At 36.3% G+C, this 72,089-nt stretch overlaps 5 protein-coding genes and 1 pseudogene across 5 annotated transcripts in view; 3 read left to right on the forward strand and 3 right to left on the reverse strand.

Moving 5' to 3' along the window:
* Window positions 1–6,648: 6,648 nt before the first annotated feature.
* LOC109124183 (probable protein phosphatase 2C 12) lies at window positions 6,649–7,149 on the reverse strand. Its single transcript, XM_019225968.1, has one exon. The coding sequence runs from the start codon at window positions 7,147–7,149 to the stop codon at window positions 6,649–6,651; it is 501 nt and encodes a 166-aa protein (XP_019081513.1).
* Window positions 7,150–25,487: 18,338 nt separating this feature from the next.
* On the reverse strand, window positions 25,488–25,958 carry LOC109124184 (probable protein phosphatase 2C 12). The gene has a single exon (XM_019225969.1). It carries the CDS (start codon window positions 25,956–25,958, stop codon window positions 25,488–25,490), a length of 471 nt encoding a protein of 156 aa, XP_019081514.1.
* A 5,996-nt stretch (window positions 25,959–31,954) lies between these two features.
* LOC100252397 (zinc finger CCCH domain-containing protein 48-like) lies at window positions 31,955–38,701 on the forward strand (annotated as a pseudogene).
* Window positions 38,288–44,737, reverse strand: LOC100257525 (hydroxymethylglutaryl-CoA synthase; the record flags this gene model as incomplete). Its single annotated transcript, XM_059743394.1, has 9 exons — window positions 44,383–44,737; window positions 42,999–43,105; window positions 42,335–42,467; window positions 41,605–41,748; window positions 40,858–41,016; window positions 39,982–40,188; window positions 39,745–39,885; window positions 39,186–39,335; window positions 38,288–38,467 (listed from the first exon to the last, which is right to left on the reverse strand). Coding segments are annotated over exons 1-9 (1,293 nt in total), but the record flags the coding sequence as incomplete, so codon positions are not given.
* Window positions 44,738–52,731: 7,994 nt separating this feature from the next.
* On the forward strand, window positions 52,732–53,808 carry LOC100267817 (probable xyloglucan endotransglucosylase/hydrolase protein 27). The gene is made up of 3 exons (XM_002262605.4): window positions 52,732–52,805; window positions 52,901–53,430; window positions 53,552–53,808. The coding sequence occupies exons 1-3, from the start codon at window positions 52,732–52,734 to the stop codon at window positions 53,806–53,808; spliced, it is 861 nt and encodes a 286-aa protein (XP_002262641.4).
* A 6,274-nt stretch (window positions 53,809–60,082) lies between these two features.
* The window catches only part of LOC109124185 (uncharacterized), a 17,130-nt gene continuing 5,123 nt past the window's right edge, over window positions 60,083–72,089 (forward strand). Inside the window, exons 1-6 of the mRNA XM_059743395.1 lie at window positions 60,083–60,179; window positions 65,238–65,383; window positions 66,334–66,447; window positions 67,398–67,511; window positions 70,179–70,292; window positions 71,244–71,342. Coding sequence (XP_059599378.1) covers window positions 60,083–60,179; window positions 65,238–65,383; window positions 66,334–66,447; window positions 67,398–67,511; window positions 70,179–70,292; window positions 71,244–71,342 — 684 coding nt within the window. The remainder of the gene's footprint in view (window positions 60,180–65,237; window positions 65,384–66,333; window positions 66,448–67,397; window positions 67,512–70,178; window positions 70,293–71,243; window positions 71,343–72,089) is intronic.

A 72,089-nucleotide genomic window follows, 5' to 3' on the forward strand; every position in this document is an offset into this window, starting at 1 on the left:
ATTAATTATCTTTCCTAATTAAAAACATTAATTTGAATATCTAAAATTTTAGTATTGTCAAACCTAAAATTTTAGATAAATAGTAATGGTTATTTTTCTTATACTTTGTTAAGTAAAGAGTAAATTTTTCAGGATTATTTTTCTCCAAAGTTTTGGAGGACTTATTTTGAGGTAAGGAAAATTAATGCAAATTTTGCAAAGGGAAATATATATATATATATATATAATAGGGAAAAATGTGTTTCCATATACTCATATGAAAAAAAAAAATTATAAAATAGGAACTCAAGTTTATAAAATATAAATTTTAAGCAAATATTTAAAAATAATTAGCATTTTATGTATTTTTTTGGTCAAAGGTACTACATTTGAGATTTGAGCTACTTATAGAATTTTTAAATATTTTAATTAGTATTGATATTAATAGAGAAATACAAATTATTTACTAAAAATTAAATATTCTAGAGAGATCTCAAAATAATGCTAAATATGAGAGATTTTATGGTTTTGTAATACCAAATATTGAGAAATAAAATATTTATTTAAAGAATGCTAGATCATTATATTAAATGTTTTACACTCTTTTTATTTTCGTTTTAAAAATTAAATATAAATATGGTATGATATATCTCATCCTAGATTTCATCAACAAACTAAATTAAGAAGTAATTTCTTTTGTTTAATATCTTGATTTTTTATTATTTAAACTTATTTATTCATTTTAGGACTTTTTTTTTACTCAATTTAATTAATAGAAATTTGAAAATAATTAAAATTAATTAAGTTTTTTTATATAAAAATATTTAAAAGTTTTAGTTACCACTATTAAGAGATAATTATGCTTTAGGGGTAAATAAATATGATAATGGGCTAAAGTCCATAAAATGTGTAAAATTCAGCTCAAAAGTTAACAAACATTTATAATTAAATTAAACAATTTGATTTTCTCATATTGTAAAAAATACCTTGAGGACGTAGAAATTATATAAAATGAATTTATATTATATGGTTGCGTTGTATCATATAAAATGCATCATACTTGTTTTTTTTTTTCTTTAGGCTTTTAATTCTCTAGTGATTTATTTTTAAAAATGATAAAATAAATAAATTAAACCTACTTGCAAAGTAAAATTTTGATTGAAAAGATTATTTGAATCTATAACTTTAAATTATATTTCAAAATACAATTTAAAATGAAATTGTTAAAATTATTTTTTAAGTGATTATATGATTTTTTATTTCATATAATAACATTATATATCGTATGAAAATTCTAAAATATATGAAAAAAAATCTTTAAAAAACAGTTATTTCTATTTTTCAAATATATGAAAATTATATTTGTAGACCCATCTTGTGGACAAGGGATTTTTCTTACCACCTCGGGAGAGTTGGGCATCTCTATAGAAGGGAATGGGGGACGGTTTCCATAGGAGCTGCATGCATGGGACGTGTGGCAAAGACATGACCACCTTGCCATGGTGGTGGTTGAAATAGAGACATCTATGAACAAGGAGTAGTAGAACGGGTGGAGAACGTTGAGGGAAGAAGCAGAGTGGGTGTAGGCTTGGAAGGAAAGCAAAAAAGAAAAAAAAATAAATAAATAAAGGAGTACTGGCGAGGAATAGAGGAGATTTAGAGCAAAAAAAAAAGTGAGAGATGAGGGGGGTCAAGACTTTTTGGAGAGAGCTTGAGAAATGGAGTTGGAAGCTGGACTCGAAGGGAGACCTATCAGGGACTACTATAACGTCTTTTCTTCTCCAGCTTTAATGGCGTGAGGCCACCGTACCTATATGTATCTACGCTACATGTAACCATATACAATCCTCCATATTTGCATGCCTCACCAACTCCTTCACAGAAAAATACCCAAAATCCAAATGAGATGATTTCAAAATGAAATGCAATTGAAATTCATCGCCAAAACCACCTTTATTTCAGTGTTGATTGCGACCTAGATGATAAAAACTGGTAATCGCTTCTGGGTATATGTTGTTTTCCCCTCCCGTGATCGTTATCTGATGTGGGTTGTATGTTTTTTTTCTTGAATTTGTGCGTTTTGTTTTGGTTGGTGTGGCTTTTCTTTGCTTTTTTGTTGTTTTGTTTTATTTGTTTGTTGTTGTTTGATGTTTGAGAGAGTTGGGATTGAGAGGAAAGTTGGGGAGAAGATGAAGGACGATGAAGAGCTTGAAAGGTTGTTGGGTGAGATCCCTCATGCAACATCAAACAATCATCATCATCAGCATCAACAAGATGACACTAGTGGTAATCATCATCATTGTGTTCATGGCCTCAATGGTGGGCATGGTCATGGGTCATTTGTTTCTCCACAGCTAAGGAAACTCATGTGGCTGACCTTCACTAGATTGCCACAATGAGGTGTATGGTGAACTAGGGAAGAGTGAAAATGGTGGCTAAACAAATAAGGAGAGAGTTTTTCGAAATGCTTCTCACCGACAAGTTCTTTGTAGTTCATTGTTCTTTCGGGGACGGCTATCAATGCTCATCACTGTGCTCGGAACTCAGGGGTGCTTCAAGTGCAGTTCCAATCCCACCTTCGTACCCTTCGGACCCCACCTTTGCACCCCGGACCCACACTCATGCATGGCCACATTTGGCATCCAATCCCAACGACCACATCTCATCCTTTTTTAATTTTTCGATATCAAAGTTTAATTTTCCAAAATTCCAATTTTCAAATCTAATTTTCAAAACTTCTGTTTTCAAATAATTTTCTAAAATTCAAAATTTCAAATTTAATTGTCAAAACTTTCATATTTAAATAATTTTCCAAAATTCAAATTTTCAAATTTAATTTTTTTAAAACTCCAATTTTCAAATATTTTTTCAAAATTCCAATTTTCAAATCTAATTTTCAAAACTTCAAATTTCAAATAATTTTCAAAACTCCCCAAATAATTTTTAAAACTCCAATTTTCAAATCATTCTTCAAAATTCCAATTTTCAAAACTTCCATTTTCAAATAATTTTCCAAAATTCCAATTTTCAAATTTAATTTTCAAAACTTCAATTTTCAAAACTCCAATTTTCAAATAATTTTTTAAAATTCCAATTCTCAAATTTAATTTTCAAGATTTCAATTTTTAAAACTCTAGTTTTTTTTTTCAAATAATTTTAATTCCATACCGGTTTTCAAATAATTTTAAGTTCTTTCTTTTCTTCTTCCTTCCTTAGGGTTTAGAGTCACCAAAAATCCTGTTTTTAATAAACTTACCACATTTCCCTTCAAGTAAGCACTTTCACAAATTTTCTTTGATCTCCAAATAATTTTCCGATTTTCTCGATTTTTAATAAGCATGAATGAATTTTTCATAATTTCAAATAATGGAACTCATTGAACCAATTCATACAAAAGTAATTTGGGCTTTGGTGGGAGCCCAACATCCATTATATTTTCTTTAAAAATAATTCAAGTGAAGTGCATGATTGATATTGTTTGATTTTGACCAATTTTGTGTGAGATATTTTACATTTATCATTATGAGCTAACCTTATTTCCATGATAGTGCATTATTACTTGCTGCTAAGATTCAATCTAACTCCCACTTTGCTTATTCTCATGCGTAATTCGTTTTATTATTTGATCATTTTATTAGTATCCATTGATTTTCTTATCAATTGTCACACTTGTCTCACCTTGTTTAGTAGAGACTTCATTATAGGGCTTAGAGGGGTGATACAGTCTTTCGTCGTACCCTCCTGATAAGTAACCTGAACCTAGACCCGTCTCTATTTTCACAAACCGTCTTTTCCAAATAAAGAGTCACGTTTATGGTTTTCTTTCCTATTTTGTTTTCCCTTTAAAAAATAAAACAAAAATAAGTGGTGACTCCAAGTCTTTTCTAAAAATCATATTCTTCACTGAATAAATAAAAAAACAAGTATCACCGCCAAGTGGGAACGCACATGAAAAATGCAAGTCCACAATATTTTTAAAATATTATTAATATTAAATTTTAATGAAAGTTTTATTAATTACTTTTAACAATGTTACTAAAATGTTATATTATTAATAATAAAATAAAATAGGAAAATAAAACTAAAAATAAATTTAAATTGTAAAAAATATTTACTTTTACTTAAAATTTAACTTATTCAATTATAAAATATAAAAATTAAATTAAATTTAAAAAAATTAAAATTTTAAAAAATATAATTAAAAGTCTCTTAATATGTGTGGTTTCTGTTTTTAATTCTTTTTAATAAAAATAGAAATGGAAAAATGTTAAAATATTTTTAGAAAAATAAATTAAAAATGTGAAATAAATGTGGAAATCAAAATAGGAGAGTAAAAAAGAAAAATAATATATAAAAATCAAAGAATCGGAAGGATAGGTCCCACAAACGCATTAACTTTTCGTGATTTCCTTCAAGCTATTTTTGTTTTTCACATTTCACGTCCTAGCACTAATTATGCTAAATATGTGGAACTACGCAATATAAGTTAAGAGGGCTAAGATAAAGAAAACAAATTTGGAGGATATTTTATTTGTTTTCTACAAGTTTTTTAAGTCATGAATAGTCAACGTTAGTCAAGGGGTGTCAATATAATTTCATAAACCTGAGAAGCTAAAGTGAAATTCTGGATACTTTAGGGATGCCCGTAATTTTCTCTTCAAAGATATAAGGAATTAAAAATTTGTCCTCATTGTAATATCGAAATTTAAAATCGCAAACACCATTTGAAAAATGTAATACTGAAACTTTGAAAATGATTTTAAAAATAAATCGATGATAATATAAAAGTATTACTTTTTAAAAATAAGGAAAATCATTTAAAAAAGGGAATGTTTGAAATATTTAAAAATATGAGTTTTTTTTTTTTGAAAAGTTTTCTACTAAATTTAAAGATTTATAATAATATTAAATATTTAAATAAATTTTTAGTACAATGTTGATCCATGGATTTTATCCATAGATCCTTGATATGTCACAAATTTTGATATAAATATAAATTTTTATAAGTAAAACACATGAAATAAAATGGAAAGATATAAAAAAAAAAAATCAAAATCCTTTTTTTCTATAAAATATTCCTATTATCATGAAAAAATAAAAAAATAATTAAAAATGAAACATATTATTTGAAAATTTTGAAAAAACAACAAATATATATATTGTGGACCCCGTATTTTCGGCTCATGCGTTTTCCACTCGATGGCGAGCTCGATTTTATTTCAAAAATGATTTTATTTATTAGAAAATGACTTGGAGTCGCCACTTATTTTTATTTTATTTTAAAAGGGTAAACAAAATAAGAAAGAAAACCCTAAGTGCAACTCCTTATTTGGGAAAAGGTGATCTACGAAAAACTGGATCGGGTTCGGGGGTCAGATTACTTATCGGGAAGGTACGGTAAAAACCGTAGCACCCCTCTAAGTCCCTAAAATCGGGTCTCTACTAATAAAATAAAGCTAACATGACAATCAATAAGAAAATCAATTAATACTCAGAGCGAATCATGCACATACGAGAGTCAGAAAATACATATAGACTAACCAGATTGAGAATGAGTGCGTACCTAGGCAACAAACCATCATGCGCTATCAAGAGAGGGGGGGTTAGTGCACAATTAAAGGATAATCTCATGCATGTCATATAGAAGAATAAATCAATCATGTATGATAATCAAATCAATCATCAAAAACATATATGTGAGGGCCTCACCAAAGCCCGTTTATTTTTGCATGAATTAATTCCATAAATTCCATTATTCGAAATTACAGAATTTAATTCACAATTATTTTCGAAATGTTTTAGAAAACGTTTTTCTTAAAAAAACAAAGAAAATGCAAAAATGGTTTGCCGGAAGGAAAATGGCAACCAAATTTCATTGAAAAAGGGGTTTTGATATCTAAAGACCCTAAAGATGGAAAATTTGATGATTTGAGGATTAAAATAGCACCCTTACTCTTCAGTTCATTCTCTAGTAGCTAGTAGCCACCTGTGGGTATTTCCACGTTAACTTCTTTAAGTAATCATCACCAATAATCTCCTGCAGTTCCTGACTTGCTCCTCAAATAAATTAGCTCTGAGCTCTCTGCCAAAGTTCGAACTTCCATTTGTACTGCAATCTACTTGAGCTAATTCTTTATGATTCCACAAGTCAATGCTAGAGTTGTTTCCGTCTGAGAGAACTTTCAGCATATCAACTGACAATACATAGGATCTCTTAAGCTGGTTAAGGGCTTTCAATATATCTTTCATGTGGGAAATCAGATCATTGAATTCCTCAGGATCATGGATGAAGCAGCTCGAAGCAAGCATGGAGAAGGTCTTGTCTTCCATGTCCTTTGCAAATTTGAATGTGGATATGCAGTGCTTAAGCAAGCATACTCGGGCTACTCCTCTTATTCCTGTGTCTAAGAGAACGGTGAGCATATGTATAAGCCAGGTAGCTGACAAAAAAAACATGATGGAAATAACTCTAGGTTTCTGCTCTTGAGGCCCTTTGCCAAAGCTTCAAACAACAAACCAGACTCATGGCTGACTAGAATAAATGCCATTTTTCTCTCTCATTCGTTAGTCGCCTGCTCTTTTTCCAAATTTTCTTCAGACTCCCCAAAACTGTTGCTGAGTTGGTCCACTTGCATTAGAGTTATATAACTTTTGTCAAGTCTAGCATGTTTAAGGAGAGAAACCCGGGTGATGGTTTTTCCAGACAATGAGAACCTCCCTTGCAGCGACACAATCTCTTTCCTCTTCATCGCATTCAAATCTATGGTTTGCTGACAAATGGTATATATCACCTTCAGTGGATTCAAATATCCATCGTGAATCACCAATGGAAGCAATAATTACCACCCATCCTTCTATTGTTACAAAGGTAATAGTTATTCCTGAAGTTTGTGCTTCCTCTTGGAAGTCCATGTCTGTCTCAACAAACCCTGCAACTAAAGTCCTAGGCAAGACAGCTACCCACTCATCTTTGCTAAGTTCTGGAGGAATAGCAGCTAAAACATTGTTTAGAAGGTTCTCTTTTGAGTACAAAGCAGCTGCAAATCCATTATGTCTATCGAACAACCCAAAAACCAAATATGTAGAAACCCCATCTCCAATCACCCTTTGGCACTTGGTCTTGAGTAAAATGAAGTCCTCCATTTTCTTGCTTTGGCTGACCCTGTCCATGTATAATATCAGGTTTCTCAATCTTCTCACTGATCAACTCCCGCTTCTACAGCACCGGGAGCGGGACAGTTTGATGCTCACTCCTGGTGATGAGTCCGCCCAAGGACCATTTCACTCAACTTCATTTGCCCATGGATTTTGAACCTGCACCAGCTTGTGGCCATCTACTTCTCTTACTTGCAATAATGAGCATGCATGCCCTTGCACAATGCTCCTGGGAGAAACATGCACATCTGAGCCTGAAGAACTCCCAGCGCCGAGTATAACTCCCTTTTGCTTGAAACCTCGATAGCGACGGAGAGGGAACCCAACTCTAACATTCTCATCAACGTAACCTTGTATACAATGCCAAACCTGGAGCCGTCATGATTGTGGGAAGCAGAATGATGATCGCTCTGATCTAAGATGGAGTTGTTATGCTTTGTTCCACAATGGGGAGCAACATCTTTGATAGGCGAGGAAGAGGGCATGTGATGCTGTTGAACTTGGGCATGAGAAACGACAGCGTCCTCCTCAGTGTTGGCACGGTACCCAGACAGGAAGAACCACTTTGAAATGGGTATAAAAAAAAGGTAGTTTTGCCAATTGTAATCATATTATGAGTGGTCATTAAGGGGATTACCCATTCCACACGAGAATTCGCATGATTTCTTTCTCTCTGTGCTGTTCCGAACACTCATCTTTACCCTTGAAATCAGTGCACTTAGGTCATCAATTGATTGACGCCCTGCTAACAAGACTTACATCAATCCCAAGAGTATAACCGTTACTCACCACATGAAAACATCCATCTCCGCACCTACACTTTGAATTTCTGTACCCAGCAACTCCTTTGGAAAACTAACCTGAAGATGTTGAACCAATCCCCCATCCTCCAACATTGTGTTTGATGGGATACCAAAGGGGTGCCCTAACGAATTCCGCTCTAAAGGCCCAGGAAACAATGATCACCGGTTCACCATCTCAACAAATATACAACCCATGGACCTCATATCAACAGGTGCAGAATAGTGGCATGATCCATGCAACGCAATAATTTGGCTCTGTTAAAGAAACTATATACTTGGACCAGCGTTCCCAACTCTGGCTGTTTATGATCACCATCATAGTCAAACACGTGTTATTCAATACCAAATGCCTTCTCAATATCGCCACCTCCTATCGACCCACTCTCATAATAAAGAGGTGGGAATGCGGACCCATTTGAGAAGACCTTTAAACCTTGTCTTATCTCCTCATCAGTCAGAACATAGAAAAAGCCAAAACTTGCTTTGTCTGCCCTTAGGGCTGAAACCACACCTAGAATCACCGAGGGTACCCTTCATAAAAAGGAAAAATAGACTTGAATTAATCAAACCCATCAAGCATGGAGGTTTGGGTCGCACTCAAGACAATGGACTCAGAGATGTCGTCCTCAAAAACTTCAATCTCATGACCTCTGAAAATCTCTTTCAGTTCATCACTCTCACGCACTTGCAAACTTGGGAAATGAGGGGGTCCAAAGAGGTCATACATGCGTCAAAGAGGTCATGCCTGCAAGTCATATGTATAAAGGAGAGAAGATGAGGAAATTTGTGGTGAGCAAAGGCAGAATAAGTGGAAGGGGTAATGAGAGGAAATGGGTTTAGTGGAATTAGAAAAAATAAGACAAATGGCAATATAGGTATGATGATAACAGGTGATGTATAGAGAATGGTAGGGTTATGAGTGTGCACGCATGGGAACCGAAGTGCATGGAGAATAGCATAACCATGCATGGACATGCATGGCCATGCAAAGGTGGAAGGAATGAACGTGAAGGGTACTTGAAAGAGAATAGGTGGGTGGTGTGGTGTAGAGAGAGAAATGGGTTTGATAAGTGTGAAGGAAGAGATGGCGTTGAGTAGGTAGGGAACGGATGATAGATGATGGGTATGAGCATGGAAACGCATGAGGGGTGGGTATGGTACCCCCCAACTACATTTTCCAGCCGTTCTGCCTACTTGTTGGCTTGGGAAATAATCAACCATATACTCATAAGCATCGGCCTAAGCATTAACCCTAGTTTCAGTGTCTTTCATTACTCCCACAGTTGCGACCGGAGGATGCTTCAGCGTGGTAAAGCCACGAAGTACTCTTGCCTTGAATAAATGTGTAGTGTCTTTCGATACTCAACCACTCCTTTAACCTCACCACCCTTGAATAGAAGCCCTGCACTTTCAGACCCATCAACAAGCCTCTCTTCTCTGCTTATCGGAGAAAACAACCTCAGCTGTTGCATATCACTAACTGGTGCCAGTGATAGCTTTGCAAACTGGTAGGATATCTGACACGGAGAACAGGTGGTAAGTCGCGCTGATTGGAGAAGAGGGTCCTAGTTATCTTTGAAAATCTTCCCAAATGAGATCAACTGATAACGTAACCCATATAGTGCCCATTGATCCTGCTTGAGAACCTTGACCAAAGATACTTGGGAATAGACTCTAGCATAGGGCATAATTCCAGATCGAGTGCGTCAAATAAGAGTAACAAGAATGAACAACATTTAGGCCGAGAGAGAATAAAAAAAAAAGTAAACAGGCAATATAAAAACCAAGGAAAAGCTAGATCTAATGCTCCCTCAATGAGCCTGGATTGGTGGGGAAAAAGGCTTAGCAAATTCAAACAAGAAGATGGCAACAAATATCTTCATATAAATCACCATGAAACAGAGCTTCACTAGATTCAAACAAATATTCAAAAGAACAGTGAATGAAGCAATCAATGAGCATATAAACAAGCCAGAAATCGACACAACTCAAGTATAACTCCTATTTATTCATAACCAAGCATACAAACGAAACCCCAAACAACCAGAGGAGAAAGAGAAAACCAGTGGTAGTCAAAATAAAGCAGAAGATACGCGATGACCTTACCTGAATGCTCCCTCAAGCAAAAACAGTTGGATCTCCCAAAACCTCCACCTCTCTCTAGTTTCCTGGTCCTCTCAGCAACTCTACGCTCATCTGTTCTTAGCTTCTTTCAGGAAGAATACCTCCCTGTGACTTGTTTTTCTTCAGCTCAAGAACCCTCACACCTCTTCCCTCCCTCCAGCAAAAAGCCCCCCAGAAAAAGAAAAGTCCCCCCTCAAATGGAATACCCTCTCTCCCTCTTTAGCTTCCCCTCAAGTAAAAGCAATACCTTCTTCCCAGCAAGAGCAGTTTCCTCTTCTGATAACCAATACTCTCTTCTCTCCCAGATTTGCCCCCCAAAAATATCTCCTAACCAACCTCAAAAACAACTCTACTCTGCCAGAATATTCTCTCTCTCATCCGCTCCTCCTCTGCAGTAGCGAAAACACCGCCTCCCAAATAACGGCCTACAGCCTTTTTCCAAAAACTTCATTACACATGTCAACCTCTTGTTTGCTCCTTGATTCCACTACCTGATGCCATAGCAACCAGACAGGAATCGACACATGGCTACTCACAGCTGCGAAAAAAATGCATGAAAGTGAGGCCCTAAAATGGGGGTCTATAAATATGCCCCTCTTCGGTAGAGCTCACGAGTGTAAGGAATATGAACACTAGAATGAAAAGAAAAGTGTGAATAATGAGTGGAACAAAGTGAACTCTACCGAAAAACAAATGAGACCCCAAAAGGATGCCAGTGAAACACAAACTCTCTCAAGCCAACAGGTGAACAAAAGGCTCTAACCCTAAAAGAAAATGATGTCTTAAAATGACTCTGAAAGCCACACCGAAGACTCAGGCTTCCTCTAAGACGTCTCCAAAAGTGACTCGAAATACCAGATCAAAGATAAATAACGGTCGAAACACTCTAAAGAATGAAACAGACTATGCCCCAAAGGAGACTACCTGATTTGAACTATATGAAAATGACAAATGCGGGGTGCCTAACAACACGATCAAAGTATGTGTCGTGAACTCAAGAGACTGTGTCATGTGCAGTGGAATAGGAATCTGGACGAGCAATGATGAATAAGCGATAAGCACAAGGTGACTGGGTGAGGTAAGTAAGGGTGAATGCCAAAATCATGAGAATCAGATGCGCAATGCCAATGAATACAAATGTCGGGGACCGTGACCCTAGATGATACGACCAAGGAGAAATGAATCTGAACGTCAACAGGGGAAAAGAGTGTGGTGACTCAAAATGCATGAATGGGTATGTACAATGGCTTTGAACGCCAAAACTAAAAAAAGAAGATGATAGTAGCATTGAATGCTGAACAGAATAGTGGCTCTGAACGTCGAACGAAACCAAGTAGTAGCTCTGAACGCCGAACGGAAGGCAAGTAATGGCTCTGAACACCGAATGTAGGCAAGTAGTGGCTCCGAACGCCGAACGAGGCAAAACATGGCTCTGAAAGCCTGAATGAAGATAATAAATGGCTCTGAACGCCGAAACGAAGATAAGTAGTGGCTCTGAATGACGAACAAAGATAAGTGGGGTCTCTGAACGCCAAAACGAAGATGTAATGGCTCTGAACGCCAAAATGAAAATGTGACTCTGAAAGTCAAACTGAAGACCGATGATGGCTCTGAATGCCGAAACTAGGACTGTGACTCTGAACGTTAAACTAGGAAGTGATGATGATGATGATGACTCTGAACGTCAAACTGAAAACACGATGATGGCTCTGAATGCCAAAACTGAAAAGTGATGATGGCTTTAAACACCAAAAACTGAAAATGCGACTCTGAACGTCAATTTGGAAAGTGATGATGATGACTTTGAACGTCAAACCGAAAACACGGTGATGGCTCTGAATGCCAAAACTAAAAAGTGATGGTGGCTCTGAACGCCGAAACCAAGAATGCGACTTTGAACATCAACCTGGGAAGTGATGACGACTCTGAACGCCAAAACCGAGAATGCGACTCTGAACATCAATCTAGGAAATGGTGATGGCTCTGAACGCCAAACTGAAAACACAGTGATGGCTCTGAACGCCGAAACTAAAAAGTGATGATGGCTCTGAACGCCAAAATCGAGAATTGTGACTCTGAACGTCAAACTGAAAAATGCGACTCTGAACGTCAAACTGAAAACCGATGATAACCCTGAACGCCGAAATTGAAAAGCAACAATGATGACTCTAAACGCCAAAACTGAGAAGCGACAATGATGGCTCTGAACGCCGAAACTAAGAAGCAACAATGATAGCTCTGAACGCCGAAATTGAGAAGCGGTGATGGCTCTGAACACCGAAGCTGAGAAGCGGTAATGATGACTCTAAACGTCAAACTGAAAACACGATGATGGCTCTGAACGTCGAAACTAACAAGTGATGGTGGCTCTGAACGCCGAGAACTGAGAATGCGACTCTGAACGTCAAACTGAGAAATGTGACTCTGAACGTCAAACTGAAAACCCATGATGGCTCTGAATGCTGAAGTTGAGAAGCGATGATGATGACTCTGAACATCAAACTGAAAACACGATGATGGCTCTAAACGCTGAAACTGAAAAGTAATGGTGACTCTGAACGTCAAACTAAAGAAACGGCTCTGAACGCTAAACGGAAAGCAACAATGATGGCTCTGAACGCCGAAATTGAAAATGGACAACGATGGCTCTGAACGTCAAAATTGGGAAGTAATGATGGCTCTGAACGCCGAAACTGAGAAGCGGTGATGGCTCTGAACGCTAAAACTGGAAAAGTGGCTCTGAACACCGAACTAAACGTGTGACATGATGACTTTGAATGTCATAAACCGTGAATGAATGGTGGCTCTGAATGCCAAACTGCAAGGAAATGATAAGAGGGAAATATGCCCTAGTGTGGCGTGCTGCTGCAAATCTTAATCCACTAGAAGGGTCTGAAAGAGACTCCATGGGTCTTGAAAGATGCTCTACTAGCGAGTCAGGATAAACTAACCGACTGTGAACACAGTCTCACAACACTCCCAACTAAATCATGACGTCTCAATCTCAAAGTAACAATCCACTGAAGAGTCATGGCTATTAGGGCGATCAAAACCCGAACGTCGTGCTCCACTGAAAGCTCATCTCGACGAACATCACAGGAATAGTGGTGAATAAGGCGAATATAATATCTCTCGACCGAGTGATGAAAACTGTAACGGATCTGTGAGAGAACGATCGCCTCCACGGCTAAAGGAGGGAAATATGCCCTAGTGTAACATCAAATATATCCGATTCGTCCTGATAACCCAAGAGGAACTCCATGGGGATGCGTAAAAGATCTGATATGTACCCCACCAAAATGATGACATGGGAATCCAGGCACCCGAGATAACTCAGTCCAAGAATCACAACTATACTAGAAACCGTGAATCTGGTTGAAGGACTCAAGAGAGGCTCCTCGAGGCACCAGGACACAATGACATCAAATCATCAACCTGACGTGTATCTTATGATCGGGAATGATCATGCAAACCAGTGGGGGATCTACAAATCTCGACTAAGATGGGGAATATGCCCTAGTGTGGTATCAATAATGTGACAGGTCGGAAAATCAGATGAGCCGAAATCATCCATGTCTGCAACCGAATCAGGCCCACAAAGCAACGAGGCGTCTCTCGGAAAGAAGTATGACGACATCTAAGTGTCGAAAAGTGCGGGTCTAATTGGATGGCTCCCGAAAGGCTCCACTAAGGAATCACCGTGGAGATAGTGAATAGATCGTTGTCTCGGTGCACATCTTGCAAATGGGGATAAGCGTCCAACTCCATCATGATCTGTAAATCTCATCCATAACGGAAATATGCCCCAAGTATAGCATCAAATGTATGATAGGTCGGAGATCGGGTAACCTGGAATCATCTATCATCGAACATGTGATCTCTGTGATCCAAATCAAATCCACACATCCAAGAGATGTATCTCAGAATATGAAACATGACAGCAACCCGATGCCAAGGCGTGAGGATTTGGCTAAATGGATCCAAAGAGGCCCTACTGAGGTATGATGAAAAAGCAATGAACATGTCAACGTCTCAGTGTGTATCCAGTAAGTGATGATGAACGTACAACTCCATGAGGATCCGTGAATCTCGCCTGAAACGAAATATGCCCCAGTTTGGCATCGGATGTACGGTAGATCGAAAATCGGGTGACATGGAATCATCTCTCATCAAACGCGTGATCTCGGTAATTCAAACACAATTGAATCAGACCTACACATCAAAGAGGCGACCCCCAAAAGAAGAAGCATGATGATATCTAAACATCAACCAAATCTCAAACACTTGTCTAAGTAGAGGTTGTCGAAGACGACATCTAATCCCATGGCCTCAGGGTGGTCTCAAGACACGGGACGTAACGTAGGCTAGGGTGATAGGATGATAGAAACGAAGGGAAACTAAGCTCAAATACCCGATGATCAAAACCCATGCCCTCATGTATGAAATGTAACAAGTATAGTAAATCCCATGAGCCATGGACTTGAGGGTGCCTAATGTGAACATGGTAGCGATGATGATGCAATGGAGAAAAAAACAAACTGATGACGAGATGAATAATGATGATGCGAAGAGAGTACCAAACCCGAAAATGGGTCACTGTAAGAAAAAGATAAAATGTGGAATGAAAATGATGAATCCGAAGTGAAAACAAGGATGATGATGAAGCACAGAACACGAGAATAAGTGATGATCCGCTCAAATCAAATATGCAGGGAAGTCATGTCAATAACGAATGCAATGATGGAATGAACGATGACCCAAAGCTCCTAAGAGAATGTCACTCATCTCACTCTCAAAACATATGACAAATGAATACAAAGAATGAAACGTCCCTGGGAGCTCACATACGAACTCCTATCAATAGACATACCCAACAAAGTGACCCTCGAACACCGATATACACACTCAATGATAAAGAATATCATACATCCCTGCACTTACTTTTTTTTTTTTTTACATATATATACATGCTCTGAATGCAAACCAAGAAACCCCAAAGATGAGGTCAAAATGGATAAACATACTCTCAAATGTCAATGTAACATGAACTCTCTCTGATGATGTGACCTTCTCAAACTAAGGATCCTTGGACCAACGTCTGTAGGATAGATAGTGGAAATGACATGACTACCCTCCATGTAGTGAATTGAGGAGGATCACCACTTGGGGTGGAAGAAAATGATGCAAATGAGTAGTAGATAGGATAAACAAGATGAGACGAATAACACAACCAACGAGGTGAGATGGAAATGCAGTGATGCAATCATGTAGAGAAGATAATGAGGAGAATGCGTCCCTAGGTCCAAGGCTCATGAAACTCCTAAACAATGCATGCATACACTAAAGCGCCCCTATCTCGGTGTGAAAGTGTGAGCAAGGCAACAAGAAAAAGAGGCTATAATGCACGTGCAAGGCTTAATGGGCTAGCAATGGTCTATATATCATAAAGGAAATAAGAGGATATAGCTAACCAAAATGATGGCCACCCATCATGCGACCCTAGGCTCAAACATAGTACCTCTTTAGCTGATCCACATTGGTCGGCTCTGAGAACTGGTTTCCATCTAAATCCATCAACCATGCAGCGCCCTCTAGAGTCAACTCCCTGATGAAATAAGGTCCGCTCCAACTGGGTCTGAACTTCCCTCTAGGATCTTTGATCAATCCTCTGATGACTCTCAAGACTAAGTCACCTACACGTAATGATCTAGGCTTGACCCGCTTTTTGAAAGCACTGGCCATCTTTCTCTGATATGCACGAACATGGTCTGTTGCCCTCAATCTCCTCTCATCTAGGAGATTGAGCTTATCAAATCGAGTCTGAGCCCAATCCGCTTCTGGAATCTATTACTTTAGTGCTACTCTCAATGAACTCATTTCAATCTCAACAGGTAACACTGCCTCTATGCCATATACCAATGAATAGGGTGTGGCTCCTGTAGAGGTGCGAAAAGAAGTCTGATATGCCCATAATGCGAAAGGGAGCTTCTTTGACCAATCACGAGAAGTCTCAACCATCCTCCGCAATATCCTTTTAATATTCTTATTCGCGGCCTCTACTGCCCCATTCATCTACGGCCTGTATGCAGACGACCTATGATGCCGGATGTCGTATCTCTGTACTAAGGTGTCAACCTCTGCTCTGAAATGTACCCCTCTATCCGAAATCAACTCATGGAGGACTCCATAGCGATAGATAATGTGTGATCTGATGAAACTAGCAACTCCAGTTGATGTCAATCTCGCATATGAGGCGGCCTCCACGCACTTGGTGAAGTAATCGATGGTGACCAGGATGAACTCATGACCACTGGAAGATTTCGGTGAAATCTTCCCGATGATGTCAATACCCCATACAGAAAATGGCCATGGTGAAGTCAATGCATGCAACTCGGATGGCGGCACGTGAATGAGATCTCCATGTATCTGACACTCAGAACATCTCTGAACGAACTGGCAGCAATCTGTCTCCATAGTCAACCAGAAATAGCCAATCCTCATGATCTTACGGGCCAACATATGCCCTCCCATATGTGGTTTGCAGACTCCCGCATGAATCTCTCACATCACTCTATCGGCAGAAGCGCGGTCCAAACATAATAGCAGCATCCCATCAGGTGATCGTCTGTATAGTGTCTCACCACAAATCACGAATCGGTCGGCCAATTGTCTCAATGCTCCCCTATCCTTAGCCATGGCGACCTCAGGATATATGCCAAGTCTCAAAAAGTGATATATGTCATGGTACCAGGGCAGACCATCGTCTATCTCCGTATCATCAATCAAGCAACAGTACGCAGGAGCAAATCTCGACTCGATCAACAATGGGCGAACAGTGGCATCAGCAAGTATGGCAATCATGGAAGCTAGAGTAGCTAAGGCATCAGCAAACTGGTTTTGCGCTCTAGGCAAATGGGTATATCTCAAATCATTGAATCTCCCAACCAATAGCTCCAAATACGCGTGGTAAGGCCTAAGCTTTACATCTCTAGTCTTCCACTCGCCCTGAATCTGTCTCAATACCAGATTAGAGTCACCAAACACCTCCATATGTCTAATCCCGAGCTCGAGAGCAGTCTCTAATCCCAAGATACAGCCCTCATACTCGACAATGTTGTTCGTGGCCGGATATTGATCAGAGAATGCCAAACGAACAGATCTGGGAATGTGATCACCATGAGAGGATATCAACAAGACGCCTATCCCGTATCCAGAATGGTTGGCCGCACCATCAAAGTACATGCGCTAACCTGATAAACTGGTCATAGCTGCGACATCCTCGTCTGGGAAGTCATCATCAATGGCTCTGCCATCGAAAACTGGTAAAGAAGCTAGGTGATCCGCAACAATGCTTCCTCTGATGGACTTCTGAGTGACATAATGGATGTCAAACTCAGTTAGAAGTACCAACCATCTCATGAGGCGACCGACCAGGGCGGGCCTGTCAAAAAAATATCTCAGAGGATCTAGACGGGATATCAAATGCACTGAATACTTGGTCATGTAATGTCTCAGTCGGCGGGTGGCCCAAACTAATGTCAAACAGTAACGCTCAATCACAACATACCTCGTCTTGTAGTCTAGCATCCTTTTACTCAGATAATAAATGGCTCAATCCTTGCCCAAATCATCGAGCTGAGCCAGCATGCATCCTAAAGCCACATCTGAGACGGATAGGTATAGGAGTAGAGGACGGCCTGGTGTAGGAGGCGCCAAGACTGGAGGTGACAACAAGTACTCTCGGATCCTCTCAAATGCGCTCTGACACTGATAGTCCCAAACAGTAGGTTGACTCTTCCTTAAGAGTCGAAAAATGGGCTCACAAATGTCTATCAATCTGGCGATGAATCTGCTGATGTATTGAAGTCTACCTAAGAAGCCTCTGACCTCTCTCTCTGTCCTCGGTGCAGGCATGTCAAGGATGGCTCTGATCTTATCCGGATCTACCTCTATGCCTCTCTCACTGACCATATACCCTAAGAGTTTCCCAGAAGTCACCCCAAAAGTGCACTTCTTGGGATTCAATCTCAATTTGAATTGTCGGATCCTCTCAAAGAACTTCTCCAGAGCTGATAGGTGATCTAATCTACCTCGGGATTTCACTATCATGTCGTCTACATAAACCTCGACATCCCGATGCATCATGTCATGGAAGAGGGTGGTCACTGCTCTCTGATAGGTGGCCCCTACGTTTTTCAATCCGAATGGCATGACTCTATAGCAATAAGTACCCCACTCGGTAATGAAGGACGTCTTCTCCATGTCATTTGGAGCCATTAAGATCTGACTGTACCCGAAAAATTAGTCCATAAAGGACTACATCGCATGACCTGTCGTACTGTCAACTAGCATGTCGATGTGTGGAAGAGGAAAATCATCCTTAGGACTGGCCTTGTTGAGATCTTGAAAATCAACACAAACTCTCACCTTGCCGTCCTTTTTTGGGAACAGTGACGACATTGGCCAACCACTCCGGGTACTTGACCACTGACAAAAATCCTACACTGAGCTACTTCTGAATCTCCTCCTTGACCTGCAAGCTCCAACGAGGATGCAATCGTCTCAACTTCTAATTAACCGGTCTGGCAGGGGGCAAAAGTGGCAAATGATGTTGGACGATAGATGGATCAAGACCTGGCATGTCCTCATAGGACCATGTGAAAACATCCAAGTATGCTCTGAGCAACTGGATGAGGTTGTCTCTCTCATCAATAGATAGATCTAATCTGATCCTCAACTCCCTAGGTTGATCTGCTGTGCTGAAATCAACAATCTCCGTGTCCCCTACAAAGGGTGAAACTCTTTGATCCATGGGGTCCGAGTCAGAAATAAAAGATGAGTCATCATTTGAGTCATGCTATGCAATCTCATCATCAATATCAAATATATGTGATGTGGGTGAAGATGGTGCAGACAAATCAATATCATAAGAAACAAGCAAATACTCAAAAATGCTCAAATCAATAGATGAAAAGTCAGAAACATAGTCATGACGGGAGACCAATCCCGATAAAACATCAAATGAAAGAGGTGAGTCCACAAAGCCGAACACTCCCTCAACAAGGCCAACAGGGTCATCAATCGAATCAACAACAGCTATAGCATCCTCAGCAATCTCCAAAGTAGGGGTAGTCTGGATCTCCTCAACAATCTCGATGAAAGACACCCCGAAAAGATCGAATGGGGAAGTGAGCTCGAGCTGAACTCTCTCCTCGATCTAGCTCATGCTCATCGCGAGCATCTCATCAATATACTCGTCATGTGGCACAGCTCTGTCCACTATGTCGCCGATCTCGACAAATGTCCCGTGCTCGTTGATCTCATCGAGGAAGCAAAGCGCCATAAGGATCGTGCGATCTGGAGAGGAATGAGCGATAAACGTAGAATTCGAAGGGCCATGGTCTCCGTCTCTAAATTGTAACTGTTGGACAAGGCGCTGAAGCTCGGCCTCCTGAGTGGTGCTTAGTCCCCCGATGATCCCATCAGATGGTGCATGCGGCTCTGATGCCCTCACAAAGTAATCTGCTAGGCTTCTGGTGTATGGGTGCACAGGATAATAGAAAGACGTATGAGTCAGTCAAGCCCTTACCCTCTCCTTGCGCAATCGAGCCATATAGAGATAATCGGCCTCAGTGGGGATAAACCCGAGTCCGAATGGTACGTCGTGATCAGGGATGGCTATGAACTCACTAGGCCTGTGCTGATGATGCCCTAACCCCATGTGGGGAAGATAAAACATGCTCTGCATAATATCGAGCACCACCGTGCTGTTGTGTTGGTCGAAGGACATGGCTACGAAATCCCTGTAGAAATCCTCTATCTCGACGGTCTGCACCTCATCAAAGGTGAACCCGGTCAGAAAAAGATCGTCATCAATGTGACTAATCTCAAGTACAGGCTCGACAGAAATGAACATATTCCCCACAAACTGCACTACGACGACCTAGCCATCGTGAATAAACTTCACCTTCTGATGAAAAGAAGAAGGAATGGCCCCGTCTCTATGGATCCATGGTCGGCCCAGAAGCAAGTTAAAGGATGTAGGAATCCTCAAAACCTAAAACACGGTGACAAAAGTGGTCGAACCAATCAATAGCTCGATCTCCAGTGTCCCCATGACCTTTCTTCGAGTACTGTCATATGCGCGAACAATCTGAGTAGAGAGACCGAAGTCAAAAGGAGCGTATCCGAGGGCGATGGCAGTGGCAAGAGGACATACATTCAGGGCCGAGCCATTGTCCAGAATGACAGATGGGACTCGGCGACCTGAATAGCCAACAAATATGTATAGAGGGCGTGTGTGGTCTGAGCCCTCCGATGGCAAATCATTGTCCGAAAATACGATGCATGTGGCTTGGCCAACCGTCATCATGTGAATCAAACCCTCAGGAGTGGTGGTGGTCTCAACTCTGATCTGGCTCAGGGCTCGAATCAATGCATATCGGTGAGTGCTCGAAGATGCCAACAAACTCCATATGGAAATACGAGCCTGAGTGCTCTGTAGCTGCCTCAAAATCTCGTCATTCTCCGCTCTAACCTCCTCGGGAGTAGATGTACCCTCGACTGGCCTAGCTGCCACGGGAGGTGGCTATCGCATCACTTTACCTCATCGGAGAATATATTGGACATCTGGAGTCTGAGAAATATCAGTGTGTAGAGCCCGAATCTCCTCAACATCTGGGATCAGAATGAACGGCTTCTGAACGCTATAACATGTGAAAGTCAGAGGTTCGGAAGTGGTCGCTTGTACAGATGCTGCCTCAGGAAATAATCAGAATGGAGCGGGCATCTGTGGCCCTAGAGTCACCCCACTCATCTCATAAATCTCATCTTGCATGATAGGCTCTAGGTCTGAATCGTCCCAACTCAACATATGGACATGGTTGTCTGTCTCATCAAAGTCCAAGAAATGAATACCATCGGCTGGTGGAGGGACTGCATGTGTGGTGTGGGTCGGTAGTGGGTTTATGGTCACACTCGGCTAACCTAAGTGTACCAAACCCTGGTCTATCAGATCTTAAATGGCATGCCTCAGAGCGGTGCATCGATCGGTCTCCTGTCCAGGTCCCTAATGATAAGCACAGTGCAAATCCATCCTGAATTGAGGTGGAATCGGTTGAGGTGGTGGCCGAGGGGTGAGAGCAGTCAATAACCCAGCCTTTGTAAGCTTCCGAAAAGCCTGACTCAACGACATGCCTATCTGCGAGAACTGCCACTACATTCTCAAAGCAAATAGAGTGGAAGTCTGTTGGGCTCTAGGTTGGGGATAAGGCTTCACAAGTCTCACGGTGAACTGAGCAGCGTAGCATGGCTACCCCGTGGCTGTGTAGGAGACCGGTCTCTCAATGCCCTGAGTGGCATAAGAAGGTAAAACCAAGGTTTGTGGCATGTATGTCTGATTATAAGCCGAACGAAGTGTCTGTGGCCTATACTGATGAGGTGTATAGGAAGAATGAGGCTCGGAAAGCTGTGGGATCAGCTGATGGCGCCTAGGAGGCCTCTGACTGGAAGAACAGATGGCGTTCACATCCACTGACCTCTGTCCTCCAAAAAGCTTATTCCCCTTAACATCACTAGGGGAAGAATCTGTCTACAATCCTCTCGAGATGCCATCCTCGACATCGTATAAAGTCAAAACCAATGAACCAAAATCTGCGAATGGTACCCCGACCACGTGCCTGGCGATCCTGGGCTGTAAACTCCTCAAGACCATCTGTATCTGATCTCTCTCTAAAGGTCTATCAATGATCTCGGCAATCTTCCTGCGCCAGTGGGAAATGAAAGAAGAAATTGACTCATCTGTCATCTGCCTCAAAGCCTCGAGTTCTTTCCTCGATACATCCACGACAGTGTTAAAGGAAAATTGTCGTAAAAACTCCTGGGCTAAGTCGTCCCACGTCCGGCGTCATAAGACTCCAAAGAAGCGAACCATCGCTGGGCTGCCCTACTCAGAGATAGCAGGAATAGAGTGATCATCTGAGACTCGTCCAAACCATGAGCTCTCATCACTGTGCTATAGAGTCTGAGGTGGATGCGCGGACAACCAATGCCCATATATCTCTCGATGTCTGGCATCCTAAACTTAGCCGGCAAACTGGCTACCGAAATACCCTCAAAATCATCCCAAACAACTGATCCATCTGATACTCTCATCTGCCTCATACACTGCTCAAGGTGGTCCATACGCGCATGAGCATCATCAACGACAGTGGTCTGGACAACAGCGGATGAAGCGATCTTAGAATATCCGTGTAATATATAGGGTGAGGCCTGGGGCACTGAATGAATGGGTAGTGGTGGTGGAGGTGGATGCGAGTCATACGACGTCTCATCCTAAACTGCTGGTGGTCTACACCGATCTCCTACCGAGGCTAGCCAAAGCCTCTTGAATAGAAGCCATGGCGGCCGTGAACTGATCCACTATAACAACCTACTGATCCATACTCAGTCTCTCTAAATACCGGACTAATCTTCCCTCAACTCTGACCTAAGAAGGTATATCCAGACCGTGAACGAAGATCCGATCCTGAGAAGATGAGAAACAGGATGAGGATACGATACAAGGAAAGTATGAAATGAATGATAATCTGAACTGAAACGAGCAAGGTATCCAAGACGAAGACAGGCTGTCCAACAATACTAAACTCCCACTGATCTCTGTGCACTCTCAACTGGAGACTAAAAAGAGGGAGTGTCGAATCTGAAATGTGACCACAGAGGCTCCGAAGGGCCTTAGATGCACCCACGTGTAATGAGGGAGTCCTAATCGAATGATCTACGGCTTAACCTACGAGGTGAAGGTGGCTCTAAATGGATATGGGTGGACTTTAAAAGATCCCTAGCAGAAGCGATCATACTCTCTAGCAGTATGCAACTTTCTGCACACCTCCGAAGAGACGGGGCGCTTCCATGCAAGATGGTCATCACCTCCACACATGCACTACCTCGACATCCCAGGGGGGTTTCCTATAGTGAAACCTCTCAAACTCTCAACGCTCAATGGTCAACTAGAGTGCATAGTGAATGGTGTGGGTGCATCCGATAACCCTAAGAGGCTAAAAAGGAAAAGGAAACACACTGGCCACACAAATATCCATGAAACCTAGCTCCAGGCTATACAGGTCTTCAATGATCGGACTCCAATCAACATCAAAGTGTCGCTCTCCTCTAGAATGCTCTCGTGCATCGATATAGCCCGTCACTAAACCCTACTCCTAATCTCTGGCTCGGTCAGAGAGCAAGCACACAGAAGGTTTCACACTTGCTATAGTGAGAACCGAGATGAAAGGAATGACCGAAACCAAGAGAGTTGGAGGTAGAGGGATAGATGTGCGACCCACATAGGCAAGCAACATGCAATCATGCAGAAAGAGGGCAATCATGCAACATACAGTCAAGCAGAGTACAGGATATATCACTCATGTCCACACAAAAGCTATGACGATCAAGACAAATAGCGATACAAAGATCATGCTCAAAAGACGATCAAGATAATATGCAAGCCAGAGAAAACAACACAACAAGTCAAACGATGTACAATAGTGAGTCTATGCATGTGAAGTGAGTAGAATAATCAGGAAGAAACAGAATCGCTATACCAAGCAAAACAAGATGAGCAATTTATGATAATCGACATGTCAATGTACCAAACTAATCTAGCAATGTAGTACATAAAAAAAAGCGACATCCGAAGCCCCAATCAAGATAATCAATCATATCAATGTCACAACACAATATCCAAGCATGCATAAAAAAGTCCCAACATGCAATCAAGAGACAAGTACTCACTGATCGACTCATCAAATGCCATGTTTGCTTCATCTTAAGTTCAAGTTTGACCCTCTAGATCATCCCCAGCGGAGTCGCCATTTTGTGGACCCCGTATTTTCGTCTCATGCGTTTCCCCCTCAATGGCGAGCTCGATTTTATTTCAAAATGATTTTATTTATTAGAAAATGACTTAAAGTCGCCACTTATTTTTGTTTTATTTTAAAAATGTAAACAAAATAAGAAAGAAAACCCTAAGTGCGACTCCTTATTTTGGAAAAGGTGATCTACGAAAAACCAGATCGGGTTCGGGGGTCAGGTTACTTATCGGGAAAGTACGGTAAAAACCGTAGCACCCCTCTAAGTCCTTAAATTCGGGTCTCTACTAATAAAATGAAGTTGACATGGCAATCAATAAGAAAATCAATGAATACTTAGAGCGAATCATGCACACACGAGAGTCAGAAAATGCATATAGACTAACCAAAGTGAGAATGAGTGCATACCTAGGCAACGAACCATCATGCGCTATCAAGAGAGGGGGGGTTAGTGCACAATTAAAGGATAATCTCATGCATGTCATAGAGCAGAATAAATTAATCATGTATGATAATCAAATCAATCAATCAATCATAAAAAACATATATATGGGGCCCCCACCAAAGCCCGTTTATTTTTGCATGAATTAATTCCATAAATTCCATTATTCGGAATTACAGAATTTAATTCACAATTATTTTCGAAACGTTTTAGAAAACGTTTTTCTTAAAAAAAAAAAAAAACAAAGAAAATGCAAAAGTGGCTTGTCGGAAGGAAAATGGCAACCAAATTTAATTGAAAAAGGGGTTTTGATATCTAAAGACCCTAAAGATGAAATTTTGATGATTTAAGGATTAAAATAGCATTCTTACTCTTCAATTCATTCTCTAGTAACTAGTAGCCACCTGTGGGTATTTCCATGTTAACTTCTTTTAAGTAATCATCACCAATAATCTCTTACAGTTCCTGACTTGCTCCTCAAATAAATTAGCTCTAAGCTCTCTACCAAAGTCCGAACTTCCATTTGTTCTGCAATCTACTTGAGCTAATTCTTTATGATTCCACAAGTCAATGCTAGAGTTGCTTCCGTCTGAGAAAACTTTCAGCATATCAACTGACAATACACAGGATCTCTTAAGCTGGTTCAGGGCTTTCAATATATCTTTCATGTGGGGAATCAGATCATTGAGTTCCTCAGGATCATGGATGAAGCAGCTCGGAGCAAGCATGGAAAAAGTCTTGTCTTCCATGTCCTTTGCAAATTTGAACGTGGATATGCAATGCTTAAGCAAGCATACTCGGGCTACTTCTCTTATTCCTGTGTCTGAGAGGACGGTAAGCATATGTATAAGCCAGGTAGCTGACAAAAAAAAACATGATGGAAATAACTTTGGGTTTCTGCTCTTGAGGCCCTCTGCCAAAGCTTCAAACGACAAACCAGAGTCATGGCTGACTAGAATAAATGCCATTTTTCTCTCATATTCATTAGTCGCCTGCTCTTTTTCCAAATTTTCTTCAGACTCCCAAGAACTGTTGCTGAGTTGGTCCACTTGCATTAGAGTTATATAACTTTTGTCAAGTCTAGCATGTTTAAGGAGAGAAACCCGGGTGATGGTTTTTCTAGAAAATGAGAACCTCCCTTGCAGCAACACAATCTCTTTTCTTTTCATCGTATTCAAATCTATGGTTTGCTGACAAATGGTATATATCACCTTCAGCAGATTCAAATATGCACCGTGAATCACCAATGGAAGCAACAATTACCACCCATCCTTCTATTGTAACAAAGGTAACAGTCGTTCCTGAAGTTCGTGCTTCCTCTTGGAAATCCATGTCTGTCTTAACAAACCCTGCAATCGAAGTCCTAGGTAAGACAACTACCCACTCATCTTTGCTAAGTTCTGGAGGAATAGCGGCTAAAACATTGTTTAGAAGGTTCTCTTTTGAGTACATAGCAACTGCAAATCCATTATGTCTATCGAACAGCCCAAAAATTGAATATGTAGAAACCCCATCTCCAATCACCCTTTGGCACTCGGTCTTGAGTAAAATGAAGTCCTCCTTTTTCTTGCTTTGGTTGACCCTGTCCATGTATAATATCAGGTCTTCTCACTGATCAACTCCCGCTTCTACAGCACCGAGAGCGGGACAGTTTGATGCTCACTCCTGGTGATGAGTGTGCCTAAAGACCATTTCACTCAACTTCATTTGCCCATGGATTTTGAACCTGCACCAGCTTGTGGCCATCTACTTCTCTTACTTGCAATAATGAGCATGCATGCCCTTGCACAATGCTCCTGGGAGAAACATGCACATCTAAGCCTGAAGAACTCCCAGCGTCGAGTAGAACTCCCTTTTGCTTGAAACCTCGACAGCGACGGAGAGGGAACCCAACTCTAACATTCTCATCAGCGTAACCTTGTATACAATGCCAAACCCGGAACCTACACTTTGAATTTCCGTACCCAGCAACTCCTTTGGAAAACTAACCTGAAGATGTTGAACCAATCCCCCATCCTCCAACATTGTGTTTGATGGGATACCAAAGGGGTGCCCCAACGAATTCCGCTCTGAAGGCCCAGGAAACAATGATCACCGGTTCACCATCTCAGCAAATATACAACCCATGGACCTCATATCAACAGGTGCAGAATAGTGGCATGATCCATGCAACGTAATAATTTGGCTCTATTAAAGATACTGTATACTTGGACCAGCGTTCCCAACTCTGGCTGTTTAGGATCACCATCATAGTCAAACACGTGTTATTCAATACCAAATGCTTTCTCAATATCTCCATTATAATATTGCCACCTCCTATCGACCTACTCTCACAATAAAGAGGTGGGAATGCGGACCCATTTGAGAAGACCTTTAAACCTTGTCTTATCTCCTCATCAGTCAGAACATCGAAAGAGCCAAAACTTGTATTGTTTGCCCTTAGGCTGAAACCACACCTAGAATCACCGAGGATACCCTTCATAAAGAGGAAAAATAGACTTGAATTAATCAAACCCATCAAGCATGGAGGTTTGGGTCGCACTCAAGACAGTGGACTCAGAGATGCCACCCTCAGAAACTTCAATCTCATGACCTCTGAAAATCTCTTTCAGTTCATCACTCTCACGCACTTGCAAACTTGGGAAATGAGGGGGTCCAAAGAGGTCATACATGTGTCAAAGAGGTCATGCTTGCAAGTCATATGTATAAGGGAGAGAAAATGAGGAAATTTGTGGTGAGCAAATGCGGAATAAGTGAAGGGGGTAATGAGAGGAAATGGGTTTAGTGGAATTAGAAAAAATAAGACAAATGGTGATATAGGTATGATGATAACAGGTGATGTATAGAGAAGGGTAGGGTTATGAGTGTGCACGCATGGGAACCGAAGTGCATGTAGAATAGCATAACCATGCATGGACATGCATAGCCATGCAAAGGTGGAAGGAATGAACGTGAAGGGTACTTGAAAGAGAATAGGTGGGTGGTGTGGTGTAGAGAGAGAAATGGGTTTGATAAGTGTGAAGGAAGAGATGGAGTTGAGTGGGTAGGGAACGGATGATAGATGATGGGTTTGAGCATGGAAACGCATGAGGGGTGGGTATGGAAAAATGGGTGTGAAAGAAATAGAGGGAGAAATGTGGAGATGGGTATGGGGCATGACGATTAGAAAGATAATGAAGGTGAGGGCAGCCATGCATTTTGGACCTCAGAAATGATACACTATGAGCTATTGTTTCTCTCAATGGAGTGGCAAGTCGACTATCCCTTTTGAACACAGAAATGGTGCAACTCGAAATTATGCTTGCTTGAATCAGCAAGAGTGACATCAAACATGGTACCCAACATTGTGTCCAGAGAGTGCGAAGCATTTCTCAAACAACTTCAATGCAAGACAGAAGGCCATCAACACCTTGCGGACTCCCAAGTTCCCCAGTCGGGGTCATCTGGAGGCTCGTATCTTTTTGGGTATGTCCTGAACGCCCCAAACTCAACTTTCCCAGCAGAAACAATCCTTACTGGATCAATAACAACTGCAAGAAAGGGGTTCCTGCAATTGTTGACTGAGCATTTGTGTTGAAACATCAATACCTGAAAACCAGCTTCCATAACCGGGGTGAGTGTGGTACCCCCCAACTACATTTTCCAGTCGTTCTGCCTGCTTGTTGGCCTGGGAAATAATCAACCATATACTCATAAGCATCGACCTAAGCATTAACCCTAGTTTCAGTGCCTTTCATTACTCTTACAGTTGCGACTAGAGGATGCTTCAGCGTGGTAAAGCCACGGAGTACTCTTGCCTTGAATAAATGTGTAGTATCTTTCGATACTCAACCACTCTTTTAACTTCACCACCCTTGAATAGAAGCCCTGCACTTTTAGACCCATCAACAAGCCTCTCTTCTCTGCTTATCGGAGAAAACAACCTCAACTGTAGCATATCACTAATTGGTGCCGGTGATAGCTTTGCAAACTGGTAGGATATCTGACAAGGAGAACAAGTGGGAAGTCGCGCTGATTGGAGAAGAGGGTCCTAGTTATCTTTGAAAATCTTCCCAAATGAGATCGATTGATAATCTAGCCCATACAGTGCCCATTGATCCAGCTTGAGAACCTTGGCCAAAGATACTTGGGAATAGACTCCAGCATAGGGCACAATTCCAGATCGAGTGCGTCAAATAAGAGTAACAAGAATGAACAACATCTAGGCTGAGAGAGAATAAAAAAAAGTAAATAGGCAATATAAAAACCAAGGAAAAGCTAGATCTGATGCTCCCTCAATGAGCCTAGACTGGTGGGAAAAAAGGCTTAGCAAATTCAAACAAGAAGATGGCAACAAATATCTTCATATAAATCACCATGAAACAGAGCTTCACTAGATTCAAACAAATATTCAAAAGAACAGTGAATGAAGCAATCAATGAGCATATAAACAAGCCAGAAATCGACACAACTCAGGTATAACTTCTGTTATTCATAACTAAGCATAAAAACGGAACCCAAACAACTAGATGAGAAAGAGAAAACCAGTGGTAGTCAAAATAAAGCAGAAGATACGCGATGACCTTACCTGAATGCCCCCTCAAGCAAAAATAGTTGGATATCCCAACACCTCCACCTCTCTCTGGTTTTCTGGTCCTCTCAGCAACTCTATGCTCCTCTGTTCTTAGCTTCTTTCAGGAAGAATACCCCCATGTGACTTGTTTTTCTTCAGCTCAAGAACCCTCACACCTCCTCCCTCCCTCCAGCAAAAAGCCCCCCAGAAAAAGAAAAGTCCCCCCTCAAATGAATACCCTTTCTCCCTCTTTAGCTTCCCTTCAAGTAAAAGCAATACCTTCTTCCCAGCAAGAGCAACTTCCCCCTCTAATAACCAATACTCTCTTCTCTCCCAGATTTGCCCCCTAAAAATATCTCCTAACCAACCTCAAAAGCAACCCTATTTTGCCAGAATATCCTCTCTCTCATCCACTCCTCTTCTACAGCAGTGAAAACACCACCTCCCAAATAACGGCCTGCAGCCTTTTTCCAAAAACTTCTTTACACGTGTCAACCTCTTGTTTGCTCCTTGATTCCACTACCTGATGCCATAGCAACCAGACGGGAATTGACACGTGGCTACTCACAGTTGTGACACCTAGCAAAAAGAGCTGTGAAAAAATGCATGAAAGTGAGGCCCAAAAATGAGGGTCTACAATATATATATATATATATATATATATATATATATATATATATAACCAAACAGTAGTTATAAAGTCAACACCCTCCAAGAAATAAAATCTAAATTGGTTCTAGATAAAAAAAAATAACTACTTTTTATTGGTTTAGGTATATTATTGGTTTGCATATACTTTTTATTTTTTAAAAAATAGAAAATGACAATTAACTACTTATGTAAAATGTAAGAATCTTTATATTAAAAAATAGTGACTTTTAAGAAATGTTTAAAAATTTTAAGGTATTAAAAAATATTTACTATCTCAAATTTAAAAAGTTTTTAAAATAATTTTAAATCCATACTCTTTTATATAAAAGTTACTATCATTTAAATAATTTTAAAAATATTTACTAGTGCAGTGTTGAGTTAATTTTAGAGCTAGGTTTTAAGGGAGTCAGTATGTACTTATGGGTCCTAATGGTATTTTCTTGAGCTCACATTCTTTGTTGGCACGAAGGGTTGAGAGAAATAAGAGATTTTATCATATGCATGCATAAAAACGTTTTAGTAAAAATGAAAGCTTACATAAGAATTAATGATTGTTTAGTTTCAGTTTTTCTAGATATTAGGTTACTTAATTAAACGGAGCCTAATAGAGATAATTAATAAGTTAGGACCTTGTGAGCTAGAATAATTAACTCAAGCCCAACTTAGGCCAAAGTCAGTTAAGCCCACAAGAGTGGTTATATAAAACCCCTTAGAATGTAGGATTAGTCAATCCATCCACTCCATTCTTCCAAAAAGAGAACCTTAGCCTTCATCTCTCTTCCTCTGAGTGTGTAACCACTCTATTCATGTGCCAAGGATGGAAGACAAAACCATCGAGTGGAAAATCCTTTGATTTTGGGATCATTTTTATCGGTTGGATTGGATTTAGGAATATTCAAATTAAAGGTAAAGTTTGTTTTTGAGGCCCTAGATCTAAGCTTTTGTTGTCTTTAGAATCCTAAGGATAGTAGGTGCACTCACAAATAAAAATAAAAATAATAAATGTACAAATTAAGGGTTTGGTGGTGTTTTTTAAAATTTGTTTTCAAAATAATTTTTTTTTTTTTAAATAAGAGTGGTTGACAAGATGTTTTAAAAAAGTTTTTTAAAAAAATAAAAAATAAAAAACTTGTTTGAATGAAAGAATTTGTATTATTTTTAAAAGCAATGTCTTACTTTTAATTTATAAAAATTTTATAAATTTAATTTATAATAATATGAAATCAAATTCAAGTTAAATCTTATTAAAAAATAAAAATTAAATCTACAATTATGAATGAATTAAAGATAAATAATTTTTTTTAATTATGAAACAATTTTTTTTATTATAGTGAAACAAAAATTATTATAGGATAAAAATAATTTTAATATTCATTTTTAATACAAGTCAAACAAGTATTTTAATTAATTAATTATATATTTTTTAAATTTCTTGTTTGATCATGCTTTCTTATGTTTTTTTTTTTGAGAAATTGTTTTTAAATTAAAGAACCAAATTTTTTTTTAAATGTTTTATAAAAATAAAGATATTTGACAAGTTGTTTTTATAAAAGGATTTTAAAAATAAAAAACAAAAAGACTTGTTTGGATAATTTTTTTTAAATTTGTTTTGATTTTGTAAAAATATTTTAAATTCAATTTATATAATATTAATTAATTAAATTTAATTGAAGTGTTATTGAAAATGAAAATAATTTTGTAATTACAAATAAATTAAAAAATATATAGTTTTTAGTAAAATAAAAATAGTAATATTATAATAAAATTATAAATTATATTTTTAATTGAAAATATATTATTTTATTATATGTTAGAAAAAATGATATTTTATTATATTCACAAATTTATGGTATTAATGAGTTTATTATTTAAGTTTTAAATTGTTTTTAAAAATTAACGGAGTTGTTAACAAATTCAACGCTTTAATTGTGTTTGTTTTTATGGTTGAATAGAAAAAGTCAAAATATTTGACTTTTTCTATTCAACTAAAAGTACTTTGTTGATATTAATCAATAAGTTTAGTTTAATTATATTGGTTGATGTCTATTAATTATTTTTAATTAAATAAAAATGGTTAAAATATTTTTATTTTTTTTTATTTAGTCAAAAACCAAATATCACCTTTTAATTTGGAGTTAATTTGTGAAAAAAAATTAACTATTTCAAAAAAAAAATTTTTAAATTAATTTCTGTTTTTAAAAACAGAAAACTATTTTTAAAAACTCAGGTTATAAGATTTTTATTGAATTCGCTATGATCCATTCATATGGTACTAAAAATAAAATGATTAAAATGATATAATTAGTCAAGTAAAAAAACTTGCCACGTCAACAAATCGTAGTAGTAGCACGCAAGAAGAAGGGTAATTTAGTAAATCAAGTTACCATCACCTCTGCCGATTCCCTGCTGTTTGATTCAGCCTCTCTAGAGCCCAGACAACTGAACCCAATTAGTGTTTGTGATTTCATCCTCAAGAACCTTCCCTTTTTCAATCGGCCACCTCTTCTTGCCTTCCAAACAAGCCTTTTTATTCCTTTTAGACAGAAAACTTGGCACTAACAGCAAGGAGCCACTCCACGGGGATTGGACTCCATTTATTTCAGTTTCGAACAATCGCCTATCCTCGGATTCGCTATTTCAGCTTGGAGAGTGTTTCCGGATAGAGAGCTGAGAGGGAGGAGACTGGGGGTTTATGGTGATCAGGTCTGATGAATCAACTGTTTTGACTAATCATTCCACTGTTCAGATTTCTTGATTACCTGGTTTCCTTGTCTAACTGTTTCAACCTGTTGACGATGCTCGACTCTTTGTTTCTCGACGTTACTCCGCCGGTGCATGCACTGTGTTTCCTTTCTGAATATAAAGTTCTGAATGGAAATTTTGAGGAAATTAGGGTTTCCAATGATGAGATTGGATCTGTAACTGTTGGAACCTATGGTCAAATTCTTGAATTGCTATTTCGGGATACCCTAATTCCCTGTTTTCGGTATAAAGATAAAGATAAAGATTTTCAGTTCAGCTTCAAAGCAAAGGTCTACATTTAATCTCTGTTTTGATCTTCTTTAGCTATGGATGTTGACGAGCATGGTAACAAACGGGTGTTTCAACGACTTGGGGCTTCGAATGATAGTGGCAAACAACAAAAGGTTTGTTACCATTGGAGGGCAGGCAGGTGTAACAAGTTCCCCTGTCCGTACCTACACAGAGAATTACCAGCTCCTCCTCCCGAACAATACCAACCATTCATAAGCAATGGATCATCGTCCAAACGGCCGAATCAAGGAGTACATGACGATCGCAGCTTTTCTGGTGCACGAAGAAGCCCTAATTTTAATCCTGCGTGGGGGCGAGTTCATGGCGGTGGTGCAGGCAATAGAGCTCCAGGTAGTGGCGCGGGCAATAGAGATTGAGAAGCTTTGTAATTATTGGCTTCAAGGAAATTGTAGTTATGGGGATAAGTGCAATTTTTTGCATTCTTGGAGTATTGGTGATTGTTTCTCGAGTTTGACAGTGCTTGAAGGGCATTAGAAAGTAATCAATTTGTTTGAATTTTGGTTATATTTGGAGTTCTTGTGCATTTGAATGGATGGGCTGATCGAGGTTTAGTGGACAGGTCGTCAGTGGGATTGCTTAGCCATCTGGGTCTGATAAGCTATATACTGGTAGCAAAGATGAGACTGTGAGGATTTGGGACCGTCAATCTGGTCAGGTTGTTATTATTATTATTTGTTTTTGTGGTGAATTGGTGTTTTTACTGTTTATTTCTTAATGCTTTGGTTAGTTGCTGGAAAAGCGGAGGAATACATAAGAAAACGTGCCTTGGAATTGGTATATGATGATATTTAGAATTAAAAAAAATTAAAGCACTATTATATTTATTTTTACACCGACTAACAATTTTTAATAATGTTATATCTTAAAAATAATTTACACCAAGCAATATTTTTAATAACAATTTATACACCAAGAATAAATAATGTTTTCTATCCAAAAAAGAGCAGAACATGTGTTTGGCAGTGCATTTCATAAAGTTGCTTGCACTTTCATTTGAGGTGACAGTGTGAAACAACATGAAATGATGTATTTGGAAAATGGTGTTTTCTTTCAACATTTGACTTTGGAGAATGAAAGCCATCATAAAAAATGGGTTTTGGGACCTTGAAGTAAATGGACCTAAAGTTTAGAATATTGGAATTGTAGTTTTTGAGACTTGAGGGGAAAAAATACCTTCCTTGTCCTATAGATATATGAATATTATATTGGTTAGCATGAAGTTTTAATTTTGAGTAGTGTTGAAAATTGAGAAATTGCAAAGGGGTTTTTTGTGGTCAGGGGGTTAGGGAGTATAAGCAAGACCATCTCGTTAGTTGGTACTTAGTGTGTAAGTCTAAGGGGGAAGGGGGATTAGGGTCTAGGAAGATTTATGTAAGGAATTGTGCTCTATTAGGGAAACGACTATGGAGGCTTCCTAAGGAAAGTTTGTTCTTTGGGACACATGTGAATGGGTAGGATGTCAACACTATAGCCAGGTGGTCACATCGTTGTCTTTGGAAGGCCATTGCATTGGTCTTTCAAGATTTTTCTAGATACACTCAGTTGGTGGTGGGGGATGAGATAAGAATTTCTTTTTTGGGAAGACTTGTGGTGGGGGGATCAACCTTTCTGTTCTTAATTCCTAGATCTATTCAGAATTGTCACAATTAAAAACCTTACTATTTCATTAGTTCTTGGGTCCACTAATTCTTTCTCTTGGAATCTAAACTTATGTCACAATCTTTTGGATTTTGAGATAGAATATCTTGAAAGACTCATGTCCTCTCTTTCACATTTGCACTTATCTCCATCTGGTCCCATTTGAAAGCTTGATCCCTATTTTCTTCAGGTTTATTTATGGTAAAGTCGTTCTTTTCAATCCTATCCAACCATATTGATCCAATTCCATTATTTCCTATTGATTTTGTTTGGAAATCGCAAGCCTCATTTAAGGTCAAATCTTTTGCTCGGTTAGTGGCACTCAAGAAGGTAAACACTAATGACAAGCTACAACTAAGAAGATCCTGCAAAGTCCTTAGTCCTGATGTTTGTTTGTTGTGTATGGAGAATGGTGAAATGATAGATCATATCTTCTTATATTGTCCATTGAGTTTAGGACTATGGCATAGACTATTCAACTTGGCTCATATGGATTGGTTTCCTCTTAGGAGTATTGTGACATGATGATTGTCTCATATAAGGGATTGAGAAATACCAGTAGAGGCAAGGTGTTGTGGCAGTTCACTTGTCTTGCTTTGATGTGGGTTATGTGGCGGGAAAGAAATGCTATGATTTTTTAGGACAAGGTGAGAACTTTAGAGGGTCTTTGGGAGATAATTTATTTCTTAGCCTCATTTTGGGATTCTTGCACCACAACTTTTAAGGGTATTCCCCTTAATTTGATCCAACTTGATTAGATGTTGGTGTGTAGTTCCAAGGGTGTGGGCTAGCAAGGATAGATTATTTTTGTATATTCCCACATGGGACATGGTTTGTGGAACCTCATTGTCGTATAGATTTACTTGAACTGTGGAGGTTCCTACTTTCTTTTTGTGTAGATTTTGGAGGATTTCTCATCTGTCTATTGTACTTATTTTACTTAACTTAATATACTATACTGTTGTTTCTCATAAAAAAAAGAATAAAGTTTTAATTTTTTTTAGCAATAAAGGAAGTTTTATGTTTTGTTTTCCTTTCTTTTTTTGTTGGCAAACAAGCTGTCCTTAGTTTTGTATCTTATGGCCTTTCTTTGTTTTTTCTTTTCTTTTGAAGTCCACTGGTGTGGTTAATCTTGGTGGAGAAGTTGGCTGTATGATTAGTGAGGGCCCATGGTTGTTTGTGGGTATACCAAATGTTGTTAAGGTGGGTTTGAATGCAAAATCTCCTCCCTTTTGCTCTTATTATATATACTATAGTATTATCACTACCATTTTTGTTGTTTTTTTGTTTTTTGATAGGAAACACGAAAGAACATAACTATAGAAATAAACAGTACTATTGTTTTTTCTTTTGCTATCACTACTATGTTTCATTGCACCTTGTTCTTATAGGATTAGCAACTTGAATATAGCAGTACCAAGCAGATGATATCTTGCCTCACTGGACAATTTATGATGATATTGCAGGCATGGCACACTCAAAATAACACTGAATTGAGTCTCAGTGGACCCATTGGACAAGTTTATGCATTGGTTGTTGGTAATGATTTGCTCTTTGCTGGTGTACAGGTAATTCTTTTGACTACAAGCCGATTATTCTTATTGTCATATAAATTTCATGTGTAGGTTCCATAATAGGTTAGCCTGCACCATATTGAGTCTCTTGGCTTTGGCTTTTAGGTGGTTAAGAAGAACCATATGTTTGCATGGTTCATGTGATTTTAATTTTTAACCATGTCATCAAGGGGTAGAATTGTGATAATTGATGTTTTATAAGTACTCACTGTTAAGGCAAGTGCATGCATTGACATTTTCATGAGTATTTCGTGCACTCTTGATTTGGGTTGAGTCTGCTTGTGTTGATCTTTCGAACACCGTGCTCAAGCTCAGCTCTTAGAAAACTTTGAAGGCTTTCCAAGTCTTGAAGGCCTCAAGGATGCTTTGTCATTTGAATCCTCGAATTGAATACTTTGTTTGTGCGTTTAGCTTGGATATGATTTTTAGCTTGGGGACAACACTTTGTCGATGTTGGCCTTTGTGGATTGGTTAGGCTCTAGGTAGGGCGCGTTTGCTGGTTTTTGTGTTTTCATGCCTCCTCTTGGGTATTGTGGCTTCTTTGTATACATCATGTATACCTTTTTTTCATGTATAATACATCTTATTTACCTATCAAAAATAAATAAATGATTTTTTGCTTTTCTTTTCTCTGGCTGTACTTTATTTGTAAACTCATGCATGACTTATTGGTAAGCTTGAGTTGAGGCCTTAGGGCTAGGATCAAAACCTTTGGCAGTATTTGTGTTGTATTTTTGTTATGGTTGTTGAGCCTTCTTAATTGGGTAGGCTAGGAGGGCCAGGTTGATTGGTCTAGTCTGGTCAACCAAGCTGTGCAGCTTGCCTTTCGGGTCAAGTGGGTAGGGTCAACCTGTTTTGGAGCTCTACTGTGCTTTAAAGTGTTATCATTAAGACTTATCAATTCACAAAGTCCTTTAGACTTGGGGTCTATCTTAAGGTTAATGCACTGAAATTTACTTCGCTTTTTGTGGTGTGGAAGAGGCTTTTTGAGAGACTTGAGCAGGTTACTAATATTTTGAGATAGCAAAATTCCAATTAGAGTCCTCAAATATATTGTCTGAGAAATTGTTAAGGAATTCCTTTCTTGCACTGACAATGGATTGATTGGCAACGCTAAAGTTGAAAGAAGCTTAGAGGAGCATTTCATGAACTAAAAAGCAATGAGAGATTTCAAAATCTTGAATGCTTGTTTAGGTTTTTGGGGAGCCTTGGTAGCCAAGTGAGTGTTGCAACAGTGTAGGTGAATTGGTTAAGATTCTTGTGTCTTCACTATTATCTTTGTGCCTTTTTTTATATTCATATCTCAAAATAGTGAATAATATCTTGGTTGTGTTGGTGTTTTCTCATCGTTGTAAAACTGATGAATACTTGCAAGGTATTTGATAAAATTTCTTAAGGAGAAGATCTTTGATAAATTGATGAAATACATAATTTGCTAAAGAATTTGGAAAATCCATTCTCCTCTAGAAAATTATTTTTATTTTTGATGGGCAAATTAGAAATATATAACTGAATCCCCCCTTGGTCATTCTTGAGTATAACTGGGATAGTTTCACTTATTGTGCCAATGTGATATAGTTTGGTTTGCAGTTATATGATGTATGCTCTAAAATTATGATGATCACGAACACATTCAATTTTTGGCTGGCTCTTAGGTTGAAACATGGGGAAAAAAATTGTTGCCTGTTTACGTCCACTGGATTCACTCCATCCCTCACATTCCCCTTGCTTGCATGAAAACATGCTCATACACAAAAGCAGGAATAACCACAAGGAAGAATAATGTGGTGTTTGTTTTTTTACTTAATTCTAAGAGAAAGTTACGCTATGTTAATAAGTAAATTAGTTGTGAATATAACCTAAAATTTGATTATCTAATCCTTAAAATAGTTTGATAAGTTTCATAAGTTACAATTAAGTTTTTGGAGGTAAAATATATTTGGATTTAAAATTAGAGTAGTTGGAAATTGATGTAAATCCTAATTGGGGAGTATTGTTACATTTACATGTGAATTGTATTCATTTACTTATCACAAGACCGTTAATGCATCCATTATTGCATGTGATTTGGCTTGTTTTTTGAAAATTTTTGAAGGAGAAAAATATAAATTCTAAAAAATTTCTGAGGGAGAATCATTCTAATCAATTCATTTCAAGTTGTAAAAAACACTTATTCACCCCCTTGTAGGTGTAGTTGAGATTCAATCAATATACAATTTTATATTGAAACTAGGGAAACGAGGAAAGAAAAAACAACCAAACACAAAGGGGATTACTTTTCCGGGAGCATATACATGAACAGGAATATACCACACATCCAGCAATTACCCAGTTAACAAAACACCTTTTTCATTTTGGCAAGAAGCTTTAAGAGAGATATCTTCAACAAGCTAATTGGAACAGGATCGGCTACTATTGCAGGGGGAACCATTCTAACATGTAGACATAGGATCAGTGTTGTCGCCATCCCCAGGCTTCTTGGCATAGAATCTCCGGTACATAGAGTCAACTTCAGTAAGATAATAGGTGCCTGAAGCCAGCAAGCTACAGTCCTTGCTCATCACAAAGGCCTTGGCACCATAGCGATGCTCCATTAGCTTCAATGTTTTGACAAATTTTTCAGGAGGAAACTGCATATGAAGAGCAGATAGCATAATATTGCAGAAGGAAAAAAAAAGACCAGATGTTAAACTATGGTGCATTTAGAAACAGTTTGCTTACCAGAGATGATGATGCAGAAAAAAGAGGGAAAGAAAAGGGGGAGAAAACTTCTAGCAAGAAATGAATTCTACCTGTAAATATACTATTTCTAGTGAAGTAATTTCGACATTTGATTTTCAGAGAAGGAAATTAGAAGTTGAAAACATGACGGAATCTCAAACCTCAATAATTGTCCATAACTTTCATTTCCCAGGTAACACATAGCCAGCAAAGTTTGCTTCATCATATATTTCTTTACCATACCTCTAGCAGAGATACTGAATTCTTAGTTTTACATCTTAGGGGATGCTTATATCAGCATGTCAAATTACAAATCCCACTAAGAAACTGTTTGTTTAAATGGGTGAATTTAAGATGTATTTTCTAATTTTAATTTATATACAGTTGAAACCAATAACCCAAATCAGATGCAAACAAGTGTTATTAACTTTACCTATTTTGTGCGAAGACACATATGATGCATTAAAAAACATTAATTACACCATTTGCCACTACACTATGACAAATATAATGTGAAAACACCAGACTGAGCCAGGCTCTAGGCCTTGTCATGTAGCCAATGAGAACACAGGCACGGGATAACTAAGATATATCCAGAAATGTGAGAGCTGTAAGAAGAAGAAATACCTCAAGTCTTGATTTCAACTTCTCAGAGACATTCATCACCATTGCAATGTTCAACAAACTGAATGGATGTTGACCATTCTGAAGTTGGAATGAGAACATTGTGGCAGTTAGACCACTCCCATAAGAAAACATTATTACCCGCTTACCTGCCTGGAAATCAATATAATAATTGAAAAACAAAAAATAAAAAAAAAAACTTTTAGGAATCTTTCCACATTAACCTTAATAGCTCTTAACATGTAGGTTCACTTTGGAGTTAGGAACTATGAGGGAAATGATAAGAGAATGAGCAGAAAACAAAGAAGACTAAAAAAACATATTTGAGATAAATTGTTTTTTCCTCACTTGCTTCACTTTTTTGAGTAGTGAATGAAGAGCCCAAACATGAAAAATTTTCAAGTGATTTTCATTAAATTTCATTTTCCTTCTATTTTCCATCACAACCAAACGAGATTTCCTCTATTTTTTTTCCCCTTTTTCCTTTCTTCTGATGTTTCCAAGGTCCAAACAAACCTGTAAGAGCCAAACAGCTGGAAAAGAAAATTGAAAAGGTATTTACCAGTGAATCATTCTTATTGTGAAGAAGGGATGCAAATGCCGCATAAAGAGATGCAGTGTACATGTTGCCAACTTGTTTTGGTAACAAAGTTGTTGGTTGCACCTTTGCATCATATAGATGCTTTGCTTCCTGCTGTGTTGCCTATAGATTGGAATAAGAATTCATCAGCAAGAAGTTCGTACCTAGCAACCATGCAATAGAATCAACTTTATCAGTAACAGGATCACAATGGTTTACTGTTTCAAGATCCCGGCTCTGGTAGCTCTCATCCTTAGATAGGGCTGAAAATGGAGCTAGCTTTTCTCTTGCGGCCTCATCAACAAGGCTGATCAGACAAAAGCAGTAAACGGTAAACCTGACAAGTGTACACCAGATAAATTCCACAAACACAAACACACACAAAAGTAATTGAGTTTCAAGACTAAAGGAGGGGGGGTAGAAGATATTACAAGAACAACACATTTTTCCAAGTCACACTTTCTCATATTATGAAGTTTGCTTATTTCTCTACAAGAGATAACGTAGATGTAGCACCATAATGTTTTGACACAAACTTGTTAATAAAAGTTTTATTAAAGAAAGAACCAGAAGTGATTGCAAAAGCTTCTGGAGAAACTATTGATCTTGAAATATACCATATCCAGAGGCCCTTTCTTCTACGTTTGATCAGAACAATGCATTACCTTGCCCAGTCCCTTCTCTCTTTTGGTCATGGTTCTTCCAAACTATACTAGAAGACCATCTTATAAAAGAATAAAAGGTTGGCTAATAGGAGCAACAGCAAAGCTGATGATGTTCAACTTTACATCAAAATGTTGGCATGGTTTTCAGTTTAATAACACTATTTTTATTACATTTTTGTAACCTTTGGTTGTTCAACAGAAAATGATTAATATAGGAAATGTGAAAATGGTATCAGAAATGGAATTCCCTGGATCATCATGTGTTTTAAACATAGAACAAAGTTGTGGAAAAATGAGCTCCTAAACAGAGAATTGTAAACAAAACTTTCCAATACATTAACAAGCAATTATATGCAAAAGTATCATAAAGAAACCAGATTGATTATCTAAATTTTCAATAAAAATGACAGAAAATGTGAAGAAGCATTACAGGGTATTCACTCGCAAGATTGGGCTTGTAGAAGTCATAGGCATGAGACATATGACTGCCTTTAAATTTGCTTTCAAAAGCAATAGGTGCACCAGGTCCTACTAGCATGGCAATGGCAGCTGCTCCTCCAGTTGGTCGGGCTGGACCTTCTGCATAGACCTGAAACAAGGGAGGTCCCTTTAGATGTGATGTCCTTGAACCGGTGAAATAAAAATGGCAAAGAGAACGCAGGTAACCATGTCCACCCTGTTGGAGCTTGGGTTCTGAATCCAAGGCTCATTGAAAGAATGTGCTTAATTTATTTATCTTTACAGCCTTTGCCTGACAGGTTAGTTTGAACAGGGATATGGCAGCTTCAAAATCAAGAGTTGAAGTGGATTTTGGCTGCTCTGAAGCCTTTATTCATTATTCATAAAAGCAAGCACAATTTGTAGTCTTCAAGTTAGATATCCAAAATCATCCAATCATAATAGTTTAAGAATCTTCCAATCATAATAGTTTAAGAATAGACAATCTTCTAGGGCGAACTCATCATAAGGCCAAGCAAACAAAACATGCCCACTGTCCAGTTACAGGGCTTGATAATATGTTTGGGGTCTGAGCCCCACATACAAATTCCCTCCATAACATTTCATAGAAAGCCAGCTCTTTTAGAAGCCATTTGCTTCTCTACTTCCAACTACAACTAAATCTTTCAAATAAACAATGGATGAAGAAAGTCTAGGCCCATTAAGAAAGAGATCATACAGCATTGTCGGTGCACACAACAAGTCCATGACGCCCATCCCATGAACTACTCTCCACCCAATTTATACAATTGAATAAAGCTGCAGTCCCACCATAGCATGCATTTGTTGAATCCACTCCTTCAATGTCAGTATTACCAGATTCCTGTTTGTTTACATGAGTAAAGCAGAATATTCTCAAAATTTTAAAAAAGAAATTTAAGAATTACAAAGTATCATAGCTGCACAAAGAAAAACATTTTGTAGAATATGGATGGTACATATATGACATGTGATGTCAATAAATTCTCTCTTACACAGAAAGGGAGAGTTCAAAATCAGTATGATTGCAAACCTGTGCAAGACCAAATGCCTGCATCCTTGCTTAACTGAGTGACACTCAAGTCTCCATGGAATCACAGGCTTTTACCTACTGAAGTTAATGTTAGTTTCTATAGGCTGACCCAGAGTTTTCATGACCCTAAGACTGCTCACAGCCAACTAAGGTCCAAGTTTTGAGGCAGTGTTGGTGCTATCATGGCCATAGTTATAATACCGCATATCCCTTAGATGGTGTCAAATTCTTAAATTTATGGGTTATCCAACTTCATTCCTTGAGCATAAGCCTCAAGGGTCCACAACTATAAGGAGACAACTCTTGAGTACCAAAAAGGGAAGTATCTTTGAACAGTTTTGAAAAAATCAAAAGGAAATGAAAAGGATACTCTGAGTCCAAAAAAAATAAGGATTACCTCAAAAATTTGCATTAGGAAGGTCTTAATGGACTTGCTTTTGTCTATCACAGTTTCACTGCCAACTTCCAGCCGTCCAATTTGCTTTGGATCAATCTCATATTTCTCAAGGAGGGAAGCAACAGCAGTCAAACTGATAACCAAATGAAATACAGGAACAAGTATAAGGGGAAGATATTTTTAAAACTCTAAGATTATCAACGGATTAACAAACAAGTAAACAATTAAGAGCCGAACCAACAATACAAAGTGCCATTACAACCACCAAAACTGATGCTATAAAAAACTGTGGTAACATGTCTAGTTCAAGCCAAATTGATGGTTTCAAATACTTTGCTATTCTTGGGCAAAGATTTGAAGGATCACATATTTAAGATTTCTTTTTCTTCTTCAACCATTTCTTAGCATATTAAGAATGGTTATCGATGAGAATCTTCAAAGCCTAATTCCATTTTTTCCTTTTGATTTTTCTTCTTTTAATGCCAATAGATTGCAGATGATGGAGACACTACTGCTCAGAGAGAGCCATATACCACTGTAACATAAACAGCTATGGGGCCAAAATCAGAGCCAACAAGGAGCTGCTTCTTCCATTTCCAAAATTAAATATTAAGAATAAATTGCAGTACATAAAGAAGTAAGAGATTAAGTGATGATTGGGAACCTCATAGAGATGACATCTTCCACCTCTGTACAAAATGCCGTGCAATCTTGTCCAAGCCCAATAGTGTATTTTCCTTTGCTGGCACCATCATGAGCCTCCAAAGCTTCCTATATGTCCATCAAGATCATTATAGGAACAAATGAGGAACAAATGACAAAGTCCATAATAGGAAATTAAATTTGAAGCATGCACAGTATATATATAGTTTTAGTTCCTCACACCAATATGATATAAATTAAACTCCCTTATGGCTTCCAATAAATGGGAAAATGAAGAAATTAAAGTTCTGCATCTTAGAATTTTTTCAATTATTAGAACTATGGAAAAACTCAAACCTCCCCTCAAAAATAGCTATGCTATCAAGCAATTTCAAGTGATTCAGATGTCCAGTTAGCTTGAAACTACAGATGTTTTTTCCGCTAAATTTGAAAACTCTGAAAGTTTAGAAGTTTCAAATCATTCAGTCATTTTTCACCAAATTCCAGAATAATTTCAAATATTCAATCAAATTAGCCAATAAGAATTCAATCCAGGTGTTCCTTCCCAATTTTAAATCTGAACATTTTTACAATTGACTAATTTATTGCAATATTGGCACGCATTGGCAAGTTTAAAAATCTGAAAGTAAAGAGACCAGGGAGTAAACAGAGAGATATTTTGGGAAGCTCAAAAGAATAAAATAATTAGTTTCAGGAAACATCTATATATAATTAGTTACAACTGAGTAAACAACTTAACCAATCTTTTTAATCAAGGACCTATTAAACTAATTAATAAATTCTTTAACTATTAGTTATTCTCTCAAAATTCGACGTGATTTCCAAAATAACTAATCAAGATCCTGTTAAACTAATTAACTAATTCTTTAACTATTTGTTTTCCTTTCAAAATCCAAAGTGATGTCCAAAATAACTGACTAGCTTGACCTTTTTGTTATTTCATTGTTGATACTTGATATCTTCTTTTGTTAACTGAATTTTATTTTCTTTTGATTTCCTCAGATTTCTTGGCACCAACTGCAGAATTACAATAAACTACCAAAAATCGAAGCTGATCATCCACCAGATCAGAAATCTGACCTTCTTTCTCACTTCTTTTTGCCAAAAATAACATTTGCATTCAATTTCACCAAACAAGACACCAATGTTCCAACAGTTTAAATCAAATTCAATAAAGAATCCCAAAAAGAGAAAAAGGAAATCAAAACTAAGCACCGTATTTACATCTCTCTCTCTCATGTTCATTTCAATTAAAAACATGAAGGAACTCCATCAAAAACCTAATTCAAATAGCATTAACACCTAAGAAACAAGCATTGATTCAACAAACCAACAGAAAACAAAACAAAGATTAAACAAGAAAAAAAAAACGAGAAAATCATCACCTGCTGAACACAAGTTCGGGGAAAATAGATCTCCATAGCGAGAATTCCAACGTTCTTCGGACTCGAAGCCATTCCTTCCCTCCCTAACACTCTGATCAAGACTTCGCCTCTCTCTATATCACTCACAGTCCCTGTTTGGCGAACTAGAAAATGAAACTAGAAAGTGCAAGTAAGCGAAAGATGATTTTTCTCTCTCTAGGGCTCTATTCTTCGTTCTTGCTTTAGAGAGAAAGCTATGAACTGTTAAGAGAGTGAAGCGACCGCGACTATAGATACACAAATATGAAGAGGGAGGGAGGGAACAGCACTGTACGTAGCTGCAACAGAATAACTGCAGAGGACGTGGAGAGGCTCGAATGCTGGCCGGTTAGAATTAGTTATAATTTACCACAGTTTCACGAGATTTTTACAGTACCTGCCATTCTGGTAACCAATTTTAGATTCCAACTAACCAAATTGACTGCTATTAGTTGTTTCAGTTAAAAAATAAAAATAAATAAAAAAAAGGTTCTGATCGGACGTCAACTTTGTTAGTAATAATTGAATAGTTATGTTAGCTCTAATGGAAGTTAAATTCTATTGTATTGTATCTTGTCTTATAATAAGATTGTACCTTGAAATCACAAAAATGATACTTGTTTGAGGTTCAATTTTGGTAAATTCAAAATATAAACAGGTTTTAAGAATATATATTGTCATAGGTCCAATGTCTATCAATGGGCCTATGAAGCTTTTTGTGGAAAAAATAATGTTTTACATTGTGCACCATTCGTGGTCCTTGGTGCCAAAGACCATGATGACACCTAAGCACTAACTGCTTCACTGCACTACAAACAATAGACCATGACTGCAAGGCTCAAGGCGCATCAAGGCACAAAGTAGTCCTGGAGCTTGAGGCACAAGGTGCACCTAAGGCGTGGGTTTTAGTGAAGTGATGTGCACCCTAATTTCCATATATATTTTTATATAATCTAATCAAATTTAACAATCATTTATTTATTCTAAACATATAATTCATCAAATATCATCCAAAACTTCAATTTAATGAACAAAAAACATAAAAATAAAGAACTCCAAGCATAAAAACAAATTCAAATCGATATTGCTAATAGCCTAATACTTATCCAAATCCAAAGTTTCCAAACCAAAACATGAAATTTGTCCACAATTCAAAAACATCATTAAAAAACACTTAAATAACAAATTTGTCCACAACAAGCAATCATCACTCGTCCTCTAAATCAACAAAATCATCATCATCATCATTTCCATCATCACATTTGTAGCTTTCCCCATCTTCTTTATCTGTTGAATCAACCATGTCTCCATCTTCATCTTCATCTATCAGTGAATGACAAGACAAAGTTCTAGAACTTGAAGCTATCCCCTTCGTTGGTGGTATTATGCTTAAGCTTGCTCTAGCTCTAACTCTAGTACCAAACCTGGCCTCCTCAGCTCCAGTAGCTCTAGCAACATCACCCCATGTCAAATTATTATCATTAAATACAAAATCATCTTGTGCATCTCCATGAGAATCCTCATCTTCCATCATTCCTATCAACCATTCATTGCTATCATCTATATCTTTAAAAGAAATTGGGTCAATGGTGTTACGTTCCTTGTATCTTCTCTTCAAGTCTCGATTATACTTAATGTATACCAAATCATTAAAGCGTTGATGATCTAACCTATTTCTCCTTTTGCTATGAATCTGCAAAAATTCATACGCTCATAAAATATATTTTAAAGTTTTAACTTTTAAGTTACATTCAATACTCTATTAGAATATTACTTGTAATTATTTTGGTCACTTACATTTTCAAAAATGCTCCAATTCCATTCACAACCTGATGCACTGCATGTTAAGTTGAGGACTTTCATTATAAACCTTTGCAAATTTAGAGTTGAAGCTCCATATGCAACCCATCATTCAGTTGTAGTATAGATATTAACAATTTAGTGAAACAATTCACCTATTTTAGCAAAAATACAATATAATCATTTAAATAAACAAAACTAAATAACTAACCTGGTGCTCTAGTCTTCATTGTCCTAACAGCTAACTCATTCCCGAATAGTCTTTGGGCATTTGTGTACAAACTCACTTCGGCCACAACTTTTTCTTGTTTAGTAGGGTCTCTTGTTAGCCTTAAGATGCATTTATATAAATCACTCGTAATCTTTGCATCATGCTCTATTTTTGGTTTATCATAGAAGAATTTCGCATTTAAAAAGTACTATGTTGCATGCAAAGGTCGATGAAGCTGAATCTCCCACCTCTTATCAATGATGTTGAAGATTTCTTTATACTTCTCTTCATTTCCATTAAAACTTCTCACAATTGTATCCTTAGCTCTATTCATGCCCCCATAGATGTATCCCACATAAGCTTTTTTTTCACCATCAACCAAATGAAGCACATGAACTAGGGGACCCGAAACCTTTAAGCAAAACATAATAGTGTTCCAAAATGAAGGCATTAGAACTATATTGGTTATAGTTTTCCCCTTATGCTCTTTTTCTCATTTACTATCTGACCAATCTGAGCTTATAAACATCTTCCTCAAGTTGTTTTTTTGTTCATGCAATCGCGATAATGTGATGAAAGTAGTTGCAAATCGAGTCTTAGTAGGCCTAAGAAATTCCCTTTGTCCAGTAAATCGTCTCATCACGTTGAGCAGCCCTGAGTGATTATAAATATACCCATTTAGTGATATAACCCTCTCCAATGTCCTCTTGATGTTTGGTAGCTTTCCAATATTTTCCAATATCAAGTCAAGGCAATGCGCAGCACATGGTGTCCAATACAAATACGGGCGTTTTAATTCTAACAACCTCCCTATGTGAAATTGTAGATAATAAATTTACACAAGATATCAAGATAAATAATTCAAATTTTAAAAGTAAATAACAATTCAAGAAATAGTATTTATTACCTATCATCACATAACTTGAGTGATTATCTGTTATAACTTGAATAACATTCTCCTCACCAACTTGCTCTACCCATTTGTCAAGTAACTCAAACATTTTCTCCCATCTTAATCATTGAAGAAGCATCAATAGATTGCATGAACATGGTTCCCTTTGAACAATTAACCTAAAAGTTCACCAAAGTTCTCTCTTTCCTATCGGTCCATCCATCCAATATAATTGAACATCCATTTTTTCCCCATTCCACCATATGATCTTTCATCAAATCTTTTGTGAGAGCCAATTCTTTCTTAAGGTTAGTAACTCTTACCTCATGAAGAGTTGATCCATTCATACCCACACCACATTGGCCAATAACCTCAATCATTGGTTGGAAACTTGGATATGTGACTGCATTAAATGGAATAGTAGCCTTATACATCCACCTTGTGATAAACATATAAGCTTTTTCTCTTGCTTCATTTTTGTAGGCATCATTGATGGTAGTTTGATTCATCTTCCCACTCCTTTGATTTTGAACAACCATCTCTGCATTAGGAGTGAAAAAATGATCCATAAGACATTTTTGTCTTGTTTTTTTTTTTTTGAAGAAAACATCCTACCATCACTTCCTCCTCGGTTACTACCTCCACTAGAAATGTTGGTGATATTCATTCTACTATTAATCTCCTCACCAAAATCCTTATCTTCCAAATCAAATAAATCTTCATTAATATCTTCGCTCCCCATATTCATTTGCTCTTTTTGACTTTTTCTTGGAACTCTTTGTAAACCCTCCATTTTGTCCCTATATCACATAACTTTAAACGCTCTTTCAGTACTCCACAGTAGTTCCTTGTTGGCCCATTACTACTCATGTAGCTTACCTTCTCTGAGCTACTTTGGAGACTTTGGTTGAGAGGTTTATCCGGCTCCACATTATGACCTTGACTGCCTTTCAAGTTTAGATTAGGCTTAACTTAGGTGCACTTCAGGTTAGACTTAGTTAGGCCCACTTAGTCTCACCCTAGGCCCGTATAGGTATACCCAACCCATTAGGCACCACCTTAGGTCATTTAGATACCTTAGGTCTGCTTAGGCCTGCTTAAGTCCGTTTGGCCCATTAGACATTCTTAGTGTGACTTGTATAATTGCATGGCTTGTGTGGCTCAACTTATTTATTTTCATTTTTTATTATTATCAATCACTTTTATTTGATTATTTATTATGTTTTTATTTATTTATTTATTTATTTTCATTATTATCAATCATTTTTAGTTATTTAGTTATTTAGTTATTTAGTTATTTATTATTCTTATTTATTTGTTTATTATCTTGTTATTTATTCACTTATCTATTATTATCATTTTATCATTCTCCCATTTATTTATTTAGTTATGTATTTATTTATTAATTTTATTATTTATTTATTTAATTTAATAATTTGAAATTTTTATGGAAGAAGTCTACCATTGGAGAAGTTTTTGAAAACGGTAAAACTCTTTAGATGATATACATGGATTGTAGGTGATGGGCATGGATGGGTGTTGTTTGAAATTTAAAAAAAGAGTTTTTCCGGTGCATAAGATAAAATTTGGAGAGAGGAAGACTCCTCACGTAGGACTGTTATTTGCTATAAAAAGCTCTAACAGATGGGTTTTAGAGGAAAAAGAAGAAAAGGGGGAAAAGAAAAGAGAGCACTGAGAAAGAGATTCATCTTGGAGAGGGGAATCGGAAAAGAGAAGCAGACTTTGCTTCTTTAGAGAAGTTCTAAGGTAAGTTTTCTGTTTATTTTTCTGGCTCGCCTTCCCAATCTATATTCTTCATTCTCTCCTTTTATGATCTAGAACACGATTTGCTTGTTGGGTTGAGATGGTAGAAACTCCATGTGAACTGTGCCGATTTATAGTTCTTAAATATGCTTACAGATATTGTTTTATTCCTTGCTCTTTTTTTTTTTTTTTAGCATTATTTGAACTCAATGAAGCTCTGTTTCATGCGTGTTATCTGAAGATGTTGGCTGTCTTTCTCTTGATTGAGTTTTCTAGTATCTTTCCCACCAGTCGAAGTCCATTGAAGGCATGTGAAATGTGGCTTCTCTTTATTCGTATATTGTTTGTTGCTTTTTTTTTTTCTCTAGTTCCCCTCTGCTCTGGTCTCTGTTCTTTTCCTTTAGTTTTCTGATGAATTGGATTTGGGAAGGTGGATCGACGGATTTATCAGATGGAGAGGTATGGATTTAGGCTTGTTCTTGGGGAATGAATTGATAGATATATATGCAGAGAGTGAATGCATCCAAGAGGACCTTTGTTACTCACCTGGGTACGTCTTATTTATCAACTAAGGCTGGAATGCATACTGTGTTGTTGAAGGAAGTAGAATGACTGTGTCCTCAGCTATGAAGAGACATGCATGCTGAGTCCAAATCCCATGCATCAGTCATGTTCAACTTTGAGTACGTGCTAAAGAGGGATTTGATCACCTCGGACTAAGGCGGCAGCAAAAGAACTCATTCCCTGACCCACAAAGATAAAGTTTGGTTGCTTAAGAACCTATGTCTATCCCCACGTGTAACATGGCAACAGAGCCTTGCAATGGGAGCCAATGGAGAGGCGTCAATTGTTATGTTTCTTAAAAGACCTAGTCATCATCCCATGTCTCTAGTGACGTGTCGGAGAGTTGCAGCCAAGACCATATTTCAGATGCGGCAGTTCCATATTGAGAATATACAGCAGGGTCTACTTGAGGGAGGCCACATTTTCGTGAAAGCATCTGGCAATCAGTACAGTTTTTGAGGTGCATAGGTGTTTGCGCTATTCACGTGAAAGACAAGTGCACCCAATCCAAGGATAAAACAAAGTGGAAAGATAACCCACAAACGGCGTGGTCTGCTGATATTATGTGGAGACAAGAATTGTCATTCCAAGAAAAGACCCATGATTCCATTAATGCTATGAAGGCCCCATGAGTAAAAACAAAAACTGATATTGACAGCTTATGCGTTGAGAAGATAAAAAAAATGGTTGTTTCCATTTTAATGAGACTTGTCGAAACTAGTTATTATGGTATGAAGCAGAGTTCATAAGTTTGAATCCAAATGCAGCTGAGTTGGTGGCATCCGCCCTTGGAACGTCATCTAAAAAAAACATCAGTACTCCAAACGCGTCAACTAGGCTCACTCCTTTTGGGACGTTTGATTCAATCCGTCTTCATCCTTGCCTCATGTTTGAATGTTGAGAAATTTGATTTTCGTGGCCTCATTGCTACAAATGTTTCTTCTAGAATCAGGCAGGGATCAACAAGTGTGCATGCGCTTGTGCCGCAGTTGCTTCTATGATCTCTATTATATTTGGATATGACACTGGAGTTATGAGTGGAGGCCACTCCCATGAACCAGATCGTCATCTCCGCGCTACTAAAATCCCTCCACAATTCTCTGAAACCGTCACAATCCCAACTGATCATCATGATTTTGGCGCTAAATAAAACCAGAGTTGATGCCTTATTCGAAAAGACCTACGAGGAGAGCTATCATTTTCTGGTTCAGTCTATATAACTAGGAAAGCTGAAAACAATGACCTCGGTGTTTGAAATTGCCACAAGGGTTTTGAAAAACTGAGGGTGCCACCTCATAGGATGCAAATGGTACACGGGGAACCTGAGGAAAGCCGGTCTAGGCGTTACTCTTCTCAGTAACGAACAGCCAGTCGCCATCGTTTGATTTTCATCCCCGCCGGCAGTCTGGTTCCAACTTTTTTTACTTGATAATCGTAAGCCTTGATTAAATAATTAATTGAGGGATTAAGGGTTTCAGATGCGAATTTGATAGTATACGTGCGTCCATCGAAAGCGAGTAGGGTCTCTCAAGCCATCCTTCGTGAACTCAGTTCTTTGCTTTTCAAATTCGATGAAATCTTTGATGGAGTCGTATTGGCATATGATGTCGATATTCCAAGTAAAGATGCAAAAATTCTTCCTGAGATCCATCCATATTTTGGTGTTAGATTAAAAGCACCGAACATGCTTATAGAAGGAAGGTGGTGAAACTTGCTCAAGAATCCATTCATATCGTTGTTCTTGGATTTTCTCATCTGCTATTATAACAGATGAAGAGATCCGTGGAGAATCTATAAAATTGAATATGGTGATGGAGTATTCGTTAGTAGATCTCATAAGACATGTGATACAGGTTAGGATGAAAATATCGGTAATTACGGATATATCAGTATTTCGATTTTACGGATATATCGGTAAATATTTTGACATAAAATATCGATAGACCTAAAATTGACCAAAACTTATAAAAATATAAAATAAAACTTTTAGAAATGAAATTAAAGTATAATAGACATTTTAAAGTTATTTTGTTAAATAAATTAATATATATATATATATATAATATTGTACGTGTCAATAAAAAATATAAATTTGATAAGTGCATATTGATTATTAAATTATATTAAATATTATTTGATCATTATATTATAATATTTGATTATAATATATTTCGATGGATATTTTAATATAAAATATTTGTAAACCTAAAATTGATCAAAACTTATAAAAATATAAAATAAAACTTTTAGAAATGAAATTAAAAACATAATAGACATTTTAAAGTTATTTTTTTCGAATAAATTGATATATATATATAATATTGTACATGTTAATAAAAAATATAAATTTCATAAGTGTATATTGATTATTGAATTATATAAATATTATTTGATGATAATATTGTGATTATAATATGTTTAATTTTAAAATTTATTTAAGATTAAAATTATGATATATTATAAAATAAATGATGATAAATGTATAAATTTTTAATATATTAATAATATTAAAAATACTATGAATAAAATTATGATATATTTTTACTAATCAATTAAATGAAAAATTTTCATTTAATTATAAAATAGTTATAATTAATTTGTTATTTAAAGTGTTTTTTTAATATTTTATTTATATCAGAAGTTTTGATATATATTTCCTTAGTCCATATTATTTATCAAATGATAGTTTACCTTAGTGGAATTGGGAATGCTCAATTTTGAGCTTTGACCGTTGATCGTTTGTGTTGACTAAGCTTTGACCAGATGATATATCCATGCTATTTGTCGTGTCAGTGGGTACTGACACACCGATATTTCGCCTAATTTCGGCAATATTTTCTTCCTTGGATACAGGTCGGGACCATGATACGTTTCTTAGTGAAGAGTTTAGATGAGGAAATACTTCAAATATCTGGATCTTTAAATCCACCTCACACAGGAAGTTTGTTTATGATATTCTGTTCGAGCCAAAGCCTTGCAGCCCGGAATGGAACCTCGTATTTCTGAAATGCTCGAGGAAAATAAATATCTCGGGTTGATAATGAGCAGATTGGTCAACTTGGCACTGGATAAAATTCTAAATTTTTTGGATTATGTGAAAATGGCAGTAGTAAATAAGAATCATGATTTTCGAAAAATGAACCCTTTGGAAAAACGTCTGTCTAAGGAACAAAGGTATAGGGAAGCTTATAAGGGAATTGTTCTCCATTCCCTGATAGAATATGAGGTGCAAAAACTTGAAGACCATTCCCATATTTTGCAACAACTAGGAACTTGGAGATCAGTCTGGATCAAAAGACTGGTTCTGAGCTTGTCTCTTCAAATATTTTCCTCCATGGATACTTCAGTGCCTCCATTAAACTACCAAGAAGCCAGGGCACTGTAGGAGTTGTGGTTGCGTTTGATTCCATGAATCAAGATAGATACAGCAAGAACCAGGACGAAGTGACCTTCGAGATCTTAGGAAACGTCAAAGGCAAAGAGTGGGCGGTTCAGACCAATGTTCATGGCAATACAACCATCAGAAACAGCACCAGTAAAGGAAGAGAAGAGCGCTACACCCTCCGGTTCGACCCATCTGCAGATTTTCACAAGTACAGTATCTTCTGGACTGAAAACCATATCATATTTTATGTTGATGATGTCCCCATAAGATTGTTCATGAGGATAAAAGCCATAGGAAACTACTTCATCGCTAGTCCAATGTATGTGCATGGCTCAATATGGGACACGTCAGATTGGACCACTGATGGAGGAAAACAGAAAGTGGATTACAGGTATGGCCCATTTACTGCTACAAGTTCATGATATATTCTTATTATTTTCATAAGGAAAGATAACAAATGTAATTGGCTCAACAGTAGACCCACCAGTTACGGTACAGGCTTCATTTATGTTAGATTTTGGGATTCTTTTGCCAGAAAGATTGAAGCAGTTGGCTCAAACAATTACGGGCTCCCCTCCAAAGAATCTTGGCCTGGATAACTCAGTCTCTGATGCAGTTAAGGGAGTTAGTTTATCTTCTCATCTGGTAGATACACTTTATGCAACCCCTCCTGCCCCTTCTCCAGCTCCATCTACAGAACCACATGATTATACAGGACCATCTCCTTCCCCATATGCCAATCTTTCTGCATCATACCCTTCAGTTCTATCACCTGACACCCATCATGCCTGACCTTGTTCTATCTGCAATGCTTTTCCCCCATCTGCACCAAGCCCTGATGAGGGGCATTCTCCTTCTTTCTCTCCCATCTCAATGTCTCCTTCGCCTTCAGCATTGGTGTGGAAATTCAATAGTGAAGGGATCATTTGAAACCGAGGAATATTAGTAGCATCTACAACAACTAGCAATGCAAGTCACAGTCGCACCCCTAGGTTGTACTCCTAAACAGCCATTCTGGTGCACACTCTCCTTTTCCTTTTGCACCCTTCATGTTCACCTCGTGAATTTATATGTTTTAAATCGTGCTTTCAAAATCGTTTGCATCTGAATAATCCTTACTTTAAAGAATTAGCCTCATACCTTCCTTAAGCACTAAGATCCAGATTTTAACAAACTCTTTGCTGTCAATTTTCCCTATTTTTAAATGATTTTCTTGATTTTATTTTTTAAATAAGCATGAATGAACTTCTGATTCCAAACAATGGAATTCATATAATCAACTCATACGAAATCAATTAGGCCTTTGGTGGGGCCCAACATTCATGATATTCTTTTCGGTATTGTTTGCTCGATATCTGGTTGATTTTTTATTCTTCTTGATGATATATATGAATTTGTTTTATATTTATTGTTGAGCTACCCTTGTTTCCATGGAAGTGTTGATGCCTGTTAACCAGGTATGCTCTTTTTGCCCCCCAACTCTAAAATTCCATGAATGTGTATGTTATCATGAGCCATGTCCATGTTTGATGCCATGCTTGATTGCCTTGATGCTTGTTTGATTATCTCCAATAGAATGCATGTCGTGTGTCATATTTCTATACTAACTTTGATGTTCTATGATAGCACTTGAGAAGCAGTTCAGGTACGCACTTTAACTCTCTCCTATGATCGGACTTTCTTGTTCGACACGCTATTTTTTGAAATCACCTAGCCTACCTAGGTATCCATGATCAACCATTTAATTGCTACATCTCCCTCGACTTAGTTAGTAGAGACCCTTTTAGGGCTTAGATACCTCCTAGAGGTACCTTCCCAATAAGTAACCTGATCCTCGGACTTAGACTCAAGTTTTTCAAAGACACACTTTTTCCAAAAATTATGAAGTTACTTTTAGGGTGTTTCTTTCTTGTTTTATTTTCCCTTTAAAATAAAAAAATAAAATAAGTGACGACTCCGACTTTTTCCAAAAATTAATTTTTCACAAATAAAAGTGAATCTCGCCAATCAAGTGGGGGTGCACGTGAAAAATGCGGGTCCACACTCATATACTCTTTCATTTCTTCTCTAACATATTCCGGACATTTTCTATACTTTTTAGCATTTCTATATCCACCAACAAGATGTTGTTTGTGTCTATATATGCCTCATTTGGTTACTTTATCACCAAAAATGCATATGATGATGTTCAAATCTTTTTCATTAACCAAACGAACATACTTCTATCCAGGATCTTTTCTTCCACTTGCACTAGAGTCCACTTGAGTTTCACTCTCATTATCCATCTTGCAAACAAATTATCTATACTACAATAAAATAATTATAATTAAATTAAGAAAAAAATTGAAAAAAAAATATGCACATCACATTAACAAAAAATATGCACATGAGTGTTTTTTGTTTGATTATTTTTATTTAGTAAAATTTCATGTCAAAATACAATATTTATATTTAAACTATAGTATACAATATTTATATTTATAATTTTATACTACAATAAAATAATTATAATTAAATTAAGAAAAAAAATTGAAAAAAAATATGCATATCACATTAACAAAAAATATGCACATGAGTTTTTTTTGTTTATTTATTTTTATTTATTAAAATTTTCATGTCGAAAATACAATATTTATATTTAAAAAAAATTGCCAATGAGAGTTATGAGACAAGAATGGAAAAAAAATGCAGAAAAGTAAAGAAAAAAGAAAGATACCGAGGTCCCGGAAGGTATGTGACTATTTTTCCTCCGTTTCTTTGTCTTCTTCACTTTTCCACTGCACGTTTGAGGCTAGGGCACGATTTGGGAGTGGTGTTGGGTTTAAAAATACTAAAAAAGATGGTTAGAAGGGAAAACAGGGCCAAAACGGCGTCGTTTTGACCTGTTTTTTTTTTGTTTTTAAAAGGAATAGGCTCCCAAAATGATGTTGTTTTGGCCTATTCCTTTTAAAATTAAAATGGCCAAAACGACATCATTTTGGTCTCAAAATAAAAAAATAAAAATAAAAATTAAGGCTTCTCAGTCTTCAACCCTCTACAACCCGACACGACGACTAAAGAAGAGAATGAGAAGAAGAAGAAGAAAAAGAAGGGCATACTTAGCCGGAGGCAACCGTGTCGCGCCCTGCACGCCTAAGCGGTGCTTTCGTGAACGGGTATCGTGCCGCCTGAAGCCTAGGCGTGTCTTTCACAACTACGATGCATGCGTAGCACTCTGAGTGCTTCTCGTTTTCCTTCTCTCTGCATGTGTGCATACATTATAACTTCATTTGTTTTTCATAATCAAGTTTGACTTGTTAACCAAACTTTTATAAACTTTATGCAAAAATAATTATTTTAAAAAAAGATATTGGATGCATAAAACAAAATACATATAAATATTAAAATAATGATCATATTCTTACATTGATTCACTGATACCAATAACACTTTTGAAGTGAGATTGAGTCACCTTGTAAATTGTATTGTCAAGGTCTTCAACTCATAAACGTGACTCCCTTGCCTGAAGTTTCAAACAATCATAAACTTGCCTGAGAATAAATAAATATATATATATATATATATATATATAAGAGAGCAAACCAAACAACAAAATATAGATGAGTATCTTGAACATCCATGGATAGTAGTAATTTCAGAGACAATTACAAGGTTTAAAAGTCACAAAAATTTCTATTGTGGACACAAAAGCCTAGGAAAAAAGACATGGAGTTCAAAAAAACTTGGAAACTAATCATGGCTAGAACACGAAATGAAATGAAACAAAACTGTTCAAGAAAACAGAAAAGAACTAGTCATGCAGAACAAATTATGTCATCTCTTCCACTACTTGACTAAAAAATTTGTTATTCCTTTTTCCAATCCATTCTCTTAATACCATTTAAAAACTTGAACATTGTCTGATAGCTAGAGGTGTCCATTAGGTCGGGCCACCCATTTTGGCTCATGGCCCGACACAGCCAAACACTGTAGTAGGCTCGGTCGGCACAACCCAAAGAAACGGGTCGTGCTAGGCCTAAAGAAACAGCCCGCCGACCCACCATGCCAATCCACTTGGCCCTTTTAAACACTACAAGAAAAGAAGCCTTCATTGACAATTTTTCATTGTCAATGTAAGGTATATCTATGAAGGTAGGTTATTGTTCATATATGTTATCTATGCCAGTGACAAGAAAAGTTTAAAGGTAACTTAACATATACATATGTTAAGATTTTCTCTATTTTTACAAATGATGAAATCTTATTAGTATATGATATGTCAATGTTCTTTTCATATATGTTAGATTGGATTCAACTTATATCAAGATTACTTAATCCTATGTCAATGTTGACTCACTCTTTTGTTAAGATTAGTCCAACAAATGTCAAGGTTAGGTATCATATATGTCATGATTAACCCCACATATATCAAGGCTTTTAGATACATATGTTAAGGTTAGATTTTATATATATCATAATTGGCTTATATATGTCAATGTAGGGAATAAGTACAACTGTCAAGGTTTCCCTCGAAAAATTTTAAAATTATTTTTTAATATGAAAAATTGAACTTGTTGCCATGTATAATCAATTTGATATTATTTAAGAATGATAATGACAATCAAATTATCATGATTTTATATATAATCAAAACATATTTAATATACATTTAATTATTAATTAAAGCACAAATCAATGAACTTGTTTAAAGTTGTCCCCAATTTCTCTATATAGAAGAAACTCATATAATATAAAACGAAATTAAAAACACACTATAAGACAATATACATAAACTTAAATTAAGTTGCTCATGTATATATCTATAACCAAGTCTCTTGCCTCCATCTTGAAGCATTACTTTATAGGAAAGCCTTAAATTTCCAACACCCAAACTTTGAATCTGTAGCAAAAAATATAGAGCATATTAACAAATTAAAAAGAAAAATGTATAATGAGGAGCAATCAAATATCAAGCTTTATGAAGAATTTTAATAGCAAGCTAGCCACTACACCTTTATTAGACAATAATATATTATTTCTTAATAACACAGGTAAACAAACCAACTCTCAAATATTAAAATATTGATATAGCAAAAACATATGGAGGCTAAACCTAGGAGCAAAACCTAAAACAGAAATCATTTTAACCTAATGAAGTTATTGTTTTGATCCAACCTCAACCAAGATATTTAACTATTTTGATCATTATTATGATTTTTTAACCTAACACTTTCCCTGAAATGTCCAAGGTTTCCATCAAACTATACAAGTCAAAGATAGCCTACAAATCATGCACAAATGCTTCATTTGGTTGCTTAGAAAGACCAAGAAAAAAATGACAACACAACTAGCTATAGTTTACCAAGCTCTACAGAAAGGTACATGAAAAAAATAAATATGACATCATATTGAATGATGATAGGAAAAATAAATGAACAAATTTAGTAAGAACTAAAACAACTCCAAATTTATATAAATGCAAACTATACCTGGTTTCATCTAAAACTGCTCATTTAAGGTTTTTTTTTAATTATTTTTCCATACAAAAAGAACTTATCCTTATAAAATCTGAGGAACTTGTCTTTCCACATTTGGAGCTTGGAATTTGAGGACAATGAATTGTTGTTGATCACCAAAAAGCTGTTATGAACAACCCCACCAAAGCCAAAGAATGTGGGAAGCAAAACAACTCTAAAAACCAAAGCAACACATTTGCATGTCTAGAATTCAAATGGCAGTCAAAGAATCTCAAATGCTTACAACTTGACAAGTCCATTTGAGACTCAAAACCAAAAAACCCAGTAACTAAATATTTCAACTATCACATAATCCACACTTTTTCTTCAACAAATCACAAAGCAAACCAAAACATACCTAATAATTAAAGATCTAATATGTGAAAATTTTGAGGTTTTTGATCTCAAGTTTGATGTAGGTGAAACCAAAATCAACATAATCTTGATTCAATGATGTTCTACATGACCAAAAGAGGAAAATAGATTATTAGAATTTAACTAACAAGAACAAATAAAAAGATGAAATGTTACCATTTCCACACCTTCATTTAATCTATTGAAAGAGGCAAAAACCCATTTAAAGCCACAAAATTAAGTGCCTAGGGAAGAAGAACTCATTTGATTTGAAACCCAACAAGCATGTATTTATCAGTATTTTTACCGATTTTTCAAGAAATTTCCCAATATTTCCTACCAGTCCAGCCCGCGCATAGGATACAAAATCTGTCCATTTTTTTTTTTTTAAAAAAAAAAAACATAAGATGCTATTTGGTAATCTGATCATGATTTGCAGGCAAAAGTTGTGTTTTTCAACCTGACTCAAAAATCATGGATTTAGGGTTCATGAAATTTAAATCCAATAGCAGAAAAACAAAGAGACCCCTAGAACAGATCCAGAAAACACTATGAGCAAAAAAAAAAAAACAATTTTTTTTTGTTTTCCTTAGGGGTTTTGCATGGATTTTCTTGGAAATCAAACGAGGATGAATTTTCCCGAAAATCGAATGGATTATAGATTTTCTTGGGAATAAATAGGGGTTTTGCAAAGTGAAAACACAGGGAGCAAAAAAAAAAAAAAAAGCAATTTTTTTTTCATTGGGGGTTTTACACGGATTTTCTCAGAAATCAAACGAGGATGAATTTTCCCGGAAATCGAATGGGGAAAGGATTTTCTTGGGAATCAAACGGTGGTTTTGCAAAGAGAAAACACAGGAAGCAAAAAATAAAAATAAAAAAATTAATTTTTTTTTGTTTTCCTTGGGGGTTTTGTGTGGATTTTCTCGGAAATCAAATGAGAATGAATTTTCCCGGAAATCAAATGGGGGATGGATTTTCTTGAGAATCAAATGGGGGTTTTGCAAAGAGAAAACACAGGGAACAAAAAAAGAAGCATTTTTTTCCTTAGGGGTTTTGCATGGATTTTCTCGGATATCAAACAAGGATGAATTTTCCCGGAAATCAAATGGGGGATGGGTTTTCTTGGGAATCAAACGGGGGTTGCAAAAAAAAAAAAAAAACAATAATAATAACATGATTAGATTAGTACCTGCTAGGATTGAGAGTCGTAGAGAATGGCGGATTCTCTCGTTTGGAGAGCAACTTCAGAAAAGGGTTTCTTGATGCCTGATGCCCCAAGCGAGAGAAGCAGTGGCCCTTTTGATTTTTATAGTTAGTAGAGATAAAATAAAAAATAAAAAAATAATAATAAATGAAACAAATCATGAGAACAATTTTCCTCTCCCTATGTAAATAATTATTAATTACCCATCTTTATTTTGATTAAATCACATTGAAATTTTGTTTTTATGGACGATATTTTATGAATTAAAATTAATTTGATAAAATAAATTATTAATAATCTTAATTATTTAAATAAATTAATATCAATAGAAAAAGTTGTTACCACATATTTTTAATAAAATTTTAGAAATTAAATCTCAAATAAAATATTTTATATAAATTAATTTAATTTTTCATTAAAAATTTAATAAAACGTGTTTTAATAAAAATATTTTAATTTTTTAAATAAATATTGTCTTCAACAAGATGAGTTCCCTTCATCTAACAATATGGTGGAACTACATCAATCTTCATTTTGATACTAAGACTATTGCAATGTCATATGTATTATATTTATGTATAAATTATTTTTATTCAATAAAATCAAATATTTCTTAACTCAATTCTAACTTTATACACTTCCAAAATTTATATTTATTATTCTTAAAATTCAAATATCGAATTTATTAATATATCTCTGTCTACCGATGTTTTTGTTTTTTATCATATTTATATCAATTATATTTACAAAATAACTTTAAAATATGAATTCTTACTTATTTTATCATTTTTTGGAGTTTTTCTAAGCATTCCTATAAATTTTAAATAATTTTCGCTCCACCGATATTTGTCAAAAAATATCCACCGATATTTTTTCGATATTTCTCATATATCCGTAAAATTGAAGTACTGATATATTCGTAATTGTCGATATTTTCATTCTTGGTTTAGAGCAAAAAGTTTCAAACCCTAAGCTCTCAAAATGAATATCGGGTTTTGAGAAAATGAGGAGTGTTCTTTGTAAATACCACAAGGAACCTTGACAGGTAATTATAACATGATATCTTGACTGATTGCAACTCAAAAAGTGCTCTTTTATAGTTTGGAATTAACTAATTTGAAACACTTTTGAGTAGTAATTAATACATTTTAACTCAATTGGCACATTAACGGACCTAGCAAGGGTTATTGATCAGTTTTTGGCTAGTTTTGGTGTTTTTGGTAGCTTTTTTATCATTGAAGCAAGCCAAGAATGAGGAAGAATTTTGTGCAACCCTTAGCAATAGGTTTCTAAGCCAATCAAGAGATGCAAGGAAGAAAAACAGAGAGATGCGAAATCTTCGCATGCTATGCGAAATTCAAAATGAGAGCAGCTAAAGGACAAATTTAGAGCACTTCCTAGAGTCTATTGTATACATACTATATATCGTTTCAAAGCTCGGGAAGTCAGGAGTCTAATGATTTAAACGGTGTGTAAATCGGAGCTGAAATGAAGAAGTTATGGCCATTTGAAGACAACTGCACCAAGTTGGAGGGTCATTTCGCACCCTATGCGAAATTTCGCAAGCATTGCGAAATGACTACTGAGTGAAAGACAATTTCGCACCCTGTGCGAAATTTTTCAAGCTTTACGAAACCAAATGCTAAAGAGCCAAGCCAAAAATGAATTTCGCACACCATGCGAAATCTCTTTGTGTAATTTCCAGATATTTGTGTACCGACTCCGCTAGATTTTTATCTCCAGATATTTTATCTCTAGATTTTTATCTCCATATATTTTGTGTAATTCCCTATTTTCTCCTTGCAACCAACCAATGACAGGATTTCTTGGTTAGAAAGTTTAAAGGAGGGTTAAAAAGACCTCTCTATATATATCTCTTATATCTTGTAAAAGAAGAAAGGGGGATCGTAGTAAGAAATATATTTACAAAGCACTTGTTCTGCCTTTCCTTCGAATTTTTGTTTTCATTTTCTTTCTAGCCAAACATCCTCTGAGGCCTCAGAGGATGAGTGGCTAGACTTTTCATTTCTTAGACTAAAGGAAGCCAGGTAAGGGATCTGGATTCAAAAGTGGGAGTTTTCATTGATTTAAGTGAGGAAGGTTGTTACCCGTTAATGGTTTTTATTTTTATATTTAACTTAAAATCCCTTAAAATCACCTAGGCTAATACTTGGTAAGCTTTTCAGACTCCCTGGAGATCCATTAGTTATCTCTTGCGAGCCTCTGAGAGGTGGTTTAAAGGTAGGATTACCTAGAATGGCCAACACTTGGTAAGCTTTTTGAACACCCTGGAGACATCCATTAGTTATCTCTTGCGAGCCTTTGAAGGGTAATCCAAGGTTAAGATCACCTTGAATGGCCAATACTAGGTGAGAGGTACGAGCCATTGAAGATGATTCACAATGAAAGGTCTTTAGTGTTTGAAACCATTAATGGGAAGCAACTGCAGTTTTTCATCGACCAGTGGGATCAAATCTTGATTTCTAAATACACACCAGTTCAAGATAACCATTCTTTATGTTATTATCCCCAACGCGAGGAAAAGATCCGGAATCTCCCCTTTTTGTACAAGGAACCTGAACCCAGTGACCTAAAACTCCAAGAAACCTTTTCTTTGTAATTAATCTCAGTTACTATTCTTGGTTAACTTAAAACCAATCATTTTCAACCAAAATTATGTTTTCTTTTAAAGCTAACTCATAAAAGAAAAAACACCATTTTAGTACTTTAACTAATATCACGTGTGATATGAAAACCCATCCATGTGGACGATCCTAGAACCACTATACTACGCTAGCTATGTTACCCTAGTGTATGGTGAATTAGGTATATAAATTTTGTTGATAACTCCCGTTTGAGGACTAAATCAAATAGGTACACCAATTGGGGACAAATCATTGACTTATAATCCATAGGTCATTTAAGATAATTTTACTAGAATTAAAATGGCATATATATTTAAAATCATACCTTGACTTTTGATTTTATGTCAAGCTAGCCACATTATATAAGTACCTTGACATATGAACATACTAACTATACATTGACTTATAAATTATCTGTCAAGATTCTATTATATAAGTCATGAAAGAATTCAACAAAATTTTATATATGTCATTATTGGTTTAAACAAGTTGTATATGTCATAGTTGTTCATTTAAATAGGCAATATTGACACATATCACCTTAAGTCAAGATAATATATGTCAATAATGACCTTTTTTCTTGTTGTGAAATTTCACTTTTCACTTTTTACTTTTTACTTTTTACTTTTATTACATGTCAAATGTTTATAATACCCCTCTCAATAACTATATAATGGCTAGTTTGAGGGGTAAAAAAGTAAATCAATAGCTATTTTTACTTTTTTCATGTCAAGTGTCTATATTACCCCTCTCAACAACTATATAACATCTAGTTTAAATGATAAATAAGTAAATCACTCACTAATAATATTTTTATGTCAAATATCTATAATACCCCTCTCAACAACTATATAACAACTAGTTTTAGGGGTAAATAAGTAAATGACTCACCAATACTCCTCCATAAATACCCTTCATTTTAATTCTTTCTCTATTCTCCCTCTTTATATAGTTTACAATTCTCTCTAATTTCTCTTTATATAATAACTATGAAATTCTCTCAAGTGGTAAAGATATCTACTAACTCTACAAGTGGTCATCATTCACAAGATTGAGGTATTTATATTTAGTTATTTCATTTATTTATTTTAATTCTATATATTTAATTTAATTGTTCTCTTTCTTTTACCTTATTTTTTTCCTCTAAAATAATTTCAACCACTTCAACCATCTTTCCTATTTAGATAATTTTTTGTTGTGATTCTATTTTATCCTTATTTTAATATTACATTTACCAAATTGTCATTTCTTTTTTTCACCATTAAGAATGACCTTCGTATAAATTCAGCAAACTCCAAGCCCTCTTTTCCTTCTAAGAAACTACCACTTATGCCCAGTGCCCCATCACTTGCACCATTTTTGCACGTAGTAAAATGATTAAATAAAATGAAAATCCTTACTTTTATATTATATTTACCAAATTGTCATTCTTTTTGTTCACCATTAAGAATGACATTCGTATAATTTTAGTAAACTACAAACCCTCTTTTCCTATTTAGAAACAACAACTTATGCCCAGTGTTCCCATCACTTGCACCATTTTTGCACGCAATAAAATAATTAAAAAAAATTCAAATCCTTATTTTTATATTATATTTACCAAATTTTCATTCCTTTTGTTCACCATTAAGAATGACATTCGTATAAATTTAGCAAACTCCAAATCCACTTTTCCTTCTAAGAAACTACCACTTATGACCAGTGCCCCATCACTTGCACCATTTTCGCATGCAGTAAAATGATTAAACAAAATGAAAATCCTTATTTTTATATTATATTTACCAAATCATCATTCCTTTTCTTCACCATTAAGAATAACATTCGTATAATTTCAGCAAACTCCAAACCCTTTTTTCTTACTTAGAAACTACCACTTATACCTAGTGCCCCATCACTTGCACCATTTTTGCACGCAGTAAAATAATTTTTTTAAAAATGAAAATCCTTATTTTTATATTATATTTACCAAATTGTCATTCATTTTGTTCACCATTAAGAATGACATTCAATAATTTCAACAAACTCCAAACTCTTTTTTCCTACTTAAAAACTATCACTTATGCCCAATGCCCCATCACTACTTAATGAAAAATTTGTTGTTCCTTTTCACAGACAATTACAAGGTTTAAAAGGCAAAAACACGAAATGAAATGAAACAGAATAGTATAACTAGTCATGCAGAACAGATTAGAACTAGTCATGTAGAACAGATTCTGTCGTCTTCTCCACTACTTTTGTTGTTCCTTTTTCCGAGTCATTTTCTTGATACCTTTTCAAAACCTAAAAACGAAAGGATAGAATAGGAAAAAATGATTAAAATAGAACAAGTAAAACACAAAAATAGATCAAAATGAAAAGAAAAACAAATTGAAAAGAAAGCTTACCTGCTTAAATTCTTCTATGATCATTATGGTATTCAATGAGATGCAAGTGGTATTTAGCTTTATCGGGAAATGCTCGCCCACACTTGTCGTGTCATATAAAGAAATAGGTTTTGTGATAGTTTTTATTGTGAGTGAGTCGAGCTTTCTCTTTTGTTTTCATGCTCATATGGCAATGGGGACATTGCTCCTCTTCCGCCTTTGCTGGAGGAGGAGGAACAAAAGGTGGAGGATGGAAAGGTGGATTCATCGGTAGAGGATGGGAATGTGGATTCATCGGTTGAGGTATTTATATTTAGTTATTTCATTTATTTATTTTAATTCTATATATTTAATTTAATTTTTCTCTTTCTTTTACCTTATTTTTTTCCTCTAAAATAATTTTAGTCACTTCAACCATCTTTCCTATTTAGATACTTTTTTGTTGTGATTTTATTTTATCCTTATTTTAATATTATATTTACCAAATCGTCATTCCTTTTGTTCACCATTAAGAATAACATTCGTATAATTTCAGCAAACTCAAAACCCTTTTTTCTTACTTAGAAACTACCACCTATGCCTAGTCCCCCATCACTTGCACCAATTGTACACGCAATAAAATAATTTTTAAAAACATGAAAATCCTTATTTTTATATAATATTTATCAAACTGTCATTCATTTTGTTCACCATTAAGAATGACATTCGTATTATTTCGGCAAACTCCAAACTCATTTTTCCAACTTAAAAACTATGACTTATGCCCAATGCCCCATCACCACTTAATGAAAAATTTGTTGTTCCTTTTCACAGACAATTACAAGGTTCAAAAGGCAAGAACACGAAATCAAATGAAACAGAATAGTAGAACTAGTTATGTAGAACATATTAGAACTAGTCATATAGAACAGATTCTGTCGTCTCCTCCACTACTTTTGTTGTTTCTTTTTCCGATTCATTCTCTTGATACCTTTTCAGAACCTAAAGACGGATGGATAGAATGGGAAGAAAGGATTAAAAAAAAACCAGTAAAACACAAAAATAGATCAAAATGAAAAGAAAAACAAATTGAAAAGAAAGTTTACCTGCTTAAAATCTTCTATGATCATTATGGTATTCAATGAGATGCAAGTGGTATTTAGCTTTATCTGGAAATGTTCACCCACACTTGTCGTGTCAGCAAAAGAAATAGGTTTTGTGATAGTTTTTATTGTGAGTGAGTCGAGCTTTCTTTGTTGTTTTCACGCTCATAGGGCAATGGGGACATTTCTCCGGCTCCGCCTTTGCTGGAGGAAGAGGAACAGAAGGTGGAGGATGGAAAGGTGGATTCATCGGTAGAGGATGAGAATGTGGATTCATCGGTTCAGGTATTTATATTTAGTTATTTCATTTATTTATTTTAATTCTATATATTTAATTTAATTGTTCTCTTTCTTTTACCTTATTTTTTTCCTCTAAAATAATTTTAGTCACTCCCACTATCTTTCCTATTTAGATATTTTTTTGTTGTGATTTTATTTTATCCTTATTTTTATATTATATTTACCAAATCGTCATTCCTTTTGCTCACCATTAAAAATAACATTCGTATAATTTCAGCAAACTCTAAACCCTTTTTTCTTACATAGAAACTACCACTTATGCCTAGTGCCCCATCACTTGCACCAATTGTACAAGCAGTAAAATAATTTTTTAAAAAATGAAAATCCTTATTTTTATATTATATTTATCAAATTGTCATTCATTTTGTTCACCATTAAGAATGACATTCGTATAATTTCGGCAAACTCCAAACTCTTTTAACCAACTTAAAAACTATCACTTATGCCCAATGCCCCATCACTCCTTAATTAAAAATTTGTTATTCCTTTTCACAGACAACTACAAGGTTCAAAAGGGAAGAAAACGAAATGAAATGAAACAAAATAGTAGAACAAGTCATGCAGAACAGATTACAACTAGTCATGTAGAACAGATTCTGTCGTCTTCTTCACAACTTTTGTTGTTCCTTTTTCCGAGTCATTCTCTTGACACCTTTTCAGAACCTAAAAACGGATGGATAGAATGGGAAAAAAGGTTTAAAACAGAACAAGTAAAACACAAAAATAGATAAAAATGAAAAGAAAAACAAATTGAAAAGAAAGTTTACCTGTTTAAATTCTTTTATGATCATTATGGTATTCAATGAGATGCAAGTGGTATTTAGCTTTATAAGGAAATGCTCGCCCACACTTGTCGTGTCAGCAAAAGAAATAGGTTTTGTGATAGTTTTTATTATGAGTGAGTCAAGCTTTCTCTGTTGTTTTTATGCTCATAGGGCAATGGGGTCATTGCTCCTGCTCCGCCTTTGCTGGAGGAAGAGGAACAAAAGGTGGAGGTTGGAAAGGTGGATTCATCGGTAGAGGATGGGAATGTGGATTCATCAGTTGAGGTATTTATATTTAGTTATTTCATTTATTTATTTTAATTCTATATATTTAATTTAATTTTTCTCTTTCTTTTACCTTATTTTTTTCCTCTAAAATAATTTTAGTCACTTCAACCATATTTCCTATTTAGATACTTTTTTGTTGTGATTTTATTTTATCCTTATTTTTATATTATATTTACCAAATCGTCATTCCTTTTGTTCACCATTAAGAATAACATTCGTATAATTTCAGCAAACTCCAAACCCTTCTTTCTTACTTAGAAACTACCACTTATGCCTAGTCCCCCATCACTTGCACCAATTGTACACGCAGTAAAATAATTTAAAAAAAAATGAAAATCCTTATTTTTCTACAATATTTATCAAATTGTCTTTCATTTTGTTCACCATTAAGAGTGACATTCGTATAATTTCGGCAAACACCAAACTCTTTCATCCAACTGAAAAACTATCACTTATGCCCAATGCCCCATCACTACTTAATGAAAAATTTGTTGTTCTTTTTCACAGACAATTACAAGGTTCAAAAGGCAAGAACACGAAATCAAATGAAACAGAATAGTAGCTGATTACTACCAAAAAGTGCTATTTTGTAGACCTAATTATAATGGTTTTAAGCACCTTTGAGTAGTAATCATATTCATTTAACCCAATTAATTCATTAAGGTCCTTAGTAATTGGTTTTAACCATTTTGTGGCAAGTTTACATGTTTATATCAGCTTGTGAATCAATTCAAGCATGCCAAATGATAGAGGAGCTACTTGGACAAGTTATGGCAAAGCTTTTGGAAGCTCAAATTCATGAAGAACCAAGCTTTGGAGCTCCATAGCCCTTTGCCAAATTCGTTCAAAGTATGCAAGGAAAGAACAATGGAGAAGAGGAAAGCAAAGTAAAGAGAAGCAAGGAGGAAAACAGAGGACAACAGCTGCAGTCTTCTTTGGCACTTTTGGAGTACTTTCCGAAGTCCATTTTTTACATGCTATATACCGTTTCAAATCTCAGGAAGTCAAGAATCCAACGCTTCAAACCGTATACGATTTGGAGCTGAAATGAGGAAGATATGGCCTTCGGAAGAAAACTGCTCCAGGGGCGTGCGAAATTTTCGCACAACACCTTCCAAATTCGCACACCCCCTTGCATGGTGCGAATTTTCCCCTGTTTCTGCCGACTCCACACGAGATCTTTTCTTTTGGATATTTTTGTATAAATTTCCATTCTTCTCCTTGTAATCCACCACTCATGTAATTTCTTAGCTAGGAAGGTTGGAAAAACTTCTCTATATATATTCCCTTGCATCCATTGTAATAGATATCGATCAATATATAGAATATACAGAGCCTTGCTCTGTTTTTCTCTCTTCTCCTATTCTTCCCCATTTCTATTTTCTTAGTAGCCAAACAGCCTCTGAGGGCTTTTCCTCAAAGGATGATTGGCTAAAACTTTTAGTTTCTCAAAGTATGGATGTTATGTGATGGCTTGGATGCAATCCCCATGGAAATTTCTCGCACCCGGAAGGTAAGGTAGACGTTTTTTCATTAATGGTTCATTAATGCAAAGTTTGGTTTTTATTTCCTTTGGACAACTTCCAACGGCCAATACTTGATAAGCTTTTGGATTTCTATCCATTAGTTATCTCCTACGAGCTATTGGAAGGTGAGGTTTTCAATTCCAAGTTTTGCATTAATCCGTTAGAACCAATTTCAATGGCCATTGAAAGGTGAGTTTATCACTTGGAATGACTTTGAGTTGCCAATATTTGGTAAGCTTTTGGCTTTAGACCATTAGTTATCTCTTACGAGCCATTCAAAGGAAGTCTAAGGTGAATAACCATTGATGAAATTTACTACCATCTGTTTTGCCATTTTAAAGGATTAAAACTTGATTTGCTAAATCCATACCGGTTCGGGAAGCAAGCATCACCATAGTTGCAACCCCAACGCGAGGAGCCTATCCTGAGATTTCCAATTTGCATAAGAGCCAGAGCATAGCTATCCTATCTTTGAGAAACTTGTTTTTACACCCTTTCATTTTAGTCTTTAATGTTAGCTTAGATTAGTTTAAATCTTTCTAAAACATTTACATCTTCTTTTAAAGCTAACATCCATAAGAAAATCACCTATTTTCCTAATTTGAATATCACTTGTGTTTGCGAAAACCCTTCCCAGTGAACGATCCTAGAACCACTATGCTATAGTAGCTTGGCTACTTTAGTAATAGTATTCAAGGTATAAATTTTGTTGATACGCCTTTAAAGCTAAGCTACCATGAGTCGCATCAGTAGCAGTAGTCATGCAGAACATATTAGAACTAGTCATGTAGAAGAGATTCTGTCGTCCCCTCCACTACTTTTGTTGTTCCTCTTTCCGAGTCATTCTCTTGATACCTTTTCAGAACCTAAAAACGGATGGATAGAATGGGAAAAAAGGATTAAAACAGAACAAGTAAAACACAAAAATAGATCAAAATGAAAAGAAAAACAAATTGAAAAGAAATTCTACCTGCTCAAATTCTTCTATGATCATTATGGTATTCAATGAGATGCAAGTGGTATTTAGCTTTATCGGGAAATGCTCGCCCACACTTGTCGTGTCAGCAAAAGAAATAGGTTTTGTTATAGTTTTTATTGTGAGTGAGTCGAGCTTTCTCTTTTGTTTTCATGCTCATAGGGCAATGGGGACATTGCTCCTGCTCCGCATTTGCTGGAGGAGGAGGAACAGAAGGTGGAGGATGGAAAGGTGGATTCATCGGTAGAGGATGGGAATGTGGATTCATCGGTTCAAGTATTTATATTTAGTTATTTCATTTATTTATTTTAATTCTATATATTTAATTTAATTGTTCTCTTTCTTTTACCTTATTTTTTTCCTCTAAAATAATTTTAGTCACTCCAACTATCTTTCCTATTTAGATACTTTTTTGTTGTGATTTTATTTTATCCTTATTTTTATTTTATATTTACCAAATCGTCATTCCTTTTGTTCACCATTAAGAATAACATTCGTATAATTTCAGCAAACTCCAAACCGTTTTTTCTTACTTAGAAACTAACACTTATGCCTAGTGTCCCATCACTTGCACCATTTTTGCACGCTGTAAAATAATTTAAAAAAAAATGAAAATCCTTATTTTTATATTATATTTACCAAATTGTCATTCATTTTGTTCACCATTAAGAATGACATTCGTATAATTTCAGTAAACTCCAAACTCTTTTGTCCTACTTAAAAACTATCACTTATGCCCAATGCCCCATCACTACTTAATGAAAATTTTTTTGTTCCTTTGCACAGACAATTACAAGGTTCAAAAGGCAAGAACACGAAATGAAATGAAACAGAATAGTAGAACTAGTCATGCAAAAACAGATTAGAATTAGTCATGTAGAACAGATTATGTCGTCTCCTCGACTAATTTTGTTATTCCTTTTTCCGAGTCATTGTCTTGATACCTTTTCAAAACCTAAAAACGGATGGATAGAATGGGAAAAAAGGATTAAAACAGAACAGGTAAAACACAAAAATAATTAAGAATGAAAACAAAAACAAATTGAAAAGAAAGTTTACCTGCTTAAATTCTTCTTTGATCATTATGGTATTCAATGAGATGCAAGTGGTATTTAGCTTTATCCGGAAATGCTCGCCCACACTTGTCGTGTCAGCAAAAGAAATAGGTTTTGTGATAGTTTTTATTGTGAGTGAGTCGAGCTTTCTCTGTTGTTTTTATGCTCATAGGACAATGGGGACATTGCTCCTGCTCCGCCTTTGCTGGAGGAAGAGGAACAAAAGGTGGATTCCTCGGTAGAGGATGGGAATGTGGATTCATCGGTTGAGGTATTTATATTTAGTTATTTCATTTATTTATTTTAAGTCTATATATTTAATTTAATTTTTCTCTTTCTTTTACCTTATTTTTTTCCTCTAAAATAATTTTAGTCACTTTAACCATCTTTCCTATTTAGATACTTTTTTGTTGTGATTTTATTTTATCCTTATTTTTATATTATATTCACCAAATCGTCATTCCTTTTTTTCACCATTAAGAATAACATTCGTATAATTTCAGCAAACTCCAAACCCTTTTTTCATACTTAGAAACTACCACTTATGCCTAGTCCCCCATCACTTGCACCAATTGTACACGCAGTAAAATAATTTTTAAAAAAATGAAAATCCTTATTTTTATATAATATTTATCAAATTGTCATTCATTTTGTTCACCATTAAGAATGACATTTGTATAATTTCGGCAAACTCCAAACTCTTTCGTCCAACTTAAAAACTATCACTTATGCCCAATGCCCCATCACTACTTAATGAAAAATTTGTTGTTGCTTTTCACAGACAATTACAAGGTTCAAAAGGCAAGAACACGAAATGAAATGAAACAGAATAGTAGAACTTGTCATGCAAAAACATATTAGAACTAGTCATGTAGAAGAGATTCTGTCGTCTCCTCCACTACTTTTGTTGTTCCTCTTTCCGAGTCATTCTCTTGATACCTTTTCAGAACCTAAAAACGGATGGATAGAATGGGAAAAAAGGATAAAAACAGAACAAGTAAAACACAAAAATAGATCA

Source organism: Vitis vinifera, chromosome 16, assembly GCF_030704535.1.
Source record: "Vitis vinifera cultivar Pinot Noir 40024 chromosome 16, ASM3070453v1".
NCBI classification, from domain to species: Eukaryota; Viridiplantae; Streptophyta; class Magnoliopsida; order Vitales; family Vitaceae; genus Vitis; species Vitis vinifera.

Excerpts from the sequence above, each read along its gene's own strand:
- LOC109124183 (XM_019225968.1), bottom strand. The coding sequence starts at position 7,149 with ATGGACAGGGTCAGCCAAAGCAAGAAAATGGAGGACTTCATTTTACTC.
- LOC109124184 (XM_019225969.1), bottom strand. The coding sequence starts at position 25,958 with ATGGACAGGGTCAACCAAAGCAAGAAAAAGGAGGACTTCATTTTACTC.
- LOC100267817 (XM_002262605.4), top strand. The coding sequence starts at position 52,732 with ATGGCAGTAGTAAATAAGAATCATGATTTTCGAAAAATGAACCCTTTG. Across the intron at positions 52,806-52,900 it reads CGTCTGTCTAAGGAACAAAG|GAACTTGGAGATCAGTCTGG; the intron begins GTATAGGGAAGC and ends TGCAACAACTAG. Across the intron at positions 53,431-53,551 it reads TGGCCCATTTACTGCTACAA|AAAGATTGAAGCAGTTGGCT; the intron begins GTTCATGATATA and ends TTCTTTTGCCAG.